This window comes from Rhinopithecus bieti, unplaced genomic scaffold (assembly GCF_001698545.2).
Source record: "Rhinopithecus bieti isolate Rb0 unplaced genomic scaffold, ASM169854v2 scaffold_13348, whole genome shotgun sequence".
Taxonomy (NCBI): Eukaryota; Metazoa; Chordata; class Mammalia; order Primates; family Cercopithecidae; genus Rhinopithecus; species Rhinopithecus bieti.
The window spans coordinates 1,978,089-2,032,030 of record NW_016808764.1 but is presented as its reverse complement, the minus strand read 5'-3'; the positions used below and the strand labels follow the sequence as shown (position 1 = coordinate 2,032,030).

Here is a 53,942-nt window from a genome sequence, read left to right as displayed (position 1 = left end):
AAAAAAAAAAAAAAAAAAAAAAAAAAAAAGACATGCCTTTTGGGCCGGGCGCAATGGCTCACACCTGTAATCCCAGCACTTTGGGAGGCCGAGGTGGGTAAATCATGAGGTCAGGAATTCAAGACCCAGCCTGGCCAAGATGGTGAAACCCCGTCTCTACTAAAAATACAAAAATTAGCCAGGCATGGTAGCAGGCATCTGTAATCCCAGCTACTCAGGAGGCTGAGGCAGAGAATTGCTTGAACCTGGGAGGCGGAGGTTGCAGTCAGCCGAGATTGCACCACTGCACTCCAGCCTGGGCAACAGAGTGAGACTCCCTCTAAAAAAAAAAAAAAGACATGCCTTTTGCCTTCCGCCATGATTGTGAGGACTCCGCAACCACGTGAAACTGTGAGTCTATTAAACGTCTTTTTCTTTATAAATTACCCAGTCTCAGGTATATCTTTATCAGCAGCATGAAAACGGATGAATACAGGTATGCTATATACATTTCCTCAGAAGTTTCCCAGTGGGCTTGATTCCCAGTGTTCATGCAAGTAACCGGTTCAACAGAGCCTAAGTTATTGGCTTTTCTGTCTTCCCTGTCTCACTTTTCCTACTTCACCACTTCTGCTCCCTGGGATTGCCTCCCATTTAAACCACCTGCACCCAAATCCTGACGTCAGGCTTCACTTGCAGAGGAAACTAAAAGTCCATGGGCAGATGCCGAGTAACCTGCATGTTTCAGATCCCCTTCAATTATTATTATTATTATTATTATTATTATTATTATTATTATTATTATTGAGGCAGAGGTTCATTCTTGTTGCTCAGGCTGGAGTGCAACGGCGCAATCTCGGCTCACTGCAACCTCTGCCTCCTGGGTTCAGTGATTCTCCTGCCTCAGCCTTCTGAGTAGCTGGGATTACAGGCGCCAACCACCACACCTGGCTAATTTTTTCTATTTTTAGTAGAGACGGGGTTTCACCATGTCGACCAGGCTGGTCTCAAACTCCTAACCTCAGGTGATATGCCCACCTTGGCCTCCCAAAGTGCTGGGATTACAGGTGTGAGCCACCATGCCCGGTGGATCCCCTGCAATTATGAAGACTTCTTCTAAACATCAAGAACTTTCATGGAGCCTGTCTTCAGCAACTAGTTGTTGTGCTTTTGGTATTCAGGCTTCATTCATTCAACAGGCACTTTTTAAAACTCTGATAAAGTACAGAATGACCAAACGCTATTGTGACATCTATTACTCTTGTGAAAGGGTGTATATATATTTCTTATGATAGCATCTATTGAAAACAATGGTGTTTCTAGAGATAGAAGTAAAAATGATTTTCAAATGTATGAAAAGGTGCTAAACCTCGCTCACAGGAATAAGAATGCAAATTAAAAGACATTAAAATGCCGTTTTCCACGTTTCAGATTGGCAAAGACCAAAAAGTTTGATAACATTGTGTTGGTTAGGATGTGAGGAATCATTAACTTAATAAATGATTATTGATCACCTATCACGAGTCTGTGCTGGGCACTGAGTAACCAGCAGTTAACAAAGTAAACCAAAATTCCTTCTCTCCAGGAGCACACATTCCAATGGGGAGCTGGTAATGCAGTCAGTGAAAATGATTCCCTGTGTCACTTCGTGAGTGCTCTGAAGAAAGACAAAGTCATATAAAATCTGCTGAGTGACCAGGAGGTGGTGTTACTTTAGATAGGGTGGTCAGAGGAGACTTTCCTTATATGGTGACAATTGAGCAAAGGCCTGAATGAAATCTTGTGGGTATTTCTCCTAGAAGTATTTTCCAGGCAGTGTAAAGTAGTCAGATGAAGACTTTCACAGATACCAGTAATAAAAACTGGACCCAATGTTAAGCAATGGCTTCTTAGATAGGAAAACCACAAGCAACCAAAGGGAAAAAAAAAACAGATAAATTAGACTATATTAAAATAAAAAATGTATGTGCTTCAAAGGACATTATTAACAAAGTAAAAAGATAATCCACAGAAATGGGAGAATATATTTGCAAATCATGTACCTGATAAGGGTCTAGGATCAGAACATACAAAGAATTCTTATAACTTAACAATAAAAAGAAATAACCTAAATAAAAAACAGACAAAGTCTGGGCACGGTGGCTCACATGTGTAATCCCAGCACTTGGGAGGCTGAGACAGTTGGATCACTTGAGCTCAGGAGTTCGAAATCTGGCTGGGCAATGTGGTGAAACCCCGTCTCTACAAAAAATTCGAAATTATCTGGGCATGGTGGCATGCGCCTGTAATCCCCGCTACTCAGAAGCTGAAGTGGAAGAATTGCATGAGCCCAGGCGGTTGAGGCTGCTGTGAGCTGTGACCATACCACTGCACTCCAGCCTGGGTAACAGAGCAAGACTCTATCAAAAGAAAAAAAGAAAAAGAAAAAGAGAGGAGAGGAGAGGTAACTGATACATGCTACAACATGTATGAGTCCTGAAAACATTATGCTACGTGAAAGAAGTCAGACACAAAAGGCCACATATTTTGTGATTGCATTTATATGGAATATGAAGGCTGTGAGGATTTGGTACAAGTATAAGAGCAATAAATGGAGGATTACCCATTTATTCAGTCAATTATTTTTCCAATGATCGGTTTTTCATAATAGTTGCAATTTTCCTACTATGATTAGCTCAGTGGAGAGAGAATGCTTGTAACCCTCTCTAGGGGTAAAAGGGTTTGGTCTTTAGCTTTTAGAGAATGTTTAAGGTTACCAAGAATGTTTCTCTCTAACTTTTCTTTTATTCTCAAGGTCCTTATTCAGAAAAGTAATGCAAAACCTGGAACTATAACAACAAAAATTTGCAAGGCTTTTCAATATAATTAATGACTCAGTATTCACAATTGCTTAAGGCCCAGATGGTTTACAATGCTGTAGAAAATGGAAGAAAACTGATATGATATGATGAATTTCTTTTGACCCTTAGAAAAAGATAACCTTAAAGGTTATAGTTTATCATCCTGTAGAATATTTACTAGTTTTGTGTGTAACCTAGGAACAATATTTCAGCACTCTTTTTTTCTAATGCCTGTGTAAATTTGAGTTTCTTACATTCTCTTCTAAACCAGCCTTGTCATTTTAGTGATTTCCTCATTAATAAGTTAAATCAAACTACGACACATGCTCATATGAGAGTTGAGTTTTTTAAAATAAAAATTTGAAGATTATGGTGGCACAAAGTTAATTTTAAGTAGGGAAGCAAAATGCAGGTTATTGAGAGTTTCTTGGGTACTTCTTTTTAAAATTACCAGGATTTTCCAATAATGACAATTTTCCTGGCATCATTCAGTGGAGGGCTGAGGACCTGTATTTCCTGTGAGGTATAAGAGTCCAGTCTTTAGTTCTGGGGGCTTGTTACAAGTATCTGAAAAGGCTCCTTTGTAAGGTTTTTCTCTAAAGTCCCAAAAGAGGTCTTGCAACATCGCCTAGGTATCTCTCTTCTGTGAGAGAAGCAATGAAAGAGTGTGTCTCTCTTTTCTAAATCCCACCTTCTCATAAATGTTCTTCTTTCATCTTCCAGGATGGGAGTGTCCTAGGTTTTCTCTTGGGTGATTTGACAGTCCCAGGCATCACCAAGACAGAACCATAATTTGGGAACATCTCTGGGGTGCCAGCTCTATCTCTTGGGTACCAAGAGAATTGAATAGGAACTGGGCGATAGTGAGGTATCTCTTTCTTATTCATGAGACTGGAATCTCTTAGCAGTAGAGGGGAGATAAGGAGGGCAATGAGAAACTATGACATCAAGGTACATCGTATGTGCACTTCACCCTTGCCCTGTACCTCACCTTTGCTGTCGTTGGAGTCTTTATTGCACCAGATATTTTACTGCACCAACTACATTGTTGTTGTGTGAAAGAGTCTACAGCCTCAGAAATTTTTTGAAATATGGCCAGAAGTCTGGGCACAGGTAACAGCCCTCCGCCCAGGTAGCATCAGACTGAAACCAAGGTGTTAGCCAGGCTGCAGTTTTATCTGAGCCTTAGAACCTTTTCCAAGCTCCCTGGATTTGGCAGAATCCATTACTTGCAGCTGTAGAACTGTAGAACTTCTGGGATGCTAAGGTCCCCAAAGAGGTCTTGCAATGTCTCCCAGGTATCTGTGAGAGAAGCAATGAAAGAATTTGTCTCTCTTTTCTAAATCTTTCCTTGAAGCTACCTGGCCACTGCACCTGGCCAAAATTATTTTTTTTTTACTTTAAAAAAGTATTTTATTACTATTTGTAGACACAAGGTCTTGCTCTGTGCCCAGGCTGGAGTGCATGGTGTGATGTCAGCTCACTGAAGTTGTGATCACACCTGGGCTCAAGTGATCCTCCCACCTCAAGCTCCCAAGAAGCTGGAACCGTAGATGAGAGCCACAGTGCCTGGCTTCCTTTTCATTCTTTTTTTTTTTTGAGGCGGAGTCTCTGTCGCCCAGGCTGGAGTGCAGTGACACGATCGCGGCTCACTGCAAGCTCCGCCTCCCGGGCTCACGCCATTCTCCTGCCTCAGCCTCCCGAGTAGCTGGGATTACAGGCGCCTGCCACCATGCCCGGAGATTTTTTTGTATTTTCAGTGGAGATGGGGTTTCACCGTGTTAGCCAGGATGGTCTTGATCTGACCTTGTGATCCGCCCGCCTCGGCCTCCCAAAGAACTGGGATTACAGGCTTGAGCCACCGCGCCCGGCCTTCCTTTTGATTCTTCAGCAACAACCCATATTGCTAGTTCCTTCAAACTTTTCACTTTCCAAGCTTCTCCGCATCACCACCACATTTTCTCACTCAGACTGGGCTGTGCACTAGTAACATCTTAAATTTATATAACCATGTAGTTTAGGGAGTTTTCCTACTTTTTAATTTGCTGATAAATAAATTAAGGAAATAAAGGGACATGATTTCCATGTGGCCAACAGGGAAACTGAAGCACAGACAGAGCCATTACACCCATGCGTCTGCAGCACAGTTGGTGATGGATCTGGGACCAGTTGCTGATTTCCAGGCTGGGGCTCTTTCACTAGGGGAGTGGCTTATCTGGTTTGCTTTTCCTGCCATTCCTCCTTCACCAAAAAGCAAGACTCCTGCTTTCATCTCCTATGGAAGAAAAAAGAAGGAAGGGAGAATTCTGTGGCTAGTCACCCTGCACTCTTCTTTCCATCAGCAATTCCGCTGAATTAGCTGTCAGGGATTTCCTTAGACAGGATTTTTTTTTTTTTTTTTTTTAGATGGAGTCTCTCTCTCTGTCACTCAGGCTGGAGTGCAGAGGTGTGATTTTAGCTCATTGCAACCTCTGCCTCCCTGGTTCAAAGTGATTTTCCTGACTCAGCCTCCTGAGTAGCCGGGATTACAGATGCGCACCACCACTCCCACCTACTTGTTGTATTTTTAATAGAGACGGGGTTTCTTCATGTTGGTCAGGCTGGTCTCGAACTCCTGACCTCCTGATCCGCCTGCCTTGGCCTCCCAAAGTGCTGGGATTACAGGCGTGAGCCACAGCACCTGGCCTTAGATAGGATTTTTAACACACACCACAGGCTCCTACTCACTTCAGTGCCTTCAGGTGAGTGGTTCTCCTCTGCTGAAATGCCTTCATCCTTCCTCTTCGTGAACCCAAATCCACCCCAGTCTGCAGACATTTTCCATGTCACTTTCCTGCCTGACCCCACTTCACCCCACCAGGACTGTGACTCAACCATGCTGACCAAGAGTCTACGATGGGGCCAGTCATTGTTTCCAAGGTCTTCCACCTTCCTGATCTCATTTCAACTCACAGAAAACATGTGAGGCAGATATTTTTATTCCCATTTTAGAGCTGATACAACCCAGACTCAGGAAAGTTGAGAACTCCAGCTTCTTGACTCTCCAGGCTTTTCTTTCTCCCACAGGACTCAAGGTGTTTTTTTCCTCGTCAATGTCCTTTCCTTTATGAACATTCTAGTATTTCTGTGTACCATTCAGAAGAACTGCAAGAATTTTAGTTCCAGGGTTAGGTGAGTCTCATGTAACATTCTGTGGGAGGTTAAAAACTGAATAATTTCCACTTCAGTTATGCTGGATATTAAAATAAAGGTTGTCAAAAACATATTTCATTGCAAGCATCCAAGTTACTGGATGTCCAGAAATGAGAGGTATAGGGGCCAAGGCCCTGGCTCCCCTGGAGGTTCGAAAATCACTGACATGAGGCAGATTAATACGAGAAAAGGCATACAAATTTATTTAACATGTACACGCTCAGGGAGAATCACAGGGTAACTGCCCATTCCCTAAGAGTCTTCAGAAGCTCCTCCAAAATTCTTGAGTTTTGACAAATGCATAAACCGTGGAATCCAAATCTCTATAAAGATACAGAACATTATCATCATCTCCCAGAAAATTCCCTATGTTCCTTCCTAGTTCTTTCCAACTCTCCCCGGAGCAATCACTTTTCTGATTTTTTTCTGAACCTATATGCTCTCATTTGTCAGAGCTGATTTTTTTCCACCTTAGATGTGTTTCACCTGTTCAAGAACTTCATATACATAGAATTATACAGTATGTATGCATCAGGGGAAAGCTATTTTCACTCAGTATAATACATACATTTTTTCCTTTTTGTGGAGAATGGGGTCTTGCTTTGTTGCCCGGGCTGGTGTCAAACTTTTGGGCTCAAGCATTCCTCCCACCTGTGCATCCCTAAGTGTTGGGATTACAGGCATGAGTTACCGCCCTCGGCCACACGCAATATAATATTTTGGAGATTCACCCATGTCCCTGCATCATGTGTCTGTAGTTCACTTCTCTCTCTCTCTCTCTCTCTCTCTCTCTCTCTTCTTTTTTTTCTTTTTCTGTTTTGAGACGGAGTCTCGCTCTGTTGCCCAGGCTGGAGTGCAGTGGCACGATCTCGGCTCACTGCAACCTCTGCCTCCTGGGCTCAAGCGATTCTCCTGCCTCAGCCTCCTGAGTAGCTGGGACTAAAGGTGCGCACCACCATGCCCAGTTAATTTTTATATTTTTAGTAGAGATGGGGTTTCACCATGTTGACCGAGATGGTCTTGATCTCTTGACCTCGTGATCCGCCCATCTCGGCCTCGCAAAGTGCTGGGATTACAGGCATGAGCCACTATGCCTGGCCAGACCTCCCTCTTCTTAGTAATTTGTTTTTTGCATTTCATTGCTTTCTTCCAAAAATACTAGATTTAGGGATTTTGTATTAAATGCCTTTTAAATTATGAAAGATAATTTAAACCAGAAAATGTATCAGCTTACAATATTGTTAAATAAGGTAGTTTTGTGTTGAACTTTCTAGTGATACAGTTACTACTGAATAAAAAGTTGGGAATCTGGAACATGGCATATTTGATTCTATGCCAGAATTTGGATTTCTGCATTAATCTAAATAGCTCAAGCTTTGTGTAAAGATGATCTAAACCTGAGATTTCAATAGTACATTTGAAATTATAATGTATTTCAATTAGATACAGCACTGTTATATTTTCTGAAATGGTTCAAGAATGACTTAGATAATCTATACATTGTCATCTGTACATGGTCTAAATATTGGTATGGTTAAAAGATTCACTGTTGAAATCTTTTCCTAGGTTTTTCCAGCTTTATTAAGATATATTTCACATACAATAAAATTTACCCATTTAAAGTATGCAGTTGAGTTGTTTTCACTATATTCAAGAAGTCGTGCAACCATCATTACAATATAATTTTAGGATATTTTCAACACTTCCCTTCCTCCCCTAAAAAACAAACCTGTACTCCATTTTCAAACCTTCCCTTCCAATCCCCAGCCCCAGGCAGCCACTGACCTGTTTCTGTCTCTGTGGATTTTCCTATCCTGGAAAGTGCCTAAATGTTTTCCAAAGTGGCTGCGTCATCTTACAATCCCACCAGCAACATATGAGGCTTTTAATTTCTCCATATCCCAGCGAACACCTGTTATTGTCTGTCTTTTTATTTTAGCCATCCTAGTGGGTATGAAGTGGTATCTGATTGTGGTTTTGATTGACATTCCTTTGATGACTAATGATGTGGAGCATCTTTTCACATGCTTATTGGCCATTTGTTTATTTTCTTTGGAGAAATGTGTATTCAAATATTTTGCCCATTTTTAAAATGGGTTGTTTGTCTTTTATTGTTGAGTTGTAAGAGTTCTTTATATAGTTTGGATATATATATATATATACACACACACACACACACACACACGTAAATTGTCAGGTATATAATTTGCAAATATTTTCTCCCAGTCTATAGCTTGTCTTTTCACTTCTCTTAGTGAACAACAGTTTTGAGGAAGTACAATTAATCTTCTTTGTGTGTGTTACTTGTGCTTTGGCTATATATTACAGAAACCACTGCCAACACAAAGTCACAACAATTTACTCCTATGTTTTCATCTAGGAGTTTTGCAATTTTAGCTCTTAGGTTTGTTAAATAAAATTTATAGAAGGTCATTGGTTTTCATGGAGCTCCTGCACTAGACCCAATAGACCAAACCAAAACTGATTTACTCATATTGAAGTTCCACATCACCACGCCAAAACTAAGTTGTTTATCTGACCTTTCAAGAAATCAAGAGAGAGAGAAAATAGCCAAATTCCCAAATAGGCCTGTTTTAGCCAGCACGATGAGGAAGCTTCCTCTGCTTCAACCTTTACAAGGAGAGCAACTTTGAAACAACTGTGTTTTGTTTTCTGTCTGCTTTCCTCAGCCCTTTTCTACCTAGAAAGCCGTGATCCTCTGCTCAACTCACCAGAATATGCATTCTTTTTCATAGAAGGAGGTGTTGCCTGATTCTAGAATCACAAGTAAAGCCAATTAAGATCTTTAAACTAAATTCGTTATAATTTTGTCTTAGACGTGTTTAAGTCTATGATCCATAGGAGTTTGTGGCTATGGCTCATAGACCATGTTGTCCTAGGAGTGAGATAAGTCAGCCAACAGTGACAGTGTGTACAGTTTCACTTACATACCAAATTAGATTAGGCTTGAGCGAGCACAGGCCGATATCAGTCACTGCAATGGGAAGTGTCAACCCCCATCCAGTTTATGTATGGGAGGCAGATCTCACACCACAGCCTATCAACTGAAGGGGAAGCTGAGTCCTAAGGAAGGTGTATTTTCTCTTTGGGTATATTCAGTATCATTTCCTTCAATCTGACCCTAAAACTTAACAGAGTACTGAACTCTAGGAAAAGGGGAACACCCGGATCTTTTGAATGCGGTTGGACATAGGATCTGAGCTGACAGTGAACTCAAACATGTTTATGGCTCCCCTGATCCAGTGGAGGCTTACAAAGGCCAGGTGATAAATGAAGTCCTGGCTCAAGTCTGTTTCACATTGGTTGCACTGGGTCCGTAAACCCATCCTGTGGCTATTTCCCTGACCAATGAGCACACAGTCAAAATGGATTTTTTTTTCTCTCTTTTTTCAGACGGAGTCCAGGCTGAAGTGCAGTGGCATGATCTTAGCTCACTGCAACCTCCGCCTCCTGGGTTCAAGCAATTCTCCTGCCTCAGCCTCCCTAGTAGTTGGGATTACAGTTGCAGGCCACCATGCCCGGGTAATTTTTGTATTTTTAGCAGAGATGGGGTTTCGCCATGTTGGCTAGGTTGGTCTCAAACTCCATTTGGGGTATCTAAGCCCCAAATTGTAACTGCCTTTTTGAGTCACATTTCTTTGTGAACTCCCACATGTACGTAAGTGATTAAAATCTGTTTCTTTCTTTTGCTAATGTGTCATCCAGGCTGGAGTGCAGTGGCACATTAATGATTCACTAAAGCCTTGAACTCCTGGGTTCAAGCCATCCTCCCGCCTCAGCCTCCAGAGTAGCTGGGACTACAGGAGATCACCACCAAGCCTTAAGCTCCTGCCCTCTTATGTTCATGGATACCCCTACTCCACACCTCATCCATAAACATGAAAAGGGCAGAGGAAAAGTTTCTTCCTCCTCAACACTATTAAGACACATTCAGGCCAGGTGCAGTGGCTCACGCCTGTAATCCCAGCACTTTGGGAGGCTGAGGCGGGTGGATCACAAGGTCAGGAGATCCAGACCATCCTGGCTAACACGTTGAAAACCTGTCTCTACTAAAAATACAAAAAATTAGCTGGGCATGGTGGCGGGCGCCTGTAATCCCAGCTACTGGGAAGGCTGAGGCAGTAGAATGGTGTGAACTCAGGAGGTGAAGCTTGCAGTGAACCGAGATTGCGCCACTGCACTCCAGCCTGGGCGACAGAGCGAGATTCGTCTTAAAAAAAGACACATTCACGCTAGAGGTAATCAGTAAATATCTGTTCAATGAATGAATAAATGAATAATGAGGGGTTGGGTGGTCCCAGAGTCTTTGGTCAGTTTTCTCCTGGCATTTTGACCTTTCTAAATTGAAAGCTCTTTGCTGTCTTTTCCCAGGGATTTGTGAATACAAGTTTGGCTATGAACTAATAACAAAAATAGCTAACATTATGTCTTGTGCCAGTTATTTTAAATAAACCATCCTAATTTATCTGCAAGGAAATTTCCATAGATGTCATTAAAATCTTTACTTATAGATGAGGAAACAGCCTTCAGGAGGTTAATCTTCCCCAGGTCATATGTCAGCAAGTGGTAGAGCCAGGATGTGAGCTGGCACTCCCAAAGTCTGATCACTGCCTGTTGGGGCAAATCTCTATCTGCATCTTTGCTGCCTGGAAAGGCAGAGAATATTCCCATTTTATTTACAGGAAAACTAAAGTCACATGGTAAAATGACATGTCCCAAACCACGGAATTTGTCAAATGGAGTCAGCATAAGACCCTTGGGTTTCCAACCCAATGCAAAATAAGTACTCTTGCTCCTCACAGCATCAGAGAAAAACCTAAGACAGACCATACACATGATAGCACTTTGAAGTGGGTGAGGAGCTACACAAATATACGGGATTATGATTGCTGTGTCTGTGCTTTGAGCATTAAAGACTCCATTCTTAAAGAGACTTATGATTAATGTCTCTTTTTCCTCCCTCCCACTCCAGTGTGTCTAAGTGATCATGCTGAATCAATCCGAGGTGGGGTTGGGAGAGAGAAAGAAAAGCACTGAGGTGATGCCATGTGTTGTTAATGGGATGTTTAGATGTAAAATGATGTTACCAAGCAAAAAGGGCTCAGTGCTTGATGTGCTAGAAGCCAATACTATGATACCAGGTTTTGAGAAAAGCTTTTATTGCAAGTTGACTAAAAAGACAGGAATCCAGCTCGAACATGTCTCTCTGTGCTAGGTTTAAGGTAGTAATTTTATTAGAAAAAAATTCATCGGTGGATTCTGGGATTAGCAGGTGATTGGCAGAAGGAAAGGGGAGGTCTAGAAAGTGCTGAGGCATGCACAGTTACCTCTTCATGCCACCACATGGATCATATGTCAAATTCAGGGGGAGTTCATATGAACCATGCACTGGAGATTCAGGCTGTGATGTCAGCAAATCATTCTGCACAAACTCCACTTGGTCATATTGGTTCCAAGCAATTTCAGCCAGTTTTTTAATATTACAAGTGGAGGGAGTTTCAGCAAGTTGTTTCTTTTCTCATCTGCTATCCTGCAAATTCAAGAATTTGTTAGTCACAGGCTTCTTTAATTCTTTGGGGCACTGTTACAAAGGCTGCAGTTTTCCGTTGTTTATCTATGAGCTATTAGGCACTGTGCAGCTGGCATTCTGCTTTATGGTGGCAATTTCTTTCAGGAATGTCCCTTTGCTTCCAGATAGTTCATAGGTTTGAAGAACTATTCATCCTGGCTAAAGGAGATCAGTATGTTCTACGCCTACGTACTTACTAGAAGATAATGATGCTCCTAAGGGGGATGAAAGGTGGGTGAAATGGGGACATAGGGAGCTTTTAAACACCAATAGCTGGCATATGTGAGCCCTGCACAGTGGTAAGTACTTTGCTTCTGTGCATTTTTCACTCATAAGTATTTACTGAGTACTTTCTGTGAATTAGTTACTAAATAACAGCAGGAACAAAATGAAGTCCCTTCTCTCTTGGATTTATATTCTTGCAGAGACAGACAAAAAATACATAAACATGAACAAAAGCATTACATTCTCAAAATCACCTTTTATTTTTTTTTTTTTTTTTTTTTGAGACAGAGTCTCGCTCTGTCGCCCAGGCTGGAGTGCAGTGGCCAGATCTCAGCTCACTGCAAGCTCCGCCTCCCAGGTTTATGGCATTCTCCTGCCTCAGCCTCCCGAGTAGCTGGGACTACAGGTGCCTGCCACCTTGCCCGGCTAGTTTTTTGTATTTTTTAGTAGAGACGGGGTTTCACCGTGTTAGCCAGGATGGTCTCGATCTCCTGACCTCGTGATCCGCCCGTCTCGGCCTCGCAAAGTGCTGGGATTACAGGCTTGAGCCACCGCACCCAGCTCACCTTTTGATTATTTTAGGTTTTTCACTGATCTTTTTTTCTGCCTATATAAATAATATAAACTAATTGTATAAGATTCATTTAATATGGAAAAGGCTAAGGAAGAAAGTAAAACTCCCATCACTGTGAAAGCCATTCAAATGTTTTAGTCACCATCTTTTCATATTTTACCTACATATGTATAAACAATTTTAGGTAAATAGGATTATCTTATACACCCTGTTTGTAATTCTAAATATGATGGAGTTTTATCATTTTCATTTTGTAGACTAGGAATTAGAGGCTAAAAAACTTTTTTTTTTTTTTTTTTTTTTTTCGAGATAGGGGGCGTTCTCGCTCCAGCGTCTCAGGCTGGAGCTGCCAGCTGGTCCAATCTGTGTACTCCTCGCCACCTCTGCTCCTGTGTGTTAATTGATTCTCTGCCTCGGCTCCCAGGTAACTGGGATCACAGGCACCCGCCACCACACCCAGCTAATTTCTGTATTTTTAGTAGAGATGGAGCTTTGCCATGTTGGCCAGACTGTTCTCAAACTTCTGACATCAAGTGATCCACCCACCTGGGCCTCCCAAAGTGCTGGGATTACAGGTGTGAGCCACCACATCTGGCCTAAGCTTTAAATAATACAACTAAAATCTAGAAGTAAAATGTTTAGATTGGGTGCAGTAGTTCATGCCTGTAATTCCAGCATTTAGGGAGGCAGAGGTGGGAGGATCCCTTGAGGCCAGAGGTTAGAGACCAGCCTGGGCAATATAAGGAGACCCAGTCTCCAAAAAAAAAAATGTTAGCTGGGCTTGGTGACCATAGCCCTAGGCTAAGGTGGGAGGATGGCTTGAACACAGGAGTTCAAGGCTGCTGTGAACCATGACCGAGCCACTACGCTCCACCCTGGGTGACAAAGCGAGATCCTGTCAGAAAAAAAAAAAAAATAGAAGAAAGAAAAGAAAATGCTTAAATATTTATTTATTTATTTTGAGACAGAGTCTCCCTCTGTTGCCCAGGCAGGAGTGCAGTGGTGCAATCTTGGTTCACTGCAACCTCCGCCTCCTGGATTGAAGCAATTCTCCTGCCCCAGCCTTCCGAGTAGCTGGGATTACAGGCTCCCGCCACGACGCCTGGCTAATTTTTGTATTTTGAGTAGAGACGGGTGTTTTGCCGTGTTGGTCAGGCTGGTCTTGAACCCTGACTTCAGGTGATCCTCCCCCCTCGGCCTCCCAAAGTGCTGGGATTACACGAGTGAGCCACTCAACCTGGCCTATTTATTTATTTATTTTAAACCAAGGGCTGGATAGGATTTTATCCGGGCTCCACATAAAGGACTCCTAGGAAGATACCCTGGTTAACAGAGGCAGTTAGGAGGCTATCAAAAATAGTTCAATCTAGAAATAATCAGGGCCAGAATTGCCTCCAGCAGCGGGCTGGAGGGCTGGGGATGATCTGGGTATTTTGTTCTCTTCCCAGCAAGTAATTTCAGAGCTCAGAGATCCATTTTTTAAACAAATGATGTTTTTCTCCCAAGACTGATAGGGATCAGATAGACCTACGGTTGCCACTAGCACCTAATCTTTCAGGCTGTTTTTTTTGTTTTTGAAGTAGTTTAAAACCTTTCAGCCTTACCTAAATCTTTGTTGCAATTATACAGATCTGCCTAGATTTATAGCAGATGGCAGAGTAGACACAGTTCGGAGGGAATTAATTAACACATATGAAAACAAATTTTCGAGCATTGACAAGCTCGGAACCAGCTTGGGGCGTGCTAAGATTGTAAATGTTCCTAGGGAGAGCTATAACAAAGGGGCAGCAGGGACTCTGTGCACAGAATTCTAACAGTCACCAGCATTCCATGTGTTCCAGAACTGGCACACCGCGCGCGGTCCCCTTTTTTAAACAGTGCGGAATCACGTGGCCGACGGCCCGCAGCGCTACTGGCCCTCGGAGTCTCCCACTCGGCTTTGGCGCGGAACCTTGCCCCCTCGTGGACGCGACCATTGGCCCCGCGCTCGGAGGGGTTACGGACCAACCTTACGGTCATGGCTTCTCCGAGTGAAGCTTTTGACTAAGTCTCAGGAAAGCGTTAGCTACAGAATTCTATATTCAAATGAAATCCATCAAACAACTCTGTGGAAGACTGGTTTTGCCTAAAAGAAAGAGCAGACCTGAACTTGACTCCTCCTACGCCCTGTGAGGGCTGCAAGGTGGTTCCTTCCGAGGCGCGGACTCCGCCTCCACGAGCGCCGCCATTTTGTTTGGCTGTAGGGGAGCGAGCGGCGCTTTTGGGGGAGGGGTCGCGTAGGCGCCTCACCTGACCCTGCAGCCGCGCGGTTGCTGCTCCGGGGCAAGTCTTCCAGGCCAGGGGCCCGGAATCATGTACATAAAGCAGGTAAGGCCTTCGCGTTCTTCCACCCCGTCATGGGCCGGTGGGGACCGCTCCTTGAGGCGGGAGTGTTGCGGCGCCACCCGCAGCCTTTCCCCTCTCCCCACAGGCTGGACCAGGGCTGGGCGGGGACTGTGGGGGAGGAGGGGGCCCCAGACCCCGCGAGTGCCCCGGCTGCGGGGTCGCGGAGAATTGGGGTGCTCCTCTGCAGCCTGGGCCTCCCCGCTGGCGCGGGTCTGGGAGAGGCAGGATCTCCGAGAGGTGTGGAAGGGCGGGCGGGCGGGCCGCTGGGTGGGACTGGGCCTTCCCGGGCGGCCCGAGAGCTGGCGGGCGCACCGCGCCGGGGCGGCCGCGGGCTGTAAGGGCTGTGTGGTCCTGCATGGGTGGCCTCGCACGGGTCATGTGCGTGGGATGTGTGGAAACGTGGCCTCCGGCTCGGGGCGGCCCTGGGGCACAGGCTGGGGCGTCAGCTGTCACTGCGGGGGGCCGTTCCTCTCCCGGATTAACCCGCGAAGTGAGCGGGACCCTCCTGCTTGCAGGATGCGGAGCGCCGCCTCCCTCGGTTGTTGACTTCTGTCAAAATGGTCTTCCCGCGCGGGAGTCCACCACGAAGATGAGCCCAGGCACACGGCCTTGGAGACGGTTTTCTGTTGGATCTGTCGGGCTCTGAGCACTCCTTTGGAACGTGGGCTCTTTCTGGCTGGCCGGTGACTGAAAGCAGCACTCGGTGATCTTGGAGTCAGGAGAGCTGGGGCCGATCGGCCTGCTGGATAGACTTGCTATTGTACTGCAGTGTTTAGTGTTCCAGTTAGGCTCACACAGTGTTCTTGATTTTGAAAGATCCTTAGCAGGTTGACAACTTTAACTCCTAAAAAAAATAAAACCCAGCAGCATTGCACTGGCAAAGATTACCGATGAAAGGACTGTTTTATTTTTTTTTTAGCAGATTTTAATCATCACTTTCCAAAATGAATTTTCGTATATGAAATTGCAGGTTTTCTATATTGCATTAAATGAGAAACAAGAAAGAAATTCAAGAGAAAATGTTAATGTATTGTTTTGGGGGGGTGAGTTCTCAAAAATGTTTTTTTATTTACTAGGTGATTATCCAGGGTTTTCGAAGTTACAGAGATCAAACAATTGTAGATCCCTTCAGTTCAAAACATAATGTGATTGGTAAGTGTTCTTGGTTTACTCGGTCATATTTATAGTCTATAGAGATAACGTAAATTCTGTCGATTTGTATATTGACTTAAGGAGACAGGAATTGTCTTTGAATGTTAAGTAAAGTTATGTATATTTTTCTGTGTGAAATAACTTTTCTGTCTTATTGCACTGATGAATTGCTTATTTTTATAAACTTAAAATGTTTGGATAAGACACTCATAAGTTACCCATTTTTTATCTGGGTAGTAGCCTTGTATGTATGTGTGAGAGTGTTTTAAAGCATTTGCGCTCTTCTGTTCTTGTTATGTATCTTAAAATGCTGACTGTTGCCTTATTTCAGAGACAAGACAGTTTTCATTCACAAAGTAGATCCCAGGATTCCCGCCCCCCCCGCCCCACCCTCCAATTCAGTGTCTCTAAGGACAGACCATGTAGCTAGATTGGAAGAGCATAAACTTTAGAGCACAACAGAATGGGGTTCCAATCCCAGTTGTAGGGGGGTGGGGGGTTGGGGGAGGGATAACATTAGGAGAAATACCTAATAGAGATGTCGAGTTGATGGGTGCAGCACACCAACATGGCACATGTATACACCTATGTAACAAACCTGCATGTTGTGCACATGTACCCTAGTATAATAATAATTAAAAAAAAAAATCCGAGTTTCATGTTCTTTTTGACACTTGGAGAAGTTTCAGTTTTCTCGTTTGTAAACCTGTCTCATAGGGCTGTTGGGAAGATTAAATGAGAAACCTTATGTAAGTGTGAGGATAAAGGGCTGATGGTGATTGCCATTAACAATATGTAGTCATTATAGATGGCTCAGGTTGTAGTGTGCATTTTGCTGATACAGCTAACAAAGATGTTTTCTGACATTCTGCTGAGTGTTTTACAGGATAGATGAAAGGAGTGCTTCTGGACACCAGAAAAACAGACTGCTATTGACGCAGTTTTGCTGTACAGAGTCCAGACTAGGGGGTATATTAGTTTGCTAAGGCAGCCATAACAAAATACCCTAGACTGGTGGCTTAAACAAGATATTTTTTTTTCTCACAGTCTGGAGGTCAGACATCCATGATCAGGATACCTGCATGGTTAGGTTCTGGTGAGGCGCTCTTCCTGGCTTGCAGACAACTGCTCTCTTGCTGTGTGCTCACATGGCCCCATCCTCATGTCCTCATTTAACCATAATCATCTTCCAGGGGCCCCCATGTCCAAATACTATCACATTTGGGTTTAAGGTGTCAGTTGTTTCAGGGGAGCACAATTCAGTCTGTGGCACGCAGGTGAGATTCATATTACTAATGTTTCCAGAAGACCCTTAGAGAATCATACTTTATTTTTTATAAAATTGAAGTCAGGTTTTTTTGCCCTCGATTTATCAATAGCAGCCTTGTAGTTGGAAATAAAGAAGACATACTTTTTTTCCCGCTTGTGCTCTATCTACTGAAGTCATTTAATTGAATTGACATGCCATAGGGTGGCTTAATTGTACTGGGATTTTGCTTACATACAAGTGCTTTCTGATTTTTTTCATCAGTCGGAAAATCTTTAGAAATGTAGAAAAATAAGAATTACTAGATTTCTATTTTCTTTAACTTGCACCTTAAAATAAGTATCTTAATATTTCATTTGTGTGATTTTATAAATCATCTGTAAAATAACTTATTAGCTAGAATGATTACATTATATCTATAAGGTCCATCAAATACCATTGTTTTAGCTATTATCAGTTAGCTGTTTTACTACTGTGATTGCAGCATTAGATTTGTTAACAGTCACTGTTACAAAGGAAAATGGTTTTGTTTAAAACGAATGAACCCAAGATAACTACTGATTAAACATGTTTTAAAACCAGGCACGTTAGTAATGTAAGAAAGACCAAAAGTAGTCATGTACTGAGATTTGCCTTAAAAATATCTGGTGAAAGCATACCACTTTGATTGATGAATGATGTTGACTATTAAAAAATATCTCTTGTACTGATGTTGGGTATATGCATCAAACATGTATCTTTTTAGGGATTTTTTCCCCCTAACCTTTTAACAAAAGAAATACATGTTATAGAACGTTGTGGAAAAGCTAAAAGGAAGAAAATTAAGATAAACTATAATCCTTTTACCCAGAGGTAACCATTCTTTGTTTTTTACTGCAAACCATGATTCTTCAGAGATAACCATTCTTAATAATAACAGTCTATACTTGTGGTTAGTCCTGGTTTCCTAGAAAACAGCACAGACAGGCTAAGCTGCTAAGGCTTTAATGGGAGGTGCAGTTTGAGGGCGAGAATGAAGAGAAAAGCTGGTCACAGATTTCTAAAGAAGACACAGGTGGTTTGCAGTCATGTTGAATAACTTACAGACTTTATGGACCTACCATGCCTGAGAAAGGTCAGATGACAGAGGAATGGATTTGGATTCGGACAAGGATTTGTTTGCTGGCACCTGTCTTTCGTTGGTCAAAGTTTTCTACATCCGGCAGTAATGCTTCCAAACTTTTGGATTGTGGTGCCCTGGGAACTAACACCCGGAAGTAGTCAGGGAGTTATAGCCTCCTTTCCATCTTCACAATTCGGGAGTACCTGAATGTACTCCCAAGGTAGCTTGAATCCACCAAAGGTATTAGTAGACTGAGCCTCTCCATTGATTGGCAGCCAAGGCCTGGGTTGAGAAAGATGAATCTGAGGCCACATATAAACTATGTTTACCTCAATTTGGTTTTAGTCTTTGTATACATCTGTAAGTAAGCCTTTTTAAATAAAAATGGGTTCATCACATAATTTATTGGTAATTGTTATTCTCCTTCAGGATAAATCTTGAAATATCTTTCTTTATTAAATATTCAGCATCCTTTAAAATTGCTATGTAGTGTTCCACTCTATAGGTTGGAGTAATTCTTACAAAGAAATTCTTAAAATTTCAGTTATTTATAGATGGATTATGGTTTGAAATATTTATTCATTTAATGATAAATTGTCATCTTAAACTTTTATTTAGAAATAGTTTCAAATTTACAGAAAAATTGCCCCAATAAGAACTGTACAAAAAAAAAAAAAGAACTGTACAGAGACTACTCATAAACCCTTTACCTAGATTCACCTATTGTTAACATTTTCCCCACTTGCTATATCATTTCCACTCTCTACACACTTTTTTCCTTAGAGTAAGTTATTTATACCGCAGTCCTTTATCTCTGACTTTAATGTGTACTTTCTAAGAGGAGGGATAGTCTCTTTCATAATCAAAGTGCAATTTACAACTTAAGTAAATTTAATACATAGTAAAAATCTGTCCATTTTCCAGTTATGTTGACTGACCTAGAAATGTTCTTGATAGCATTTCCCCCCTCCAGTACAGGATCTAATTTAGGAGCAGGTGTTGCATAGTTGTCATGCTTCTTTAGTCTCCTTTAATCTGGATCATTTCCACAGCTTTTGTCTTTTATAACATTGTTATTTTTGAGACTTAAAACATAAGTGATGTTGTGTCCCTTTCAGGATATCACATCTGGAGGCACATGAGGTCTGACTCTTATTAATATTACTTTTGATCACCCAGTCAATGTCTAATGTTTCCACTGTGTAGGTATTATTTTTCCCTTGCAACTAATAAGTAATATAGGCAGATGCTTTTGGACCATGTAAATCTTGTGCTCCTTTTCAAACTTTGTGCCTACATTTAGCATCTGTTGATGACCCTTGCCTTTATTCTGATGGTCACAAAATGATTTTTCATTTCCAGATCTCCTTTCACATTTACAACTTGGCATTTGGTAATTTTCCTCCTTCCTTACCTACTTATTTATCTTTTTATTATTGGTATGGATGCATGGATTATTTCCCCCACCAATGATTTATAATTTATTTAGTCATTTTGGTGCTCAGATTACCCTTAGATTTAGCTACTGAAAGCCCCCTTCAAGCTGGCTCCTACGTCTGTCATGTGCGTTTTTTAAAAAAGTATGTCCTTTCTGGCATGACATGATCTTTTTGGGATTTACTTTGCATTAAAGGTGGTAACTGTGTGGTTAATTTGCTCAGAATATTTCTGGCTCAAGATTGAGAAGACTGACATAGTTATTTATGAGTCTTAACACTGAAAATTTCACTAAACAAATATACTTACTTAAAATCAAAAGGATTTGATATCCTTTTAAATATTGAATTGCTTATATTTGAATTTTGTTAGTCAAAAAGTACCTTAAAATTATTTATACTTTTGTGGTTCTGTGAGACTACACATGATAATATAGGGTTGATTGTAAACATGAGAACACTGTAAGGATTTTAAATGATTGTTTTAGAATGTTAGCAATATATGACTCTTTCAATTGTTAAACATATATATAGTTAAAATAGAATTATATATCCGTTGTAATATGATAAATTATAAGAGCCAGGTAGTATATTTAGCTACTCCTATTCATTGTAAACTATTGGGTAAGAGGAAAAGGATCAACTGTGAAATATCTTTAAAGAAAAAACTGTTAGAAGTCTGTACAAAATTGAATTCATTTGGTCATTATAGTTGTTGTATTGGTTTCTTTTATTCACGGTTGTTTAATTTCGGATGTTAAGATGTATTAGAAAATTGGATTTTAAAATTTTGAGTATTTTAAAAGGTAAACAGTTTTAATTTTATTGGTTTTTATGTAAAATAACTTGTACTTTTTGAAATTTTCCAGTGGGCAGAAATGGATCTGGAAAAAGTAACTTTTTTTATGGTAGGTATTGTTTTTTGAATTGTAAATATATTAATATACCTGGGTATCTTAGGGTAGTTTATTAAAATCATTAATTTTCTGAGGTTATGTATGCATGAAACCCAAGAAATACTTTATATGGGATTGCAGCTTAGTGTAGAGGGTTTAGAGTGTACAGATCTGAATTCTGCTTTATACCCAGTGACTGATTAGCTGTGTGAGACTGGGCAAAACATGTAGCCTCTCAAATTGTTCTTTTCACTTTAAAAATGGAGATGGTTGGATGTTTGCCCTGTCTACCTTAGATGGTTTGTAAGAATGGAATGCAATAGTATGTATGAAAATGCTTTTTAAACTTGAATGTAATATATAAATGTTATAAATGCATATTTTAAATGTATGTAAATGCAGTAGAATAGTTGATAGTATTGTTTTGGAAAATGGTTCATCTTTCTTATTTCACCTTTTTAAAAACGTTTTCTGGCCGGACGCGGTGGCTCAAGCCTGTAATCCCAGCACTTTGGGAGGCCGAGACAGGCGGATCATGAGGTCAGGAGATCGAGACCATCCTGGCTAATACGGTGAAACCCTGTCTCTACTTAAAAATACAAAATACTAGCCGGGCGACGAGGCGGGCGCCTGTAGTCCCAGCTACTCGGGAGGCTGAGGNAAAAAAAAAAAAAAAAGTTTTCTAAACCAGTCATCTTTGTAAAGAATGAAGAGGTATAAAAAACTTGAAACTGAACAGACTGTTGTCAGTTTAAAGATAGTAAATAGAGCTTCGAAAATTCTCTCTAAAGATAAATTGCATTTAAGTATAAATAGCAATGCCTCTGTTAACAAATCCTTTGAGGAGAAAAACATTTTAACAAAATTAGACTGTTAAGGAATAAGTTGAAAAATATGAACTTTTTAGTTGGGTAATGCTTGAGGGAAAGGAGCATTTAGTGGACTGGCTTAGTAAGAGTAAAGGTTCTGTCCCTTCTGTGCACACGAATCTGAAAGGCACTCTCTAGCCTGTATATCCTGTTGTGGTTGTAATTTGGCAATGATGAGAGAGTGGACTGAAGTGGAAGTATTTGAGAATCTTCAGGGTTGAGGGCAGTGTGAAGTCTCCTCACCCCGACCTGTGTCCACAGCACACACATTAATGCTTATGCTCGTACTTGCCGATGCGGGTACCCCCCCGCCACATACACACAATGCCAGAGGTCTCTTGGGTGGACTGGGACAAGAACAGCTGAGCAAAAGAGTTCCACTTCCTAGGCAGGGTGGTCCAGTTAGGTGCTCTATATGGAAGTAGGAATGGCCCCTTCTTACAGAGCTCAGTATAGTATAAGAAGTGTAGTAGAAGTTGGGCATCTCAAACATTTCCTTGTATTTCCTTAGTTTTATTTCTTTTGGTAAAGTATCCACCTAATGTATATTCTCATACATTCTGTTTTGTTAAAAAAGATTTTAACTCATACCATTTATGTCTAGTGGGGAAAAAAGCACATACAGTGTTAATCTAATCTGGTCAGTGTGCACTTTGAGCCAGAAGTATACCTTAGTTTTGCTTGTCTGTTTTCATGTATCTCAGTGCTTTCTCTTTATTTTCTTTCTTTAAATGTTTCAATGAAAACTCAGTATTTTTCTTATGTCACTTCCTACCTGATTAGTCTTATGTGCAGGCATGTTTTCTGCGTTTCCTTTTGTCTATATGAAACAGATAATTTATTTGCATTGTCTGTTACCAGACACACTATATTCTATTGAGGTGTGGGAAGTTATATAAACACTTTTTTAGGGTATACTAATAGTTGTTTTTGTATTTCCAGCAATTCAGTTTGTTCTCAGCGATGAGTTTAGTCATCTTCGTCCGGAACAGCGGTTGGCTTTATTGCATGTGAGTGAGACTGCTTTAAGACATTATTGATAATTAAATGTATTTTAAAAATAAATTTTCCATGCTGGTTAAAAACACATTTGTTCAAGTTTCAGATTCTTTGTGAACCAGACGCAATCTATCTCATAAGTGTGTTACTCTGCTGTGAAATTTATCTTAACATGTTAATGCCAAATAAAAGCCCAATTTTTATACAGTGGTTAGGAGAAAATTACAGGATTTGCCTATAGATATGTCCTCCATATAAATTTCTTAAAGGAGACGTGATATATCTCCTAAGTGTTTTATTCTGCTATGAAATTTAGCCTAACATGTTAATGCCAGATAAAGGCCTAATTTTTATACGATGTTTAGGAGAAAATTATAGGATTTACGTACAGGTGGGTATGTCTTCCATATAAATTTCTTTAAGGATGTGATCTGCAAAGCCTTAAAAGCAGGTTTGCTGAGGAGAAAGAGGAGTTTGAGATTGGAGATTAGGAACTTTAAGATGCAGAACCAAAAATTGGGAGCATAGAGAAACAACCATTGCAAACTAAACAACATACAAGTTGTTTGTTGTTTTAGCCATATTTGTACTTAGATAGTAAACATCATTTTCCAGTATGAAAAACAGTAGAGATATTCTGCAACTTACAGTGGGGTTATGTCCTGATAAACCCATCATAAACTGAAAATACCGTAAGTCAAAAATGGACATTAACCTACAGTTGAGCAAAATGATCTAATACAAAGTCTGTTTTATAATAAAGTGTTGAATCTCTCGTATAATTTATTGAATACTGTGCTGAAAGTAAAAAAAAAAAAAAGGTGATTTTATGGGTACTCAAATTATGGTTTCTACTGATTCTACTGATGGTAAATTGCTTTCACACCGTTGTTAAGTTGAACCATCATAAGTCGGGGACCACCTGTTTATTTACAGTAATGTGAGTTAGAATATTTTATTAAATGGGTCCTTTTGTAATTCATAAGCACGATGATTGGGTTTTCGTGTTCATGTGAGTCATGCCTCCCTCAAACCTTGTTAGGATGTTTGAGAAAAAATATGAATAATGGACTAAAGTAATTTTAGGATAGAAAATCGTGAAAGACTACAAAAAAATGATATAATTAATCCTTCTGGTTTGAATATTGCTTATTAAAGACTAGAAAATGAAATTCCTCAATATATCTTAACAGTGTTTCTCACACATAGGAAGTTGTTTCGTTTATCTCTTGTCTGTCTTTTCCCCTTGTTTAGTTTGAATTTGTAGCCCAGTAATCAGAATTGATTTTCCATAGAAAACTTTCTAGGTTTTTCAGATTGGTATTAAAATAATAACCTGTTTGGTACAGTTCTTCATTGTATTTACTACATAGTAACAGTTTCTATAATCTGGAAGGTATCTGGACTTGGTACCATAGTTTTTGTGTCACAGATTGGTTTAAATGTGACACGTTAAATGTGTATATTTCTATAATAGATTTAAAACTGTAGAATGTCTCAAATTTTTTTAAAAAACAGACTTTTGGTAATTATCCCATGATTTATTAGGATTTCTTTGCAGCATTAAAATGAGACTGTAAGAAAAGTCTCATGGTGTGCTAGGTATTAGCAAATAGGTAGGATTAAATGGCCCCAGTCTTGCAGTCTAATAAAGTGGTCTGTAGAATCAAATTTAAGGATATCTAACTTTGACATGTCTTGCATAGTTCTTATTTTTTATTTAGAATCAAAAACTATTTGGTTGAGAATTTTTGTTATCCTAATCTAACATCTCTGATGTTTTGGCAAGAGGAATATATACTATCTCTCTCGGGATATCCCCAAAGTTTGTATCCCTCTTGCCAAAACAGCAGAGACATTAGTGTGTGTGTGTATATATATGAGTCTAGTAGAAATTTTTCTCCATTGAATCGGACTTGTTATGCCCTAGACGTTAAGAATCCTTTAAAGGGTATGAATATACTTCTTAAGTGGCAAATTTCTCACTTTTTTCATTTTTAGGAAGGTACTGGTCCTCGTGTTATTTCTGCTTTTGTGGAGATTATTTTTGATAATTCAGACAACCGGTTACCAGTAAGTAACTTTTTTTTTTTTTTTAAAGTAATGTTGAGAATTTAATTGGAGTAGCTAATCTTCTTCATGCTTTGAAACTTTTTAAGCTTTTATAATTTGTTATAATTACAGTTTATATACTGATTTTATCTTAAAATTACAGTGAATACTCTGTTAACAAATGGGAATGTACAAGTTGTTGTGAAAAGTGTCTTGGTTAAGTGTATTGAGTATTCGTAGTATTATCTTTAGTGAGATAATTGAAATTTTAAAATAAATAGTTATGGTCAAGGACTTTGAAATGGCCTTATTTAAAAAGTTTTCTCCTTCACTATTAAACTTTGGGCTTTTACATTTTTTCTTAGATCGATAAAGAGGAAGTTTCACTTCGAAGAGTTATTGGTGCCAAAAAGGATCAGTATTTCTTAGACAAGAAGATGGTCACGTAAGCATTTTTCTTTTAAAAAAAAAAATGAATGTGTACTTAAATAGAGATGGGGTGTTGCTATGTTGGCCAGGTTGGTATCGAACTCTTGGCCTCAAATGATCCACCTTGGCCTCCTAAAGTGCTGGGATTATAGACATGAGCCACCACGCCCAGCCAGCATTTTTCTTTCTTCTTTTTCCTAATATGGAGTCTCACTCTGTTGCCCAGGCTGGAGTGCAGTGGTGCAATCTCGGCTCGCAGCAACCTCCCCGTCCCGAGTTCAAGCTATTCTCCTGCCTCAGCCTCCTGAGTAGCTAGGATTGCAGGCGCCCACCACCACACCTGGCTAATTATTGTATTCTTAGTAGAGATGGGGTTTCACCATGTTGGCAGGCTGGTCTTGAACTCTTGACCTTGTGATCTGCCTGCCTTGGCCTCCCAGAGTGCTGTGATTATAGGCATGAGCCACTGCCCAGCCGCATTTTTCTTTATGATTTCCTTACAAAAGAGTAAAAAGTATTATTTTACCTGCTTCATACATGGGGAATATTTGCTTCATCTTTGACAAATCAATATAGAGGATAAACGTAAGAATCAGAAAGTTCTGAGGATGATACAGATGGTTTAATTACTGATCTGCCCTCCCTAATGCTATCAACCCAGGGGCTAGTCTACTCATTGCTTAGTGGTGCTTTAAAATTACCTGAAAGTAATTTCATTGTTTGTCAACAGGAAAAATGATGTGATGAACCTCCTTGAAAGCGCTGGTTTTTCTCGAAGCAATCCTTATTATATTGTTAAACAAGGAAAGGTAAAACAATTGTATGTCCTTTTTTAATAGAATTTGTTTTCTGAGTAATTCTTGAGTGATGAATTTGGTTTATTGATTCGAGTGGTTAAGCTGAAGCAAAAATGGCCATATCTTTTACATGGCCATAAAGTACCAAATAGGTCTGTCCATTGCATGTTGAGATGGAAGTATTTCAGCATATTAAGTGGATCTTGTTTTCTTAGTGACTGGTTTTACTTACTGAGGTGAAAGTATGGGAAGACATTATTGGCTTATGAAAGTTGCAGTAATTAAGAATATTGTAGGAATTCTATAAAATCACATTTGAAAACTTTCTAAAATTAATATTGTGTTACCCAGTTATTTATCACAATTAAAATACTGAAAAGCTAACATTACCAGAAATCTGCTATTTTGCTACATGTTATTTTCCCTAATAGGGATTGTGTTTTTTTTACATTTTTTCAGCAGCCAAACTACATACTTTTTTAGCTGATTGTTCTGCTATCTTCTCATATACTTTCACTTTTTTTGGACTAGGGATAATTCTGAGAATATTCACTTATTTTATACTGTAGGCTTTTTTTTGGTATGTATTGGAAAGTTAGCATTCAGAAGAAGTGATTAGGAAGAATATGGAGTTTCAGTTTTAGAAAATGTGGTACTGGAAGAACAAGTTTTTTTTTCCGATTTTACTATTTGTGGGAGAGGCATTTTTTTAAATGGAGGCTGATTTGAAAGAGCACTTTTCTGAGATCCCTCTGCTCTCAATGTAGGCCCTTTTACTTCATTTCAGTTTCTGCCCCTGTGCCATCCTTGATTGCCTCATCTAAAAGCATTGCCTTCTCCCCAACCCTATGTGCTTTATTTCCTTAATCTGTTTTGTTTTTCTTCGTAACACTTTTACTGTTAATACTTATTTTCTGTCTTTTTCCACTAGAATGTAAGCTCCATGAGGGCGGGACCTTTTCTGCTTTGTTTGCTCTTTTCCAGTGCCCAGCAGTGGCAAATATGTTGTAGCCATTTGATAAATAATTTTTAAGTGAGTAAATTGCTTGAATGAATATGTATAATTGGAGCACACAATAATGAGGATCTGAAGGATGATTCTTTGATATAGATACTTTTGATAGACCGTATTTTCTTAGAGATAATTTCAATTTTTTAATGCAGTGGTATCATTTTTGATGTTTAGGGATACTTGTTATATATTAAGTTGCATGGCACTTAAGTTGTACCATTCTCTCTGTATTTAAAGCATACCATTTTGTCATATCGTTAGCCTTCTGTATCTGTGGGTTCCACATCTGCAAATTCAACCAACCATGGATCAAAAATATTTAAAATAAATAAAATGTTAAAACAGTTCAATAAATAATACAAATTTAAAACTACAGTATAACTGTTTACATAGCATTTATATTGTGTTATAATTTAGAGATTAAAGTGTACGGAAGGATGTGCATAGGTTTTATGCAAATACTATGCCATTTTATATAAGGGACTTGAGCATTCTTGGATTTTGGTATCTGCAGGGGGTCCTAGAACCAATTCCCCATGGAAAGTGGGGGAGAATGGTACTTTTAGTATATTATTATAGCTTAAAAAAAAAAATGTAGTCAGTGATGGTTTCCCCTTACAAAATACTTTGTTTTTTGAGAATGGAGCTCATCTTTTGTACCTTATCATATTGACTAAGAAAAAGATATTGGTGTGAGATAACTCCTTCACTTGTTAGCCCTATTTCATAAAGGAGAATTATGAACGTAACAGTTGTATTTGGATTTTATTTGGTAAATTTCATTTAAGGAGACATAGATATGTAGGCGTGTGTGCTATACAAATGACATTAGGCAAATCATAATCTATTTAAAACTTGGCATGTCCCAAATTCAAAAGTCTGAAATACAAAATGCTCCACAGTCTGAAACCTTTTGAATGTGGATGTAACATTCAAAGGAAATGCTTGTTGGAACATTTTGGATTTCAAATTTTTGGATTTGGGTTGCTCAGCTGGTAAGTATAAGTGCAAATATTCCAAAACCCGAAAAAATGTACAATCTGTAACACTTGTGGTTTTTAACGCTTTTGCATAAGGGATACCCAGCCTTCATGTGTGTTAAAAACCTTTCAACATGGAGTTCTTGTTCTTAAACGGAGGCTACAGCTATATAATGATTATGTTTCTAAAAATTTTAGATCAACCAGATGGCAACAGCACCAGATTCTCAGAGATTAAAGCTATTAAGAGAAGTAGCTGGTACTAGAGTGTATGATGAACGAAAGGAAGAAAGCATCTCCTTAATGAAAGAAACAGGTAAAATAAAGGTGTTTCTGCCTTTTTTTTTTTGTTGCAAATTACTGTTTTTGTGACAGAGTAGCTCCATGATAGGAATATTTAACCTGTCTCCCAGGTTCAAGTGATTCTTCTGCCTCAGGCTCCCCAAGTAGCTGGGATTACAGGTGCCCACCACCACACCCCGTTAATATTTGTATTTTTAGTAGACAGGGTTTCACCGTGTTGTCCAGGCTGATCTTGAACTCTTGACTTCAGGTGATCCACCTGCCTTGGCCTCTCAAAGTGCTGGGATTACTCGTATGAGCCACCGCGCCCAGCCGGCACACTGACTTTTTAAAAGGAAGCTTAAACTGAGGCCCTTACTACATGTTATAAAAGAACCAGTGTCACCATGTGTAAATTTGTTCTCTGTTGCTTTTCATAATGAAGGATCTTAACCCATTTATGCCTAGCATTCCATTATTGGAATCCTAAGCTTGTGGGTGTTACCTATATCTACTGCCCAAGGTCATCGCCAGGGTCTGATTTTTCACAGAAAAAATTTGCAACCTCCAGCATAAATGGGTTGCTATTTTAGTATTTTAAATTTGGTTACCACATTACATCAAAGAAATAATGCTACAGTTCTTAAGAATAATTTAATTCAAGATACATTGAAGAAGTGATATTACATAAAAATTTTATTCAATTCTTCCATCTGTCTCCTCATTTCTTTTAAGAGGGCAAACGGGAAAAAATCAATGAGTTGTTAAAATACATTGAAGAGAGATTACATACTTTAGAGGAAGAAAAGGAAGAACTAGCTCAGTATCAGAAGTGGGATAAAATGAGACGAGCCCTGGAATATACCATTTACAATCAGGAACTTAACGAGACTCGTGCTAAACTTGATGAGGTAAAATATTTACCTTTGACACTGAAAATCAGATTAATTTTGTTTTTATGAATTTGTTAAACTCAAGCCGTAATTACACTTTTCAGTGATTTTAAATAGAAACTTAACCTCTCAATGAATTTATTAGTCAGCAAGTTTTTTCTTTTAGTTTAAGGAAAATAGCCACGTGGTCGTTGCTATATAGTATTATCTGAAATATAATCAGATGGTGTTATTAGGCAGACGAGATGAGAGGAAAACCATTTTGAACGTTTCTTGTAGTTTTAGAATGTATTTTGTAATTAGTATTGTTGACATTTTATACAAAATTAAGGTAGTGCTTCAGTTTTCTAGTTAAAATCATTTTAAAATTTTGTAAAAAATTTGGTTACTTTTGATTTTCATATAAAATTTTATTAGATGTTATGAAATATTTAGTAAATACAAAATGAGTTAGATATAACTTGTTTTTTTTCTTAGCTTTCTGCTAAGCGAGAGACTAGTGGAGAAAAATCCAGACAATTAAGAGATGCTCAACAGGATGCAAGAGATAAAATGGAGGTAAGATTCTAAACAAAGTTCATGTAAACTTACTTTTTTCTTTTGAGACAGGGTCTTGTTCTGTCATCCAGGCTGGAGTGCATGGTGCCATCACGACTCATTGTAGCCTTGACTTCCCAGACTCAGGCGATCCTCTTGCCTCAGCTTCTCAAATAGCTGGGAGCACAGGTGTGTACCACCACACCTGTCTAGTTTTTAAATGTATTGTAGAGACAAGGTCTTTCCATGTTGCCCAGGCTGGTCACGAACTCCTGGGCTCAAGTGATCCTTCTGCCTCAGCCTCCTGAAGTTTTTTTTTTTTTTTTTTTTTTTTAAAGACAGGGTCTCACTCCATTGCACAGGCTGGAGTGCAGTGGCGAGATCACAGCTCACTGCAGCCTTGATCTCCCAAGCCCAAGTGATCCTCCCACTTCAGCCTCTTAATTTTTTTATTTTTTGAAGAGATGGAATCTCACTATGTTGCCTAGACTGGTTTTAAACTCCTGGGCTCAAGGATTCCTCCCATCTGGGCCTCCCAAAGTGCTTAAATTACGCGCATGAGCAACCATGTCCAGCCATCGTATAGTTTTTGACCATAGTAAACCCTTTTGTACCAGAATTACGGAATGATTACCACAAGGGGGAGTTAGAGGAATTGAATATTGAGGAGTAGTACTAAATGTTAAGTGAAAGAGAATTAATGGTGTCACAATTCTGCTGTTGTACTTCTAATTGCCTTATTTTCTGTTTAATACTTTTGAATAGGATATTGAACGCCAAGTTAGAGAATTGAAAACAAAAATTTCAGCTATGAAAGAAGAAAAAGAACAGCTTAGTGCTGAAAGACAAGAACAAATTAAGCAGAGGACTAAGTTGGAGCTTAAAGCCAAGGATTTACAAGATGAACTAGCAGGCAATAGTGAACAAAGGGTAAGTTAAAATGCTAAAAATGAAAGACATGAATGTTCAGGTGAGTAGGAACTGCAGAAGACAGTCCTTTCTGTGACTGGTATATGCTGGGATTTTTTTTTAAGCTTTACTATGTTAACATAATTTGTACTCAAGTAACAACTTAGTACTGTCCCTTTGTTTCTTACATTAAAAAAGAATTTCATGTTACAGGTGGGTTCTCTCATGAAGTTTTTTTCATGAGAAAACATGCTGGACCTAAATTATGCAAAATTTTAAAGCAGTTTGCATTTTACTTATCTTTATTTACAGAAACGTTTATTAAAAGAGAGGCAGAAGCTGCTTGAAAAAATAGAAGAGAAACAGAAAGAACTGGCAGAAACAGAACCTAAATTCAACAGTGTAAAAGAAAAAGAAGAACGAGGAATTGCTAGGTCTGAGAACTTTCACCAACGCTTTAACTTTCTGCATCATATTATATAAAACTAGATAGTCCAAGGAGCTCAATTATATAGTAGCTGCTTTTTACACTTAATTCTTTTTTTTGTATCGTTTCGAAAAATGGCTTTATGTTTCTGTGTACAGTTGACATTATTGGTTACAATTAAACTTGGTTATTATTCTCCTTTTCACCCCATTCTCTTCTATTTTGTGTAGATTGGCTCAAGCTACCCAGGAAAGAACGGATCTTTATGCAAAGCAGGGTCGAGGAAGCCAGTTTACATCAAAAGAAGAAAGGGATAAGTGGATTAAAAAGGAACTCAAGTCTTTAGATCAGGCTATTAATGACAAGAAAAGACAGATTGCTGCTATACATAAGGATTTGGAAGACACTGAAGCAAATAAAGAGAAAAATCTGGAGCAGTATAATGTAAGAACATTTATAGCCACTTTGTAAAAATCTTTCAGAAGAGATAAATGTGTTTAGTTTTATCTACTTCAAGTTTTCTTTATAAATAAGTCTACATGTGACCTTAAAATATATGACAGATACTTATTTAGAAAAGGCCTGCACAATATACATAGAGTTCTCTTTTAAGAATATTATGTTCATGTCATTGAACCTTTATGTAGATTAAGTATATTAAAATGTATGTATGTATTTTTAATTTTTTTGAGGTAGGGTCTTGTTCCGTCACCCAGTCTGGAGTGCAGTGGTACAAACACAACTCACTGTAGCCTCCACCTTCCAGGCTCAGCGATCCTCTGTCCTTAGCCTCCTAACTGGGACCACAAGCATGTATCACCATGCCCAGCAAATTTTTTTTTTTTTGAGACGAGGTCTTGCCATGTAGCCTACGCTCGTCTCAAAATCTTGGGCTTAAGCAATCCTCCCACCTTGGCCTCCCAAAATGCTGGGATTACAGGCGTGAGCCACCATGCCCAGCTTAAAATATGTTTTTATGAATTGGTAGCATGTGTCTTACATACCCTTAATTTTGACAAGATGTCACATATGTCTCAAATGGCTTGTTAGTAATTCTTTTTTTTTTTTTTTTTTGAGATGGAGTTTCACTCTTGTTGCCCAGGCTGGAGTGCAGTGGCGCGATCTCGGCTCACTGCAACCTCAGCCTCCTGAGTAGCTGGGATTACAGGCATGCACCACCAAGCTCACTAAGTTTGTATTTTTAGTAGAGATGGGGTTTCTACATGTTGGTCAGGCTGGTTTCAGACTCCCAACCTCAGGTGATCCACCCACCTCGGCCTCCCAAAGTGCTGGGGTTACAGGCGTGAGCCACTGCGCCCGGCTGCTAGTAACTTTTTTTTTTTTTTCTTTTTTTTGCAGACAAGGCTCATTGCAACCTCCACCTCCCAGGTTCAGGCAGTTCTCTGCCTCAGCCTCCCGAGTGGCTGGGATTACAGGTGGCCGCCACCACGCCTGGCTGATTTTTTTGTATTTTTGGTAGAGGCGGGGTTTCACCATCTTGGCCAGGCTGGTCTTGAACTCCTGACCTCGTGATCCACCCGCTTTGGCCTCCCAAAGTGCTGGGATTGCAGGCGTGAGCCACCGCGCCTGGTGTAACTTTTTTTTTTTAAACTTCATTTTTTGGTATTCCAGCATCATATGTTAACGTTTAGTTGTCATGTTTCTTTTATCTGCTTTAATCTGGACCAGTTCTTTAGTTTTTTCTTGACTTTGGGACTTGACATTTTAAATTATTTGTTATAAAGTACATATATTAATATTTATGTACTCATTAATTGTATATTATATATAATTATTTGTCCCTAATCTCTTCTTTTGGAGATGGAGTCTTGCTCTGTCGCCCAGGCTAGAATGCAGTGACGTGATCTCGGCTCACTGCAACCTCTGCCTCCCGGGTTCAAGCAGTTCTGCTGCTGCAACCTCCCAAGTAGCTGGGACCACAGGCATGTGCCACCACGCCTGGCTGATTTTTTGTATTTTTAGTAGAATGGGGTTTCACTGTGTTAGCCAGGATGGTCTCGATCTCCTGACCTTGTGACCCGCCCACCTTGGCCTCCCAAAGTACTGGGATTATAGGTGTGAGCCGCCATGCTCAGCCCCTCATCTTTTGTAGTGATTTGCCCACTTTAAGTTTTTGGTGACTCACCTTTAAATGTATCCAAAACCTCAGTGAAGTTTTAAGGAGCTGTTTTCTTTGTACTCATATTCTCACTTTACATAAAGGGAAAAAAATACAGTGGGGAGCAGATGCAACAGCCTCTGTAAGCATAAAAAACAGGTAGGTAAAATTGCCAGGAGTAGCCTGCTGTTTTTGGAAGTCCAGTTGTACTGTGGGCTTTAGTTATGGTACTTTGTGGAGGGAGTGGAAAACTTGGGTTAATCTAGGTAGTTCTTTATATGGTTAGTGTAGTCTGAACTGTAATAGTTACACCTCCTTTCTTGAAATAAAATGTATTTTCTCTTGAGTTTATGAAACCTCAGCAGATGCCCTTTTTGAAGGAGCCTTCGGTGAGAGTATTCATTTTTTGTCATGCTTGAAGTTCATTTATTTTCCAGTATTCCAGTCACACTTCTGGTTATCAAAATGACCACTTGTGAAGATGAAGCCTTTCCTTTGGACAGAGATGATTTTATAGTGCTGATTGTATTATGTAAATAGCCTTTTGCCTCTTGGTATAATTCTAAATTAATTTTCCACAGTGTATTTTAAAACCTGCAGTATGAAAATAAAATGTAGTTTTGGTGGTTTTATTATGCTTTATTATGGTTCATTTATGTGATATATATCATACATATTTACCAAACTAACTTTTTGGACTTTTCTAACTTATGTCAGTGGTGGTATCTTGGCCCTAGCAACTGCTGTGGAGAAGGGGAAGCTCTTGGATAGTTTCAGTGCAAACTAAAGGCTAAATGTTTTTTCTTTTCCAGGTGGTAATGCATTTAAAGTCTACAAAACATTGTATTTTGAATTTAATATAGGTAGCTTACTTTATTACTGGTTCTGAGTAGCATCGTGGTTTCAGAGAGGGAACCATTAGTGTTCAGATACACCTGGGAAAAAAAACAAAGTACATAGGACTTTAGAAATACTGTAAGCTGTAATGCTGGTTAGTAACACAACAGTCTTTGAATTGTTTAGGACCGTGAAAGCGGAAACATTAATTTAGGAAAACTGACTCTTCAAGGTTTACACTCTTCTTTTAGCATGTGTTCAGATAGCCTGGGGATGAATTAAGTAATTGCTGTAGAAAAGTTAAATTTTACATAGGGAATTTGTTTACTCTTTTATGGTTTCAGATACCACTGAGGCCCAAGTTCCTCATGTGTAGAATTAAAGGATTTAATTATCCAGGATGTTGAAAGTCATTCTGATTATCCAAGATTTTTTTTGAGACAGAGTCTTGCTGTCACCAGGGTAGAGTGCAGTGGCACAATCTCAGCTCACTGCAACCTCCGCCTCCCAGGTTCAAGTGATTCTCCTACCTTAGCCTCACCGAGTAGGTGGGACTACAGGCACGCGCCACCACGCCTGGCTAATTTTTGTATTTTTAGTAAAGACGGGGTTTCACGATGTTGCCCAGGATGGTCTTGATCTCTTGACCTCATGATCTGCCCCCCTCGGCCTCCCAAAGTGCTGGGATTATAGGTGTGAGCCACCGCACCTGGCCAATTATCTAAGGTTTTATGACTCAGTAGTAACATTGGCTTTTTGTCAGTGGAATTAGTAGTAACATTGACTTTTTGCCCATTACAATTTTGGACAAAAAGTCAGTATTACTACTGAGGACTAATAATTGTTAGTACTCTGTGGGACTATTTACAATTGCTGTGATATCTGACAATAATTAGTTGTAATACAGACAGATGAATATAATTAACTCATGAAGCAGTTTGAAGCCCTTCCCCTAAAGGATGATCTTCAGATTTATTTTGCTTGTTTTATTGCTTCCCAAAAGGCAAGGATTTTGTTTGCTTTGGTCTTTGATGATTCCCCAGCTCTTATAAGAATGCCTGGTACATACTAGGCTTTTGGTAACTTTACTAAGTGGATGAAGTGTCAGCTTCCTTAAACTCTAGCCAATGAGGATATTGGATTTTTTTTTCAGCTCAGTATAATTTACTAAATTAATACAGTTCATTAACTCTCCTTAAGGAAACAGCATCTTACGTTAGGTTCTTATAGATTTGTTTTAAACTCATTTTTCTTGAATGTAAAATAGTTGAAAATCGTTTTTATATTCTGTTGTGTGTGTGTAGAAGGGGCAGTATGAAAGTGTATAATGCACTATTATGAGAACTTAGAATTTTTTTCCTACAATTCTGGAGTATATATTATAGAAATAGGAAGATTTAGATCACTAATGAACAAATTAACTTTTATTTTAGCAACATGTTTTAGAGTATTTAATGGTTTTTGTTTTCTGGTGGTATTCTCTTTTGCCTAAAGACAACTTTTAAAAACTGAAGGCCGGGTGCGGTGGCTCAAGCCTGTAATCCCAGCACTTTGGGAGGCCAAGATGGGCGGATCACGAGGTCAGGAGATCGAGACCATCCTGGCGAACACAGTGAAACCCCGTCTCTACTAAAAAAATACAAAAAACTAGCCGGGCGAGGTGGCAGGCACCTGTAGTCCCAGCTACTCGGGGACTGAGGCAGGAGAATAGCGTAAACCCGGGAGGCGGAGCTTGCAGTGAGCTGAGATCCGGCCACTGCACTCCAGCCTGGGCAACAGAGCGAGACTCCGTCTCAAAAAAAACAAAACTGAAATTGGATTTTTCAACAGCATCATTGAGGTATAATTCACATACAGTAAATTGTACATATTTAGTGTACATAATTTTTCCTAGTCAGGAAAGTGGCAAAAATGTATAATTTGATGAGTTTTGACACACATATACATCTGTAAAACCATCACCACAGTTACGACAATAAACATGTTTATTACCCAAGTGTTTTCCATACCCCTTTGTAATTCCTCCCTCACCGTTTGTCTCCCTCCCCCATCCATCTGCAACCACTGATCTGCTTTCTATCAGTGTAGATTAGTTTGATGAAACTTTTAAATTTATTTTTATTTCCATAGAAACTGGACCAGGATCTTAATGAAGTCAAAGCTCGAGTAGAAGAACTGGACAGAAAATATTACGAAGTAAAAAATAAGAAAGATGAATTACAAAGTGAAAGAAAGTTAGTATTTAGACTAAAATATGCATTAATTTTTTGAATAATATTTGTTACTATGTGTTATGTGGTCTTTAAGTTACAAATTAACCGGTCAGGCTTGTTTTCTATATTTTGATTCTAAACTGTATACTATTAATACATCCTCATATGTGTTTAAAATTAAAGACAGTCTTATTTTTATTTATTAGCTACTTGTGGAGAGAAGAGAATGCAGAACAGCAAGCACTTGCTGCTAAAAGAGAAGATCTTGAAAAGAAGCAACAACTTCTTAGAGCGGCAACGGGAAAGGTGGGCAGGTTCTTTTCATCACCTCTGTTTACACTGAGTCATTGAGTTCATCGTTACGTAAGAATTTATTACCTTTCAAGGTGTAGGTCATGGGTTCCAAGTGATAAATAGGAGTCCAAATTATCTTCTAAATATTAAATGATAGAGATTTTTATACTTACCTGGCAGGGGAGATACCATGATCAATCATGAAGGTGGTTTTCCCAGGGTGAGGCTTATCCATTGCACTCCGGATGTGTTGACCCCTGCGATTTCCCCAAATGCGGGAAACTTGACTGCATAATTTGTGGTAGTGGGGGACTGCGTTCGCGCTTTCCCCTGAAAAAAAAAAATAAATAAATAAATAAATGATAGAGATTTAAAGTTTTATTACTACACATACTATTAATAGTAGCACTTTTGATTTTCAGATAAAGAGCCCATTTTTAACACTGCTGTTATAGAACAGAACCTATCATATAAGGTGTTACATGTAGTTGGCATATAGTGAGGAGGTGATGTGTTTGTTGGAGAGGATGTTTAGTTTAATCACTGGTATTTTTAAAAATGTATGTTGTGGTCTCATTCCTTACCAGGAGTCTCATTGGTGATATTATTTTAATATTTTTCATTTCTGACAATTTACAGGCCATTTTAAATGGAATAGACAGCATAAACAAAGTGCTAGACCACTTTCGTCGAAAAGGAATAAACCAGCATGTTCAAAATGGCTATCATGGCATTGTGATGAATAACTTTGAATGTGAACCAGCTTTCTACACATGTGTGGAAGTCACTGCTGGAAACAGGTTAAAGCTTTTGCTTGATATTTAGCATTTTTAGAAGAGGGAATAAGAATAGCCTGAGAAATAACTTTTGTAGTTTTGTGCATCATATCTTCCATTATCTTTTATACTTTGGTTCCTTATTTAACTTTCTAATTAAAGAAGTAGATGCTAAGTATTTGTTCCTAATTATCGAAGCTAGAACTTTCCCCTTTTGGGAGTTTTTCCTTCATAGCCTGAGAAACAACTTTTGTAGTTTTTGTGCATCATATCTTCCATTATCTTTTTATACTTTGGTTCCTTATTTAACTTTCTAATTAAAGAAGTAGATGCTAAGTATTTGTTCCTAATTATAGAAGCTAGAACTTTCCCCTTTTGGGAGTTTTTCCTTCTCCGCCATTGGAATTTTTAAAGTAGTCTCATTTTTTTCCAAAATTATTTGGATTATATAGCAAAAAAGTTAATTGTTTGATGCTTAAGTGTTTATAACACTTTAAAAGTGCACACCTTCTGTCCCAGCTATGCAGGAGGCTGAGGTGGGAGGATTGCTTGAGTCTAGGAGTTCAAGATCAGTTTGGGCAACATGGGAAGACCCTGTCTCAAAAAAAAAAAAAAGTATCAATAAAGATTTGTCTTACTCTCTTTATATTCAGGTTATTTTATCACATCGTTGATTCAGATGAAGTCAGCACGAAGATTTTAATGGAGTTTAATAAAATGAATCTTCCTGGAGAGGTTACTTTTCTGCCTCTTAACAAGTTAGATGTCAGGGATACTGCCTATCCTGAAACCAATGTGAGTCAATGTGTGATGAGGTCTATTTCTCTTTTATGATGTTATTTTTTTGTCACATAGTCTAACACATGCTAGTGCCCAGTCACTACACACTGGGATTCAATGGTCTATGAGATAAAAATACCTGTCTTCCCATGGACCTTAGTGCTGAGTGGGTTTTGGGGAGGGAGACAGAAGTCACAGCCATGATCCGTGGTATAGTGATGTGCGCATGTAATCCCAGCTACTTGGGAGGCTGAGGTGGGAGGATCATTTTAAAAAGAGAAAAAAGCCAAGATATGAAACAAATCATTGCAAGTGTACAGTGTTAAAAGCGTAAGTACAGGATACTTTGAGAGTATATCTGGGAGTGACATAATTAAGGTTAGGGAGTTGGAGAAAAATCCCAAGGAACTGTCATGTAAAGATTTAAAGTGTCTTGATATATTTTAAAAATAAATTAAATGAAAAAAATGGCTAGTAAGGTGATAGACTTCAGAAACATAATATTGCTGTTACTAGCTAGTGAACTTTAGGTAGATTAAAAATATTCTTCAGACACCATTCTTAGAACAGTGTAATTGCTTTGAGGTACTTGACTTCAGAATGTTGATGGTAGTATCAACTGTTTTACCATCCCCTGAAGTTAAAGCTGAAACCCCATGAGAATGATCAGTAATTTAAGTGGAACATTAAGAATCCTGTACGCTATCAGAGGGTCTGGCTTTTTCTGCTATCACATCTATAAATTGTTTTGAAGTTTGGGTAAGAAAATTGGGTCTCAAAAACATGATGTATGAATGGAATGAGACACAAAGGAATACATGGTGTGTGGTTCCGTTTACGCTACATAAACAAAACCAAACTTAGATGAGGACGGGGCTCGGTGGCTCATGCCTGTAATCCCCTCACTTTGGGAGGGGGAGGTGGGTGGATCACCTGAGGTTAGGAGTTCAAGACCAGCGTGGCCAACATGGCAAAACTCTGTCTCTACTAAAAATACAAAAAAATTAGCTGGACATGGTAGTGGGCACCTGTAATCCCAGGTACTTGGGAGGCTGAGGCAGAAAATCGCTTGAACTGGGGAGGCAGAGGTTGCAGTGAGCCAAGATCTTGCCACTGTACTTCATCCTGGCAACAGAGCAAGACTCCGTCTCAAAAAAAAAAAAAAAAAAATAGAACTAGGAAGTACAAGGAAGTGATTAGCACCGTCATGGCAGGGGTCATTTCTGGCAGGTAACCACCATAGTTAAATGCTATGTGATTAGGAAATGAGCACACCCATGGCTTCTGGGGTGTCACCAGTGCTCTGTTTCTTGTGCTGTGTGGTGGTTATGTTGGTGTTCTCTTTATTAATTTACACTGAACACTTAACTACGTTTTTCTGTATGTGGAATATATTTTCATAATTTTAAAAATTCCAAAAATCCTGTTCTAACAGTTTAGGAGAGAGAAAATGAAATTCTGACAAAATATTTTCCTGAATATCTAATTTAGATATATAAAATATATAAAATTAAAACTGAGGAAATACTGTTTATATTTAGCCCTTTTATGTGAGAGATACTATCCTCTAAGTTTTGCATATATTAACTCATTTAGGCTTCACAACTTTATAAGGAAGGTATGTATTGTCTACAATTTTGTAGATGAAGTAACTATTATTTGAGGAAGTTAAGCAACTTGTCTGCAGCACACATCTGATAAATGGTGAAACCAGTGTTTGAATTTGGGCAGTCTAGCTACAGAACCACTAAACTCTTTACACTATTAGGCTCTACTGTTGAAAACTTTGGTTACATGAGCAAAATTACCAGGATATTCTAGTGGAATGAGTCTTCTAACTACTTCAGGAAAAACCCCAATAGTTTTGAAATATAATGGTGTTTGTGGTTTAATTTGTGTTTCATAAAGATGTAATTTTGTAATTCTAAGTTTTTAGTTAACTGTGATCTCTCTGTTCACAAAATTTCATTTTTAGGATGCTATTCCTATGATCAGCAAACTGAGGTACAATTCCAGATTTGACAAAGCTTTCAAACATGTTTTTGGAAAGACTCTTATTTGTCGTAGCATGGAAGTTTCAACCCAGCTGGCCCGTGCTTTCACTATGGACTGTATTACTTTGGAAGGTTTGTAATACTAATTCTTAGCTTTAAACAGATAAATTCTAACAAATCATTTAAAACATAATCTGGCTGGGCACAGTGGGTCATGCCTGTAATCCCAGCACTTGGGGAGGCCGAGACGGGTGGATCACCTGAAGTCAAGACCAGCCTGGCTAACGAAGCGAAACCCTGTCTCCACTAAAAATACAAAGATTTGCTGGGTGTGGTGGTGTGCACCTGTAGTCCCAGCTACTCAGGAGGCTGGGGCAGGAGAATCGCTTGAACCTGGGAGGCAGTGGTTGCAGTGAGCCAAGATTGCGCCACTGCACTCCAGCCTGGGTGACAGAGCGAGACTGTCTCAAAAAACAGAGAGACATATAATCTGTGTAATATGTCACTTGAGCTGTATGCATGTCTGATGAATATATCTTAACAGTATTTTGGAGGCATTCTGGTTTTGAGAGTGTTCGAAAAATTCGTCCTTTGCCTTTGGCCAGGTGTGATGGCTCACATCTGTAACCCCAGCACTTTGGGAGACCGGGGCAGGTGAATCACTTGATGCCAGGAATTCAAGACTAGCCTAGCCAACATGGCGAAACCCCATCTCTACTAAAACTACAAAAAATTAGCTGGGTGTGGTGGTGTGCACCTGTAATCCCAACTGCTCAGGAGGCTGAGGCATGAGAGTGGCTTAAACCCGGGAGGCAGAGGGTGCAGTGAGCCAAGATCACACCCATGCACTGCAGCTTGGGTGGTAGAGCAAGACCCTGTCTCAAAAAAAAGAAAAGAAAAAAGAAACATTTATTTTCAATTATTTTATCGTTTTTTAAATAGTTGGTTTGTTCAATTAAGAGTCCAGACAGGGTTTGTACTTGATACTTAGTTGATGCCTCTGAAATGTAATCATTTGGTATGTAGCAGGCGTTCTTAACCTTTTTTGCAGTGTGGACTGCTTTGGCTATTTGAAGCCTATGGATCCTTCCTCACAATTTTTTTTTCTTTTCTACAACAAAAGCCACATTCAACACAATTTTTAATGCTTAAAATAAAATACTTTGGATCACAAAGATGTATTGGCAAGGTTATTTAAAAAAATATAATTCTTTAATGTATTCAAAAAACAAGATTTAGTAGTGGGTCTAATAACTACCATAAGTTTGAAGTACTAATACATGTAAACAATATTTTGAGATCTGGTAAGTGTAATCTAATATGAAAATAGCTCTTTTGGTAAAGTCACAGGTACTAATACTACTACTGTGGTTCTTGTCCTGTTCATTATAGAAGGAAATGTTAAATCTCATTTTGAGGTTAATAAAAATAAAGATGTAAATTTTTTTCCTACTCAAATCACAGATCTTCTGAATTTTATCTTTGGAATTCAGGTTAAGAACCCCCAGTATATAGGTTTACCTGCCCTCAATTTTTTTTTTCTCTTTATTTGTTAAAGAAAGCAGGCAAATCATCTCCCCCCAAGCTTTGTTTCTGTATATGTACATTTTGTTGTGGTTTTGAACCATCTGAGAATAAGTAAAACATGAGACTTCATCTCTAAAATATAAGCATGCATCTCCTAACAATAAGAACATTCTTTTGTATAGCCACAGTATCATTGTTACACCTAAGAAATTTAACATTAACCTAATATCTTCTGAAAGTATCCATATTCAAACTTTGTTTTCCTAAAATATTTTTCTATCTAGGATTCAATCAAGTATGCATGTAGTGTCTTCTCTTTAGATTCTTTAAATATAAGACAGTTCCTCCTCCCTTCTCCCCACCTAGAAAAATCCAGAAAAGTTCCATTTTCTGGATTTGTCTTATTGCTTCATCATTGTTTAAATATTGTTGGCATGAATGTATATACTTACGGTGTCATATAATGTGTCTCACTGTTAGCGATACTAGGTTTGATCACCTGCAGATCTCTCCATTGTAAAGGTACCCCTTTTGCCCCTTTGTAATTTAATAATATGTGAGATTATTCTTCAAGACTACATGAATGTCAGGTTCTCCCAACAACTTTACCAGTTGCTTTAGCACCTTTGTTGACTCTTGCCTGAATCAGTTATTACACTGGGAGTTTAAAAATGATGATTTTTGAATTCTGTCATTGCTGCTGCATTTATTAGCTGTCACTCTTCTGTAGAGAAGAGTCTCCACTTTTCATTTTTTTTAAAAAGTATCGCTGTGATTCATGGATTATTTTTTAAAAAATAAAATGTATTATACTGGTATTGTTATTTTGACGCTCAAATTTTCCTAAATAGGGCCAGTGGAAATTTCAGGCTAGGTCCTGTGTCTTACTAATATGTCCTCATTAGTCTTCAACACTTCCTTGCTCTCTGGTAGATGTTCTCGTACCGAGCCGCGCTCCCTTCCTTCTTCCTTTTCTTCCTTCTCTCTCTTTTTTTCTTCCTTCTTCTTTCTTTTTTTCAGCACCAAAACAAACACCCTGCGAGTTTTTGTTAGGAAAAAACAAAAAAAGACTGCCGCAGTTCGTTCGCCGAACCCTGCGGCACCCAGCTGGCTTGAACCCTGTCACAATCCGCATCCTTGAGACGGCTTGCAGCAGCCGAGGGATCCTGCAGGCTGGAAGTTTGCAGACCCCCTGCGGCCACATAGTAAGACCTGGTCTCTACAAAAAACCGATGCTTGTGGTGCCCACCCTGTTCCTAGCGACTCATGGACGCGCTGAGAGCAGCCGAGGATCACTTGAATCCAGAGTCTTTGGGCTGCAGTCGAGCTGTGACCCAGGCACTGCACTCCAAGCCTGCGCAAGAGCGGAAGCTCCTGTTTGTCAAAAAAACAAACAAAACCAAGGGAATCTCTTCCGCATTCGCCACAAGCCAGATTTTTCTTCAGGAGCGGTTAAAACATTCTTTTCAATTGCCTCTTTGTACCTTACACGCCCTCCCAGGTAGTCTCTTCTCTCATTTAAGCTCGCACTCTATCACTTAAGTCAATTTATCATTGAATAAAAGTTACACAGACCTATCATACATGTTTTGTTTATAGGTGACCAGGTCAGTCATCGGGGTGCTCTAACTGGGGGTTATTATGACACAAGGAAGTCTCGACTTGAATTGCAGAAAGATGTTAGAAAAGCAGAAGAAGAACTAGGTGAACTTGAAGCAAAGCTCAATGAAAACCTGCGCAGAAATATTGAAAATATCTTTTTGTTTTGTGCATAATGATATTGTGGGGAAAGAACTGTGTTTTGGTTGTCATATATAATCTTTTGTTTTTTCACATATGTATTAAAATTTGTGTTTTAAGTTCAAGGGCTTATGTTTGTTTAGCTTTTGAAGACTAAAAGCTATTTTAATGATTCTTTAAGTGTTAAGTAGCTAATACCATCAAGTCACTTGGAAGAAAAGAACCCGTAGAACACCAAAATACAGGTTGTATCAGGCAAAGAAAGAGGAAACAGAGAAGGATCAGTTAGTGAATTGTGTAAGTAAAACCTTGGTAGTGTGTTTTTTTTTCCTTGTTAAATTTAAGCAAGAGATAATGTTTTAAGGAAGAGAGTGAGAGGCATCGGTAATGTTACATACTGCTTAGAAGTTGAATATATAAGGACTGGCAGTTCACTGTACTTGTGTGGTGGCACAGGCCTGTAGTCCCAGCTATGTGGGAGGCTGAGGCAGGAAGATCACTTGAGCCTGGGAGGTAGAGGTTGCAGTGAGCTGAGATCACATCACTGCATTCCAGTCTGGGTGAAAGTGAGACCCTGTCTCAAAAAAAAAAAAAAAAAAAAGGAGTGGCAGGGGAGGGTGAAGAATGTTAGATTTTACCGTCTTGAAGTTATTTGGTGCAAATTTAATGTCAGTGGAGGAAATGGCTATCAGATAATCAAGTCTGAGTAACCATAGTTGTTTTTTTACATAAAAATGATGCTACATGAGGAGTGGTTAGTTCAGTTCACAAATGAAACAATTGTGTACGTGGATTTTCTTAAAACCACCATGGTGCTTTGGTATAAGACAAAAGTACTTTATGTGTGCTTTCCATTTCGCCAAACAAGTTGAAAAATATAGGTACTTGAGCATCAGGAATAGATACAAAGTTAGTGGTTTTTACTGCTTCAAGTGAAACTGGCATTTTTAAAAAACTGCAGATATGGCCGGGCGCGGTGGCTCAAGCCTGTAATCCCAGCACTGTGGGAGGCCGAGATGGGCAGATCACGAGGTCAGGAGATCGAGATCATCCTGGCTAACACGGTGAAACCCCGTCTCTACTAAAAATACAAAAAAAATTAGCCGGGCGAGGTGGCGGGCGCCTGTAGTCCCAGCTACTCGGGAGGCTGAGGCAGGAGAATGGCGTGAACCCGGGAGGCAGAGCTTGCAGTGAGCTGAGATCCGGCCACTGCACTCCAGCCTGGGCGACAGAGCGAGACTCCGTCTCAGAAAAAAAAAAAAAAAACTGCAGATATATACCTTCTGTGCCATCAGTGCAAGCACAGAAAAAGAATATGCACCTGAGCTTTGACCTTGCAGGGGTCTGCATATCACACTTTAAAGAACTGCCTGAATTTGGCAAGATGTTGACACAGAGTATGGGGAGATACTGAGGAAAAGGAGGATGTTGACAGTGTGTATCAGCTGTCTTCCTGTGTTTGATAATCCAGCTAGATTGAATTATTTCTTCTACATATGGCAAGAACTACTCTTCATACATAAACCCTTAACATAGTGCCTTAAGCATAGGAACAGTAAACATTTGTTGAATGAAAAGGTACTTAAAAATACGTAATATTGTTAGATTTCACCTAGCCGCCTCTATGGTTTTCCAAGAATTTGTTTTGTATAGCTTTTAGTAAAACAGTATACATGTTGTTCTGAGAGTGAAATGGTGGGGTGTGAAATGTTTCAAGCTTCTTTATGATTGAACGCATTTTGGGTAATACAGTTCAGCATTGTTTTGGTCCATAAATTTGAGGACATGTTATTTGGGGGTAAAGAAAAGGAAGGGATATATGGTGTTGTGTCTAAAAGAATTCAGAACGTGATATATTTACCACCTGGAGATAATTTTCCTTAGCCTTGTATATGGATTAATAATGAAATTGATCAGTTGATGAACCAAATGCAACAGATTGAGACCCAGCAAAGGAAATTTAAAGCATCTAGAGATAGCATATTATCAGAAATGAAGATGCTAAAAGAGAAGAGGCAGCAGTCAGAGAAAACCTTCATGCCTAAGGTTCGTAAGTATATCTTTGGTTATAGATCAATTGTTACAGATTAATGTGGATCATACATTATATGGGTTATCCTTGAATTTTATGCTTCATTTTTGTTTGGACCCATACTTTTTTTTTTTTTTTTTGAAGACAGTCTCACTCTGTCTCGCTCTCGCCCAGGCTGCAGTGCATCAGTGCGTTCTCAGCTCACTGCAGCCTCCACCTCCTGGGTTCAAGCGATTTTCCTGCCTCAGCCTCCTGAGGAGCTGGGACTACAGACGTGCATCACCACATCTGGCTAGTTTTGTGTTTTTAGTAGAGATGAGGTTTCACCATGTTGGCCAGGCTGGTCTCAAACTCCTGACTTTAGGTGATCTGCCTGCCTTGCCCTCTCAAAGTACTGGGATTACAGGTGTGAGCCACTGTGCCCAGGCTGGACCCATACTTTTAGGTGTCTACATCTATTTTACCATTCTTAAACCCATGAATACCCAGAGTCTCCTGTTGTTGGCACGTTCAAACTTTCCACCTTCATTGAACAAATAGGCATTTGAAGCTATGACATAACTGTCTGATGGTCAGTTTTTGTCAGTAACCATTTTTATCTGAAGCACAATGGAATTAGTTGAATATTTGATTCCATTTTTGTTCAGACTGTATTAAAATTAGAAAGCAAACTTGTGATAGTATGTTATTGGTCTCATAAACTTGACAGTTTTGACCAATCTTTTACGTAGTATAATACTAAAACTACAAAGAGCTTAAAAAAAAAAAAAAAAAAGATGCGCCTACAGTTGTACCATCCCAACACATTCTGACAACTTTTTTTTGGTTTTTTTTTGGGATGGAGTCTCGCCCTGTCACCTAGGCTGGAGTGCAATGGCACGATCTCGGCTCACTGCAACCTCTGCCTCCCGGGTTCAAGCGATTCTCCTGGCCTTGGTCTCCCGAGTAGCTGGGATTACAGACACGTGCCTCCATACCCAGCTAATTTTTGTATTTTTAGTAGAGACGGGTTTCACCGTGTTGGCTAGGCTAATCTTGAACTCTGGACCTCGTGATCCACTCGCCTTGGCCTCCCAAAGTGCTAGGATTACAGGCATGAGCCACCGCGCCTGGCAACTTTTTGTTATAGTATGCCTGAAGATTTTTGTATAGTTTAATCATGGAATATGATCTGGCCAACCCTGCCCCACCTATACTATTACATCGTATGTTTTTTGTTGCTAGAGTCCTAATTACCACATTAATGGGCACCTAATATTTGAGTTGATATGTCTATGTATTTAGCTCAGATCAAATATAGATTGTTTTAAAATTTTCACTATAAGTAATCCAGAGGCTAATACCTTACTAATAAACGGATAACGTCATATAGCAACGTAGCTTACAGAGTTTGGAGGCAAGCTTGCACGCTATGGAGTCTACCAGAGAATCATTGAAAGCAGAACTAGGAACTGATTTGCTTTCTCAACTGAGTTTGGAAGATCAGAAGAGAGTAGATGCACTGAATGATGAGATTCGTCAACTTCAGCAGGTAAGTACACAGCTGACTGGAAAAAAAAAATTCATTAGTAATTGGCTATTGTGAAAAGTGCCTTTCTTGCTAACTAGGGGAATATGAAAGAAAAGAACTGAGAAAATATTAAAATGAGGCTTGGACTTTTAATACCCATAGGAGTAAATAAGATTTTGTTTTTCTAAACCATTCTAGCTAGGTTAGGATTATACAAGAAATTTTCATTTCCTTACAGTTTAGTTAATTAGCATTACTTATTAGTTGTAAGTATCGCTATTAGTAAGTTTGAGCTTGTTAGCCTTACCATATTTATCTTACAACATTTGAATTGATTTTTTTTTTTTGAGATGGATTCTTGCTCTGTTGCCCAGGCTGGAGTGCAGTGGCTCGATCTCAGCTCACTACAAGCTCCACCTCCCGAGTTCACGCCATTCTCCTGCCTCAGCCTCCGAGTAGCTGGGACTACAGGCACCCGCCACCACGCCTAGCTAATTTTTTTTGTATTTTTTTTTTTTTTTAGTAGAGATGGAGTTTCACCGTGTTAGTTCACCAGGATGGTCTCAATCTCCTGACCTTGTGATCCGCCCGCCTCAGCCTCCCAAAGTGCTGGGATTACAGGCTTGAGCCACCGCACCTGGCCTTTAATTGATTTTTAAAACTGCATAGATATAAACCACCAACACTGTTTCTAAAAAATGAAAAGCAGTTAAAGAAACCGTTTTGACAGCAAGCATTACAAAAGAGCCAGCCACAAAATTTAACATTATGAATTGATAAGAGAAAAATAAAGTATAGGGCTTTTTTGAAGAATGTAATGTATTAAACTTCATTTTCAGCTCACGTGAGCACAAGTACTAGAGAGGACAGCAGATGAGCACTCTTCCTGTGTGTGAAATGTACATGCTTATGTAGACAACTTTTTCTTAATTCTAGGAAAACAGACAGTTGCTAAATGAAAGAATTAAATTAGAAGGTATTATTACTCGAGTAGAGACTTATCTCAATGAGAATCTGAGAAAACGCTTGGACCAAGTAGAACAGGTGTGTATGTGTTTTTTTTTTTAAGGGCTCCTTGATGGCCATGACCTATTGCAAGTGGTTATATCAGAGGCTCTGATTGAAAGCATGGGCTTTGGGGACAGAAAGCTTAGTGTCTGTGGGCCTTGGGTTGCAATTCTGCCACCTAGTGTGTGATTTTGGACAAGTCACTATTTCTAAGCCTCAGTTTCTTGTGTAAATTAAACATTATCATAGTTGTTTTATATAATTGCTATCGTGGCACATTCTAAGTACTTAGTAAATGTTATAGTTTTTCAGTGGTGGTTAGATGCTTAGAAATTTTCTAGTAATTATGTCTTTTTCTTCCCTTTAATGGATACTTTAAGTATTTCTAATTATATGAAGTATTTATATTTTTTGGTTTTCTTGAATGTTTGTTCAGACAATAGCTGTAGAAAATGTTGGCAGTCATAACATTTGAAACTAATGGAATTTGCATTTTTTATTATAGGAACTTAATGAGCTGAGAGAGACAGAAGGGGGTACTGTTCTCACTGCCACAACATCAGAACTTGAAGCCATCAATAAAAGAGTAAAAGACACTATGGCACGATCAGAAGGTGAATTTTTATGTAGTAAAATTTTGTTTACATACTTGTTTTATAAAATTGTTTACTGCAGAATAAAATGTCCAAATAGGCAGAAGCATATACTAATGATTTTTTGTTTTCCATTATAAACAATGTATAGTGAATGGAATTTAGTAAGTTGACTATAAATAGGAACTTTTGTTTTACTGAAATGTTTGTGACAATTGAGACCATAAATGATTCATTTTGTTGATAAAATATGAAATACCTGACTCAAGTTTCTTATCACGTAGTTGCTAAGAAAATAACTTTAGTTTATAAGCATTAACATTGAATAATGAAAATTATATATTTGAGTGACTCATATATACTTCTAATTTTGTACTGACTTAAGTGGTTCATAAATTTTCACAGAAAATTTTAAACACTGACAGAAACTTCTAAAACCTATTTTGGTAGGTTTGATCATAAAAATCGTTACTCAAATACTATAACACTGGCTTTAAACTAGATATTATAGCCTAATTTTGTTTTTCCCCCCATCTTAGATTTGGACAATTCCATTGATAAAACAGAAGCTGGAATTAAGGAGCTTCAGAAGAGTATGGAACGCTGGAAAATATGGAAAAGAACATATGGATGCTATAAATCATGATACTAAAGAACTAGAAAAGATGACAAATCGGCAAGGCATGCTATTGAAGAAGAAAGAGGAGTGTATGAAGAAAATTCGAGAACTTGGATCACTTCCCCAGGAAGCATTTGAAAAGTACCAGACACTGAGCCTCAAACAGGTTGGTTTTAAATTTGAAGTCTTGTTACAAATTGCTTGGTATGTAAATTTATTTATATGAATACATATTTTCTCTTTTTAGTTGTTTCGAAAACTTGAGCAGTGCAACACAGAATTAAAGAAGTACAGCCATGTTAACAAAAAGGCTTTGGATCAGTTTGTAAATTTCTCCGAGCAGAAAGAAAAGTTAATAAAGCGACAAGAAGAGTTAGATAGGGGTTACAAATCGATCATGGAGCTGATGAATGTACTGGAACTTCGGAAATACGAAGCTATTCAGTTAACTTTCAAACAGGTATGTTTTGCTTTGTAGTAAAAATATACACAGGACAAAAGCTTTAGCTCTTACTCAGTTTGTAAAGATTTTAAAGCTTTTTTCCTCATTAACAGGTGAATCTAATACATGTGAACAAATCTAGCATATAGGTTTACAGTAACTTGAATGTTTTACACAGCCTTTAGAAGGATCCAGTCTATTATCCTTAAGATTAAAAAATAATTGGTAGCTTTTAAATATTTTACTTGTTAATGTATAATTCTACCTAAGCAAAATTTATATTTCAGTCTGCTTTTTTTTTTTTTTTTTTTTTTTAAAGGTATCCAAGAACTTCAGTGAAGTATTCCAGAAGTTAGTACCTGGTGGCAAAGCTACTTTGGTGATGAAGAAAGGAGATGTGGAGGGCAGTCAGTCTCAAGATGAAGGAGAAGGGAGCGGTGAGAGTGAGAGGGGTTCTGGCTCACAAAGCAGTGTCCCATCAGTTGACCAGTTTACTGGAGTTGGAATTAGGGTAAAATACCTTTATATTCCATTTTCCTCAGAGCATTACCATAATAGAATTTATAGTATCTTTTGCGTATCTGATTGGTGCATTATATGCAAGTTACTTTTGGAAGATGGTGGTGGTTCTACCCTTTAGGATATTAACTCATAATATGTTTATTCTTAGGTGTCATTTACAGGAAAACAAGGTGAAATGAGAGAAATGCAACAGCTTTCAGGCGGACAGAAATCCTTGGTAGCTCTTGCTCTGATTTTTGCCATTCAGAAATGTGACCCAGCTCCATTTTACTTGTTTGATGAGATTGACCAGGCTCTGGATGCTCAGCACAGAAAGGCTGTGTCAGGTACAGTTCAGTACAATTTTGGTTTTGTATTTAACAATAAGCTGGTAATATTTGCTGATACATGTATGAAAAAAATCAAACTCGGGCAGGTTTGAATTTTAGTAAGAGTAAAGATAGTTGCTTTTTAAATTTTCAGATCTGCTGAAAAGAGAAATTTGTTAAAGCACTATTTCCTTTTTTACAGATATGATTATGGAACTTGCTGTACATGCTCAGTTTATTACAACTACTTTTAGGCCTGAACTGCTTGAGTCAGCTGACAAATTCTATGGTGTAAAGTTCAGAAATAAGGTAATTTTTTAAGTTTGTGTTTAATCAATTTGTTGAATTCTGGTTTTATGTTAAATAGTGAAAGAAAACTTAGAAAGTCTTTGCTTATCTGATGTCTTTTTAAAGAAAAAACTTTTCCTTCAAATAACTATGAGGTTTAGCAATATTTTATGGCATTGCATTCATTTTATTTTCATTGGCATTAGCAAACCATATCTTTCTATCCAGTCTATTCAGTGCTTCTGTAATGCACAGTCTTTAACAATTACATATGTTCATTTGTATGGACTGCATAGCTCTTCCTGGGTGTCTTCCCAACCTTAAAATTATTGATGAAATAGCAAAGTAATAGAAAGTGAACAAAAGGTAGTTTAGATGTTTAGGCATGGTATTTCTTCAGAGCATTAAAATACATATTTTTTAAATCCATGCATTGAACAAACACCACTGTAAATAAAGGTTTTTTAAGTCAGTGCTTCAGAATTATTTTACTTCATATGTAAAATATAGGTGATAGGCTGTGTGCAGTGGCTCACGCCTGTAATCCCAGCACTTTGGGAGGCCAAGGCAGGTGGATCACCAGGTCAGGAGTTTGAGACCAGCCTGGCCAGTATGGTGAAACCCTGTCTCTACTAAAAATACAAAATTAGCTGGGCATGGTGGTGTGCGCCTGTAGTCCCAGCTACTTGGGAGGCTGAGGTAGAAGAATTGCTTGAATCTGGGAGGCGGAGGTTGCAGTGAGCCAAGATCGTGACACTGCACTCCAGCCTGGGCGACAAGAGCAAGACTCCATCTCAAAAAAAACAAAAATTTAAAAATGTAGGTGATAGGCTATGTATATTACCCTATACAATGCAAACATGTATTTAACAGATTTTGTTTTTAACATTTATTCTTCAGGTTAGTCATATTGATGTGATCACAGCAGAGATGGCCAAAGACTTTGTAGAAGATGATACCACACATGGTTAATTGGAAAATACTACCTACTGGTTTGGGAGATGTGTATAGTAATATGATTCTCATACCCAGGAACTGTGAATTTAAACCTAAATATTTGGCCAATATTAATAGTTTTCAGACTTAAAGCATCATAGTCCTTTTATATTTGTCTTTGTATTTTATAAGATACTCTGTAATGTCATGTTTGTACTTATAGTTTAAGAATTTTATTTCCTGTACAACTTTTTGTAAAATGTCCTGCTATTTTAAATCTTTTGAAACATGCTAAATCTTCTTTCCTAATTGTTTTATCACTTATACTGCCTTTTTTATAGCTTCAATTAAATAATTGGTTTATGACTAATTTAGTGTTTTATGTGGCTTTTCATTTGTCATAGTCTCTTCCAGTGAGAACACTAATCAGATTGGATATAAGGCCTCATTTTAACTTAATCATCTCTTTAAAAGGCCTGTCTCCAAATACAGTTACATTTGAGGTATTGAGGGTTAGGACTTCAACATGTGAATTTGGGAAGGGAAGCACAAAATCAGCCCCTACCATAGTATATTTATCATTGATATATTACTATCAACTAAACTCAAGCTTTCATTCAGATTTGACTGGTTTTTCTACTAAGGCCCTTTTTCTTTTCTAGGATCCCAAAGAGGATGCTACATTACATTTACTTGTATCTCTTCTAGTCTGTGAGAGTTTCTGTCATTGTCTATTATATCTTGACAATTTTGAGGAATATTCAGATATTTTGTAGAATGTCCCTCAAATTGGGTTTGATATTTTTCTCATGGTTAGATTGGGGCTGATACCACAGAAGTGAAGGATTCTCATTACCTCGTATAATAGTACATATTATTAACGTGCTTTATCAGTGATGTTTACCTTGATCACCTACCCAACATTGTATTTGCCAGGTTTCTTCATTGTGAAGTCACATTTTTTCCCCTTTCCATACTCTTTTCTTTGAAAGTAGGTCTTGAAGTACAGCCCTCACTGTGGGTCTTCTGTGACCCTGGAAGACTACCTTAATAGTCTTGTAGCTTTTTGTAGATTGACATTTTCCACATAGACAGTCATGTCATTTGCAAGAAAGAGGCAATTTTATTTCTTCCTTTGAAATATTTACCTTTAATTTCTTTTTCTTGTTGATTTCTCCTGGCCTCGGTTTATACTTTTTATCTGCAGGAGAATTTGTTAGGAGCTACTCTTCCATCACTGGAAACCAGAAATACCTAGAGAGATACTTTTAAAATAAAGAAATAGTAATGGGACTTTAAATCGAGTTTTAAAATGTGTGTTTACTTTGGGTTTTCATTTTGACTGAATCTTTAGAGTTTAAATGTTTGGTGTATTATTTATACTTTATAGCTTTGCTGTAATATAACTGATCTATAATAGATAATTTGGTATATGTTCTGTCTACGATTCCATTCAAAGGGTTATGTAACTATCTTTCTAATATTTCTACCATTTTCTTACACATTTCCCCAATAATTTTTCTTAAACATCTACCTAAGAATATTCATCATGAATGCTTGGTGTATAGTTTATGATTTGTAGTTATGATTTGTATCCTCTGATATGACCAACCCCTTTTATAATACAGAATTTGGTGTAAGGTAAGTTCCAAGATTCAATTCAAGGGATATTACAGACATAGCATCATTCTAAAACTTCTTAATATTATTCTTAAGCATTTCCCCAAAGATATTAGTATGACAAAATGCCAGTAAATTTATAACAATAAAGCACCTAAATCATGAAACAATAAATTTTTGTAAAAACCTATATTCTTTGTGATATCTTAGTCATGAATTGTTAATTCTAATGGAACTGAATAGAAAAATGTGACAATCCTGAGCATACTTAATCAACCCAGAAACTTAGAACGACAGATATTTACCCAAGGAGTTAGCCAATGATTCATAAGAAAATCTAAGTGCTTCTTTTTGGCTGGAGAGTCGTTTCCTCAGAGTAGTATTGATTCTTCCACTTGGAGATTTTGTTAATACTGTTAAAAATGCATTACATTAACCATAGTGGAATTGAAGAACATACATTTTAAGAGATGGGGGGTCTCATCCCATCACCCAGGCTGGAGTGCAGTGGCAGGATCACAGCTCACTGCAACCTTGAACTCCTGGGCTCAGGTGATCTTCCACTTTGGCCTGCCAATATTAATATTTTGGGGCATTTCCTTCAAATCTTCATAAAAAGTTTTGTGGTTTATTTTTATGTTTATTCTGGGTGTATAATTTTGTATCTTAGATTTGTAATTTAGTAAGACTATAAAATATTGCTGTTTTAATGCTTTGGAAATAAAATTTTAATAGCCATATGCTATTCTGTCAAGTAGAAGTAGCATAATTTACTTAAATATCCCACTGGAGGCTTAGATTGTTTTCTTTTGGCTAAAGTACCAAAAATGAATTAAAAAAATCAATATACATAAAACTCCCAAAATTTAGGATTATTTTCCCAGCGTAGAGTCCTAGAAGTCAGTGTGAATATTTGTAAGGATTTTATTTACTTTTATGCTCTTTTGAAAAGATGTAAAA

General features: G+C 38.5%; 1 protein-coding gene across 1 annotated transcript; it reads left to right on the top strand.

Moving 5' to 3' along the window:
• The first annotated feature begins 14,608 nt into the window (after positions 1-14,608).
• SMC3 (structural maintenance of chromosomes 3) lies at positions 14,609-51,733 on the top strand. Its single transcript, XM_017887188.1, is given in 30 exon segments — positions 14,609-14,767; positions 15,862-15,937; positions 20,612-20,650; positions 22,450-22,517; positions 24,508-24,579; positions 24,924-25,003; positions 25,718-25,796; positions 27,975-28,092; positions 28,794-28,969; positions 29,429-29,509; positions 30,254-30,418; positions 30,710-30,831; positions 31,055-31,268; positions 35,911-36,014; positions 36,200-36,299; positions 36,927-37,087; positions 37,717-37,858; positions 39,819-39,969; positions 42,964-43,116; positions 44,999-45,150; positions 46,509-46,667; positions 47,583-47,690; positions 48,160-48,268; positions 48,787-48,856; positions 48,858-49,032; positions 49,114-49,326; positions 49,628-49,819; positions 49,979-50,156; positions 50,341-50,447; positions 51,327-51,733. Coding segments are annotated over 30 exon segments (3,651 nt in total). The 5' UTR covers positions 14,609-14,752; the 3' UTR covers positions 51,399-51,733.
• Positions 51,734-53,942: the final 2,209 nt, after the last annotated feature.